We start from the raw sequence: 60,948 nt of genomic DNA on the forward strand, positions 1-60,948 counted from the left end.
TTGTAGATGTTGATACTTTTCTATAAATTTGGTAAAAGTTATAAATATTTAACTTCGAATGATATCAAAATTTACTATAATCAAAGGAGGATACTGGCAATTGCTTGTGTTTCGTTTGGTTCCAACAAGATTGGCCAGACAATTCTAACATAAAACAAGTATTATTTGAGTATATGGACAGCTCTAGCAGTTAGGTTCTTTCTGATAGAACTTGCCTACCCGATTTCAATTACTTATTTTGTAAAATTATTCTTTAAATAGTATGCGACATGCCTGTTGAGGTCTTCAGGACCGTTGGTCTCCATTAGGGGCAATTGGCTGATCCAAAGGAAGCGCCTAGGCTAGACTTTGAATCTTCAGCTCATTGGTTGTCCCGGGCTACATGGTATTCAGATTGAGTATCACCTGGAAGGCTTTCCTCTCGGTCCTGCCTAGTCTCAGGGAAAATACCTCTGTTATCATTGGTAATGGGGCTTTCACCTCTCCTTCTGGCATGATCACTGGATTGGGTCTGCGCCTCTTGCGGCGGCATGCCAGCTCTCTTCTCCCATGCTTAGCGACCCAACATCTCCGTTCAAAGGGTGGCTGCGGATGGGCAGTGGGATCTCCAGCTTCTACACCGGTCACCGGCTGTCCTCCATTGCGCAGCAGGAAGCCTCCTCTCTCATGGTGGCTCTGCAAACTGTTCAGCTGCTGCCACTGGCTCGCGATCGGCGACTCATATACTCCACCAGGCTGCTCTATCGAGCCTTGTCACCGTCGGTGCCGCCGGATACATTCCTGCCACTCATCTAGGACAGCTTTGCTCCACCTCAAGCCAAGCAGTTCCTCTGGCTAGCTCATCCACCGCCATCGACTCCCGACTGCAGCACTGCTCTTCTACCGGAATATCATATCTGAAGCTTGTCTACACTGTGGGCAGCAAGAAGACCTGCACTACCTCTTCCTTGGCTGCACAAAGGCCTCTGCTTGTTGGACGCTACTAGGAGCAGGCGACCTCATGTCTCACTCCGTTGAGCAACTATGGCAGCAGCACCTCCTGGCAATGTTGGATGCCCCTATCAGGTCAACCATCATCACCTGCATTCTTTGGAACATATGGAAGGCCCGAAAAGCGCGAGTCTTTGAGCACACCGACATTAACCCACCAGGGATCCTCCGTCGCACGGCCGCGGACCTACAGCTCTGGTCTCACCGTGCGCCACCATCATCACTACGATTCTGGAGCGACAAGATTGTGCATCTAATAGAATGATTTGTGTTGTAATCCCTCACCCTTCTTACCTTCCCAAATCCCTGTATGCCTCAAACTTTTGCATACTTAATATAAATGTTGAGGTCGGTGATTTGCCTGCCGTAGGTTCCTCAAAAAAAAGATATTCAGATTGAACTACTAGGTCGCCTTCACATGACGGCCTCCTTCTCCCTCTGAAGGCCAGTAGCCCAGTAATGACACCTGCCCTTGTTGCTCCCTTGTCCAGTGCCCCCTCACATCTCTTCTCCTCTCTCTCTCTGTGGCTCCCTGACCCCGCCGTCCATAGCCGCACGCAGCACGCCCTGAGGTGAACTGAATCGCATCCGGGTCGGTTTCTTCTAAGAAATTTGGATTTTCAAAACTTTCAATGTTGGACTTCACAAATTTACCACTTTGAAGATGGACTTCGTAAATTTACCATATATCTCATGAACAACTTGATTTCCTTACCAATTTTCTGTAGGGATACGAGGTAGGCTACACTAGCGTAAATCAAAATTTCTACCGCGTAAAACCAGGAAGAACTGCCGTATAAGGATCACGGGATTACCACTCGACGCACTACTGGTGCGGAAGATGTAGATATGCATCGATGCAGTGAAGACGATCACGTAGTCGTACGTAGTCGATCAACGTAGTCGTACATAGTCGATCACGTCCAGCAGCTCGTCCACGTGCAGCAAGATCGCCTCCGGTGCCGCGGCTCGTCGTCGGCTCGTCGTGGCTCGTCGGTGGCTCGTCGGCGGCTCGTCCAAGTGCTGCAGGCGCAACACCTCCAAGGTATCCACACGTGCAGGGAGGAAGCGTCGCAAGCCGGACTGCTAGATCCGCGAGTTGCAACAGGCGAGGGCGTGGGAGGCGCGGCAGGTGTGTTTCGCCAAAAAGGTGTAAACCCTAGGGCGCCCCCACCCCACTATTTATAGAGGTTCCTGATGGGCCTCTGGATCCGAGGCCCATTAGTACTCCTAAACCTAATCCAACTCGGATCAGATCCGAATTGGGCTTCCAGCCCCTTAAGTGTGTGACCCTATGGGTTCGGATACGTATAGACATGGCCCGAGTACTTCTACTTGGCCCAATAGTCGGTAGCGGCCTCTAGCAAGACGTGCCAACTCCTATACGCATACGAAAATCATATCAGACGAACCATCACAACATAATATACATGCTATTCCCTTTGCCTCACGATATTTGGTCTAGCTTCAAGCCGACCGCTCTTTCTCGATCCTGTGATTCGGAATCCCTTTGTAGGTTAACTCTTAACCGTACGTAGCATGGCCATGCATTTTCGGATCCGATCACTCGAGGGGCCCAGAGATATCACTCTCAATCAGAGAGGGGCAAATCCCATCTTGATTGACCATGTCTCATAGCATGCTTCTTGACAGACCCGAAAGCTACCTTTATAACTACCCTGTTACGGCGTAGCGTTTGATAGCCCCTAAGTAGGTCGATCCACATCTAGAATACATGCGACAATCTCAGGTCTAAGGACAAAGCGTATATGTTGTTTAAAGAGAGAACTACTTCTCGTGTTGGGTCAGTCCTAACACATGTCTCCACATGTGTCCACATTATTAGTTCAACATCTCCATGTCCATGACTTGTGAAACATAGTCATCAACTAATACATGTGCTAGTCTAATATTCATGTGTGTTCTCACATGAACTCCGACTAGGGACAACTTTAGAATAACCATACAAGTAAAGAGTTTCACATTCAATTCACATAATTGCAAATCAATTCAAGTAGCCTTCAATGGATATTCAATGAACACAACATACAAATCATGGATACAAATGGAATATCATCATCTCTATGATTGCCTCTAGGGCATACCTCCAACATTTTCCTCTTAAGCCCCATTTGAATCCTTGGAATTGAATTCCATTCTAACAATCATAATTTAGACATAAATTAATTAAGCTAATATAATTATATGTGAAATATATTTGTATATTATTGTTGGTGATATGGGAGAGATACTTATGTGCTGCACTTCTGCTACAGGGAAGCGAGTCCAAGAGCGTGATATAAGAATTGAATTCCATTGTAATAATCATAATCTATAGAATCAATTTCCATCTCCCACCCCATGAATTTAAGATAGGTTTATATCTAAACTTTGAAAAGTTGTGAAATGCCACATTCTAAGATAAATTAGCCTACTCCATTAAGTAGATTCCAATTCCTTCAAAATGAAGGGATCCAAACGGGACCATATTAATTTTTATTTCTTTTCAAAATAACAGCCACCCAAAATGACTAAAATACCCATAACCACCTCTCTGCTAGCCACTTCGCACCGTTCCCACATCGGTCGCCGCCGCACGATTTGGCCCGGAGGCGGAGATCCTTCCCTAGCGCTCGGCCGCTCGAGACACCCGCTGGCTGCCGCCGCCAGATTCAGTCCAGACTCCAGAGGCCGCTACCCTCCCTAAGAGCGAGCTCAATAATAGAGCCAATATCTTGTCTATAAGACAAGACATGTCATCAGCGAATGATATTGCAGGTAAGATGCACAGCAATGGTCGCTTAACTTAGGGTATGTTCAACAGTTTAGACAGCTACCGTCTACAAGTGCTTTGGAGATCGTACACAGACAACAAAATAAACAACTATACAGTGACTTGCCTATTAGGCTGTCTGTGTAATATTTAATTCGTGTATGAGTACATAACTCATGTTGATGAAGTATAATTTGATCTTTGTATGCTATTTTGTTGCTTTTTTTAGAAAACACAATGTATTCAATCAAGTCACGTGAAATTTTTTAAAGCATAAGTATAATATATATATTTATAGCAACAGATACTCGGAATACATACATAACATGAACAATACAAATTTAGTTAAACTAATTGCAATAGAGAACAGCTACACCATGACACTAGTTAAAATAGTTTGAAGCTGCCATGCAAAGCCTTAGCTAACACCATCCTTCGTCTGAACAAAGCAACAATGATAAACAATTAACATGTTAGGAAACATTTAGTAAACAGCTAGCCAACAGTGAAAAACAATTCATGTGTGCAATCATCCTGGAAATTAGAGGCGGAGGAGGGGCACCATCTTCCCACGCGGAGGGGCCGCAGCGGATCGAGGGAGCGACGCAGGGGTTCGTCGGTGAGATGCACAACGGTGCTGGAGTCGCCTTTTTCGCCTGGGAGCACGAGCTGGGATGAAGCCGTCTCCAGGCCGTTGCGGGGGGCTTTTTGCAAATGATTCGGCTCCCAGACGGCTCGGAACGGATCGTTGTACGTGCCCTTATCTCCTCAAAACTCTTATTAATATTTCTTTATTCAGATTGGCCCACCCGGCCATCAGCACCTAAACAGTTTTGCCACTTCATGCTGTTTAATGCTGTTGTTCTTGGCTTCTGTGTTCAGCTAGTAGTCAGATGTAGCGCCAAGCTGAGCACTTTTTTCTTCTCTCTCCTCCACGGCAGCATGCTGGATGAGGTGGCAGGCGATTCGACAATTGTTGTACCTGCTCTAACACCCGGTGCCGACCTCGAGCAACGCGTGAGAAGAGAGGCGCATCACTCACGGGCCGGTTGCCACGGGCACGTGTAGGAGGGCTGCAAATTGCTCTGTGCAGCCACGCCCCGAATTGCTGCCGCGTGTCCACCCGACAGATCCAACAGCATCTTGCTCTCAGCTCTACTTCCACCATCAGTCGAACGCATACGGCACGGTTCTCAGCTCTGCTTCTGCACTTGTCTTTCAGTTTTCATATTCAAGGATTGTATTGGCGGTACAGATAGTGTTTCATATTAATTTTGGTGAGAAGTGTACGTAGAAGTAAGATAGCAGTGAGTTGGCTAAGTCCGGAGTCCGGACTAAACTTCAGTCCTAAACAATCCACACAGGGCTTAGGCCATTCAAAATGAATCAACTCATGGGAATAAAGAAAGGTTAGACATGTTCTGAAGATTCGTTTGGTGTTTTGTTCCAGTGGTTGATTCGGTACTAGGTCCACCATCAATCAAATAAAAAAAAAGCCAAACTTCTTCTCTGCTGCTTGCTCATAAAGGCATAAGAGGCATGTGTTCTGCTTGTAGCTTTGTTTATCCACTATGAATCCATGCAAGTATAAGAGTTGATTCTTTGTCTCTTTTCCATGAATCGACTGCTTCCAATGAAGATGAATCGGTTCATCACCTCCACATCAGACCGTGAATTGCTTGGAAAGGGCCAATGGCCTTGTGGGGCTATGGGTGCCCTAAGCTTTTAAGTTTTGAAGGACTACTATGACACCAAAGACAACTTGTTTAACCCTTTGGTGAATATCAACTATTTTCCCAGTGATTTCTTTTTATGAACTGTCGGCAAGATTTTTCCAAAAATCTATTAGAAAGAAAAAAATTAATTGAATAAAGGGTTTGCTCCCATCAGCATATATAGTGCCCTAAAACTAAGAATAAATTTGTTGGCTGCTGCTGCAAATTTTCTCATACTCAAATTGGCTATCTATTGCAATTTTTTATTGATTAGGTTCTTTATGTATGAAATCCGTTTACCGGGATTTGAATCCTCGATTTACCAGGTGCTCTCGTTTTCCTTGATCTATTTGAGGAGTATCAATTTGTTTAGATAATATTTCTCCCTTCAAAGCATGTCCACCATTCACAAAAACCCTGTGAAGCACGGCAACTGTACATGCTTTCTTGTCGAGATTGGACGATACGTACAAATTGACTTGACCGACCTTGTCAGAGAAAACCTACGAATGAATTATGACCACACAACACATTCTTGGAAGCGCCATCATCACAGAAAAGAGCCAAATCAGAAGGAATCTTGTGCTGGTAAACCATCACCGCCCCAGCTGAATTTCGACCGCATCGAAACGGCACGAGACAAGTGGTCCATGAGCCTAGAATATCTCCGTTCAATTTCAGTAGAAAAGTACTCTGGTATTTTAGGCTGGACACGCCGCAACAATCTTATCCACAGCTCAAGCAGGAGACGGGCCGGGACCTGAAAAAATGACGGTAGCTGTTAAGTTTGACGGACTCGGGTCTTCGCTACAGAAGCGGTCAAGCTAAGCCAAGGCCAGTAAATCTGTTTTTAAACCCCGGGGGGGGCTTGGCCAGCTAAGCATCAAAGCTCACAGTACACAAATACACACCACCGTGTCGCAAAGTGAAGCACGCTCCGGCCTTGCAGAGGTGCACCATTCTCGATCATCTCTAGTCCTGATTACTATTGCTTCTGTTTTTGTCTAGTACTCTGCTGACTTACCTACCATATCAGTTTTTTCCGAGTGAAGCGGTAACACCTGACAAAAGTTCAGCCTTTCTGCTTTAAACAAGAAGTAAAATTTAGATATATTTCATGTTCGAGCGCACCACATTCGTAGTTCGATACCATATTGATACAGCATAGTGAGAATTGTATTGTCGTCGCTAGAACATATTAGATGCCATGAACGGGCATAGTGATACAGCGAAGCTCCACCAGTGAACGTAGCATGCCCAATATTTACTATTTACATTTTTGCAGGTGCCTTGTTTGTCATGTGTTGCGCGAAGCAACCCGTGAAAAGCAGCATGCTCTTACTATTGGTTTGGCTGCTGCTATCATATTTCTTTGGCAATATTCATTGCTCAACTGTCCCCAAGAACAGCACGGACATGCTTTCACTGCTTGATTTCAAGCAGGCCATCACTAATGATCCGGGGAAAGTTTTGAGCAACTGGACTGCTAGCACTCCTTATTGCCAGTGGGCAGGCGTCAAATGCAGCCGGACGCACACAGACCGTGTCGTCGTGCTGGACCTCGCCGGCCACAGTTTGACGGGCACGTTGACAGCTTCACTTGGGAACTTAACGTTCCTTAGGATACTCAACCTGTCCGTGAATCACTTCTCTGGTCACTTGCCACATCTTAACCATCTCCACCAATTGGAGGTCCTTAATCTGAGCAGTAACTCCCTACAAGGGGTAATTCCAGATACACTCACAAACTGTTCCAATCTTAGAAAATTATTCCTTGCCTACAACTTTCTAGAAGGTGAAATTCCACTGAATGTTGGTCTCCTATCAAAATTATCAACATTGCAACTTACGAACACTAATCTGACCGGAGCCATCCCACCAAGTCTCAATAATACTCTTCTAGAAAAAATCGGCCTTGCAAATAATCGGCTCACAGGAAGCATTCCAAGTGAGCTTGGATATTTGTCAAATCTGTCAGTTCTGCTTCTCGGCGGCAATATGCTATCAGGTGTATTCCCAGCATTCCTACTTAACATGTCTACCCTAATTGGGTTGGATTTAGGTGGGAATTTGCTACACGGGGAGTTGCCATCTAACATCGGCAGCGTGTTCCCTAGTCTCCGTATTCTTCTTCTAGGCATCAACAAGTTTGAAGGCCAAATCCCGGCTTCAATAGGCAATGCTTCAAATCTTGAAGTGATAGCTCTATCATCAAACAATTTCACTGGTCAAGTTCCTAGTTCTTTTGGTAACCTTCTTCAGCTAAATAAGCTAATTCTAGAGGATAACATGCTTGAAGCACCAGACACCAAAAGCTGGGAATTCTTATATGCCTTGAGAAACTGTAATCATTTGAATGTGCTCTCACTAGCAGGAAATCGGCTAACTGGAGCTATTCCAGATTATATTGGCAAGTTGCCCACTGGACTTGCAAAACTATATTTGGACGACAACCACCTATCAGGGTTAGTGCCCTCAAGCATAGGAAACCTGACTGGCTTGATTTGCTTGGATCTAGATAACAACAAACTTACTGGTACAATTGGAGAATGGATTGGGATGCTAAAAAAACTACAATATCTAGATCTTAGTGAGAACAGCCTCAATGGGCCCATCCCATCCTCCATTGGCAATCTTACGCGGTTGGGGGTCCTAGATCTAGGACATAATGAATTCACTGGTACTATACCTACCAGCCTGGCATACCTTCAACAGCTCACAGATTTAAATTTCTCCTACAATAAATTAGAAGGTAACCTACCTTCAGTGGTTTTTAGTATCCCAACATTGAACACATTCGTGCTGTCGTACAATAAATTAGAGGGTCCAATGCCTTCAGAAGTTGGTCATCTTACACAACTCACTGAACTACTTCTTTCATCCAACAAAATCTTTGGTGAAATTCCTGACACTTTGAGTCAATGTCAAGAGTTGAATATCCTCGAACTGGACAAAAATTGTCTCACAGGAAGCATTCCGGTGTCTCTTGGTAACTTGAAGAGTTTGAGCGTGCTTAATCTTTCCCACAATAATTTTTCGGGCTTGAACCCATCAGCTATAGGTGACATAAAAACTCTCACCCGCTTGGATCTTTCTTATAATCGTCTACAAGGAGAAATACCATTCGGTTGAATTTTTGCAAATGCAACAGCTGTTTCGCTCAACGGCAATTCGGGACTCTGCGGAGGATCTTTGGATCTGCGCGTGGCCCCATGTGCTTCTGTTTCATCTCAGATATTTGAAAGACATGACTTTTTAATCAAAATATTGATCCCAATATTTGGTTTCATGTCACTCATACTATTAATCTATTTTGTTCTCGTTGGGAAGAAGATGTCAAGGCCGTATTCATTGCTGCCTTATTTTGGAGATAAATTCCCTAAATTTTCTTATATGGATCTGGCTGAAGCCACAGGAAACTTCTCTAACTTGGTTGGGAGAGGAAGCTACGGATCAGTGTACAGAGGGAAGTTGATCCCTTCTAAACTGGAAGTGGCAGTAAAGGTTCTTGACCTTGACATTCATGGTGCAGAGAAAAGCTTCTTATCAGAATGCGAAGCATTGAGGGGCATTAAACATCGAAATCTTCTACCCATAATAACTGCATGTTCGACTGTTGATATCACTGGCAGCTCTTTCAAAGCTCTAGTTTATCCATTCATGCCTAATGGGAATTTGGACACATGGTTGCATCATAAAGAAGGGAATGCTTCAAAGTATCTAAGTTTAAATCAAAGATTAAGCATAGCTGTTAACATCGCAGATGCATTGGAATATTTACATAATGACAATGGAAGGACGATCATACATTGCGACCTGAAGCCTAGTAATATTCTCCTGGATGATGATATGACTGCTCATTTGGGGGATTTCGGCATTTCAAGTTTCCATATTGATTCTGTGTCCACATCAGTTGAGGATCTAAATATGCTAGTTCAAAATGCATTGCTTCCATCGGCGTGAAGGGGACCATCGGATATATAGCTCCAGGTATATAATTACTGTTTATTCGATTTTCAGCCAGTAATACGTTGCATAAGTATAATTAATGATGTTACAAGAACTGCGTTATTTATATCTACAGAATATGGTGGAGGTGGCCATGTATCAACATATGGGGATGTTTATAGTTTTGGGATTGTACTTCTAGAAATGTTAACCGGAAAAAGGCCTACAGATCCTATGTTCACGAATGGGCTCAACATTGTCAACTTCGTCGAGAGGAGCCTTCCAGATCAGATATTCGATATTGTTGATGCTCCAGTCCAGGGAGAATGTGAGACCTTTGCTCAAAAAGGTACCCTAGTAGAAAACAGAATCTCACGTTGCTTGCTGACTCTGCTACAGTTAGCAATTTTTTGTACGTTCCAATCGCCAAGAGAAAGGGCCAACATGAGAGAAGTAGCCAGCAAACTTCGTTCGATCAAGACGTCACATACTGGCGCGAAAAATTTTTGAAGATGCTGAACAGTGATTACTGAAATCAACACGTACGGGCATGCCCCTCAATATTTTAATGAGTAAAACCCTGTTTTGCTCTCCTACAGTTGTTACGACCAAAATTGGCATAACCAGGAATCATTCTGTTGATACCAAAATTATTAGCACAAAGCTTGCTCACTACTGCAAATGACGTTCGTATCGGCTCATACGTGCCCGTCAAAAGTGCACCGGTGCATTAAGTTCTTTCACACCGGTGTGAAAAACAACAGTAAACATACTTATGTTATTGCGCACCAGCACGTTTACTTAATTGTACTGGTGCTATCTTACACCGCACGAGTAATTTCATACTCTAACCGGTCTGGATATATAAGGATCGATTTGCTAATTAGTTAAACGTAGCGGATTGAGTTAGGACCTGTTTGGAAAGGTTGCTAAACTTTAGCATCCCACTTTTAGCACCCTTTTAGCACTTGAGCTCCCAAACAGGGATGCTAAAAGGTGTGTGCTAAAGTTTAGCACCCATGTTTTCTTTAGCACATCTAAGGTGGTGTTTGGATCCAAAGTTGATGGGTCCCTAAAGTTTAGTCATTGTGGGGTGTTTGGATCCAAGAGCTAAAAGGTAGTCTTCCTAGAGGTAATGACTAATTTGCCATCATTTATTGATTCAAACAACATGCATGTCTCAAATTCACTCCATGCACATGCACATGCACGGCCATGCACATGCACACTTGAAAAACCAACTTTCCGGCCAGGCACATGCAAGACTGAAGATACACATGCACCTGTATCTGTGCATTATTCTGGCCATGGCGCCGGCTAGGAGGAACACGGTGCTGTTCCTTCTGGACATTCAATAGTTTTAATTCGTTCAATTACATCATCGTTCAAGCATACAACTCCTTAGTCCAAGGCAATACAAGAAATCAAAAACTCTACGATCTATTATACAAACTTGAGGCTATTTGATCATGGAATGCATTCATATTTGTATCTTCGTCCCTTGATTGAGTATTTTGTGGTGGGGGTTGAGAGGTTGATGTTTCATGAGGAACATAGTTCTCATCACGGTCACAACGATCAAAGTCCTCATCCTCCATATGACTCTCTCTAATAAAGTTATGAAGTGCTATACATGCAACAATAATCTGGATTTGCTTTGGCATTGGATAACTTGGCACTTTCAACAAAATCCGCCACTTCATCTTAAGAACTCCAAATGACCTCTCGACGCAATTCCTAAGAGATGAATGAGCGAAGTTAAAGGTCTCTTTCATACCTTTGGGCATCGACCCCTGTCTAAACTCTGGAAGATGGTACTTTGTTCCCTTGTAAGGTGCAAGATAACCAGGCTGATTGGGGTATCCAGAGTCCACTAGGTAAAACTTCCCTGCAAATACGAACATTATTGTTACAAACAAAAGCTACAACCAAAGTGGCTTCTGTATTGAATGTGCAAACATAGGCATAACATACCAGGAAGGGGATGTGGGAACTTGTCTTTGTACTTGTCTGTTGCATCATTGAAAACTCTCATGTTATGTACTGAACCAGGCCAGCCCGCAAGAACAAATGTGAACCTCAAGTCAAAGTCACAGACCGCAAGCACATTCTGTGTAGTGAAGTTCTTTCGACAAAGATGTTGCACCACCTTGTTATTTGGCACGACAACTGGTATATGAGTGCCATCTATTGCTCCTATACAATTGTTGAAGTGTGGAGAGAATCTAGGATTCTGTAACCTACGGTGCATTGTTCTAAATTCAGGGTCGACCGGCTTAATTATGTCAGCTGCTAGCTTTATGATACACTTCAAAACTTTGTCAAAATTGCGGTGAACTGTATCTAATGATCTCTCTAATCTGTTCTCGGCTTGTCTGACTGACTGAGGTGCACCAACCATCCAAAGAAACATTCCTAAGGCCTCTACTGAAGAGCTCTTTGATGTGGACTTTAGTCCATAAGATTGCACCAATAGATCATGCAGACGATCAAACAATTCTCTACTCATTCTAAACATGTTATAGCATTGCACACCGCGTGTGCGAGAGCTACCTCTTCTGCCACCGCGCGGTTGAGAGGGATGAGGCCCCGTGCTCTCGGATGCCGCCAGTGCACCGGATTGCAAGATCCCCTGATAAGCCGCCATCAACGACCAGTCATTCGCCTGCGAGTTGAGGTCGAGTGCCTCAATGCCAATCCGGGGACCATTGACGGATCCCGACCCCGGATACTGGCTCCTCTCGCCAGCGAAGAGGTCGAAGTTGCCGAAGAAGAAGTCCCTAGTGCCGTCGTCGCTGAATCCATCCATCGGTGGTGCGCGGATGTGAAACTTGTAACTTGTAGGCGGTTGAGGTGCTCCGGCCACTAGTGTGGCGAAGGGAAGGGGACGGGATGTAGATCTGGCAAGAGGGGCGGCGGCGGACGACCTCAGTAGAGAGGGGTGGCGGTGGTGATGCGGGAGCGTGTCAGAGGAAGGGGAGGTGGAGGGAGTCGGGCGATAGGGGCGAACACGGTGTAGATCTGGCGAGAGGGGCGTCGAGAGGGGCAGCGGCGGATGAACTCAGGAGAGAGGGGTGGTGGCGGCGATGCGAGAGGAAGGGGAGGCGGGGGGAATCGGGCGAGACGGGCGGAGGCGGTGGAGATCTGACGAGCGGGGCGGCGCAAGGGGTGTGCGAGAGCTGGCGGCGGGCTGCACGGAGGAGGGAGATGCGGATGAGGGCGAGGGGCAGGTGCGGATGAGGGCAAGGGGCGTGTGCCTAGGGTGCTGTGCGAGGGGAGGGGTATGGAGTGTGCAGGAGCACTTTTAGCCCCTTTTAGGGCCTCTTTGGGGGCTAAAATTTAGCTCCAAAATTTTAGCTATTTGTCACTTTTAGCCCTCCTGTTTGGATCCCAAGAGCTAAATTTTGAGCTAAAAGTGCAAGACTAAAATCTAGTCCATGGATCCAAACAGGCCCTAAGGAGTGCTAAAAGGTGCTAAAAGTGGTCCCAAGCCCACTTTTTCCCCTGCTGCCCCCCCTCTCTCCTCCCCGCCACCTGCCTCTTCCACCTGACCCCGATGCCTCCGCTGGCCATGCCTCCGCTGCCCGCATTCGTTGCCACCGCCGGTCCTGCCTCCATCGCCCGGCCCTGCCACCTCCGCCGGCGTGCCATGCCACCTCCACCGGCCCTGCCTCCTCCGCCCGACCCGCACCGCCACCACCTCACGGGCAGCCGCCAGCCTGGGATCCGAGCGGCGCCGCCTTGCCCTCTCCGGCACTAGCAAGGGACCTGGAGCAGGAAGCTGTAGAGCCCCAGTGGAGGTGGATCTGGCATCCCACCATCCCTGTCCACACCCCCGCCGGCCACACCACGCGAGCTTCGGCGGCAGCGTGCCCATTGTCGTAGAGGAAGAGGGAGCGGAGGGAGGTGGCATTGGTGAGCGCGGGTGGGACGGCACCCGAGAGTCGGTTCCCGTGGAGGTTGAGGTGGCGGAGGAACAAGAGGGAGCCGACCTCGGAGGGAGGAGAAGGAAGAAGTTGAGGAGGGGCAGAGGAGAGGAGGAAAGGAGGGGTATAATTGTCATTTCCCACCAAATATGCTAAACTTTAGCACAGTATCCAAACAGCCTCAAGTGCTAAACTTTAGCACTCCATTTGAGGGTGCTAAACTAGTTAGAACCATCTATATCCTCCCACCAAACCCTTCTAGCACGTTCTAGATTAGCGTGTCAATTTAACGAGAAGGAAGTTCAAGCGCTTCGTATCCTTCCACTCTATATCTTTAAATGCGTGACCACTCAAGTATCTGCAACCTACTCGCACTCCGTGTCTCTCTCTCCATCTCTGTGTTTTATTACCCACCAATCTAGCTATAACAGAAATTTCATCTCTCGCCACATCGATCTTGCAACATTTTAACATCTAGGATGGCGATCAGGATCGCGTCATCGACCCTTTGGTTACCACAAGCATGTCTATCGGCATGTGCCTAGGCACAAATAAAAACTGGAAGATCTACATCAAAAGCTTCCATATCCTGAGGACGTGGCTAGGTTCATGACCACTCCTGGCGCGTGGTGGGATGAGTATACGATGTTCCGCCGTGTCAAGAAGCTCGTCATCAACGAGGCCTACTCTTAGCTTCCTGAGACCGGCCGTGCGTGTATGTTATTTTAGTTACTTTGATGTCAGTCTAAATTTCGTGATATGGATGTGGGTAATGAACAAGATCCCATTAGGCTATAGTCTATAATTTTGGTGACTGAGTGACAACATAGTCATTGAAATTAATGGTTTGTCAAGTATGTGCCTTGTAAGTTTTATAAGGCCCAAGAATGCAAACCAAACCATGGCATGATCCAAATGACGGTATTTTTGGTGCTCAAATGGCGGTATTCAACTCCGAAAAATCAGTAGCACTGGATGATTCGATGGTGCATTGGAGCAACCATTGGACTAACCATCGAAGCAATTGGTACAACAGGAAAGGCATGGAAAAACTTAAACCAAGCACCGGATGATCCGACGGTGTAATTTTTAGTAGCGTCGGATGAATTCTGAAGTGAAGGCACGAAAGACTGAAGCACCAGATGATCCGACGCTTATGTGCAGGTGACCGTTGGATGAAGCATCGGAATAATTTTGGGAAGAATGGTCCAACGGCTACTTGCATCAGCGGATGATCCGATGCCTACCCAAAGAGACCATTGGATCATCCGATGATCACAGCTTAGCTGTTGGAGCAACAACTCTTTGAGGTCCTTGGGCAGCTTAGCCGTTGGAGCAACAACTCTACTCGCCCATTTTGGAGTTGTTGGAGTGTCCAGGAGTGCATTTAAGACCAAGACTCATCAAGAACACATCTAGACCACCAAAAGTGCAACGGTGATAATTCAAGACTTAGCACAAGCTTAAAAGAGTGATTAGTGATAGGATAGGTCTAGAGAGAGTGAGTGCAAGATGTTGCTACCTTGTGATTGGTTCAAAGAGGGAACCACCATTGTAAGCCTGTGTGCCTGCGCCTTGGGGCCTTGGTGGCTCACCAGCAAGTCTTCAATCCTCTAGGTTGGTGTGGAGCGGTGACGATGACCTTGTGCGGGGGACAAGGAGACCCCTTCCTTCATGGAGAAGCTCTGTAGTGGAGACGGCATCAATGTGACTGGAAGAGAGGGAGTGGTGAGCCTTGCCTTTATGGCAAGCTTCTCATCTGTCTTGGCAAGAGCTTTTGTGGTGAGCCCAAGATCTTTGAACGGGAGAGAGTTGGTGACCGAGAGCATATCCTTGGTGGATCTCCAGCGTGGACTAGGGGTGGCATTTTCCTACCAATGCCACAGGATAAATAATCGTGCCATGTTTGCATCCTTTCTAACCCACTCCTTTACATTTCCGCATTTCATACTTGCAACTTGAGTGCATTTAGGTCCTGTTTGGCATGGCTCCAACTTCGGGTGGAGCTGCTCCACTCCAGAACTCCACATGGAGCAAGCTCCGCTCCAAAACTCCAGAACAAAAATGAGGTGTTTGGCTAGATGGGTGCTCTCAGCTCCAAAAAAGATCGATTTCGGTGTGGATTGCCATTGTTGCCCCCCAATTAAGGCCCCACTTGTCATCCTCTCTATCCCATCTTCTTCTTCCCCTTTTTCCACTGCACTGTGCCGCACACGGGAGACCCTCCACGGGCGGCGGGGTGGGTAGCGACGGGGCGGCGGGTGGCGATGGGCGACGACAGGCGGCGACGGGCGACGACGGGCGGCGAGCGGCGACGGGCGACGACAGGCGGCTGGGTGGGTGGCGACGGGCGACGACGGGCGGCGGGCGGCGACGGGCGACGGGCGCGGCAACGGGCGACGGCGGGCGGCGACGGGCGGCGAGCGAGGCGGCGGGCGGCGGCAGGCGGCGACGGGCGGCGAGCGCGGCGGCGGGCGGCGGCGGGCGGCGACGGGCGGCGGCGGGCGGCGGGCGCGGCGACGGGCGGCGGGCGGCGGGGGCGGGCGGTGGCGGGCGGCGGGGGCGGGCGGTGGCGGGCGGCGGGTGGCGACAGGCGGCGGGCGCGGCGACGGGTAGGGCTCTGGCGGCGAGTGGGGCTCGGAGAATAGAATGAAACGTTTTTTTGTGTAACCAGTGGTATTGGTGGGTAATTACCCACCAACTCCACGAGAAGGTTCAAAAGAGAGGTTTCTGGAGCAGCAAAAGAGGTGCTCCAAAACTCCACCTCCATTTGCACTACAGCTCCATGGAGTTGGCAACTCCATGGAGTTTTGGAGTTGGGGTGTTTGGCTGAATTTTTTGATGGAGTTGCTGGAGTTTAGGAGTGGAGCTGTGCCAAACAGGGCCTTACTTTCTAGAGTAGTATCTTGATATGATTAATTGGTTCTAGGTTGCAAAATTCTTTGTAGGTGGGAAGTTTTTCACTAGATCAACCGTAGTTGCACATCTAGATAGCATGATCTATTTTATATTTGATGCTTTGTAGTGGAAGCTATAAGGTCAAGATTTTAAGTTTGTCTAATTCACCCCTCCCCTTTTAGGCTACAAGCATCGATTCCTTTCAACGTGGAACGACCGAGCAGGTACTGTAGTGTAATAAAATTATTCGCTTGCGTTTATTAAGTTTTCAAAAAAAAATTCTTATTTAAACAACATTCTAACCGGTCTAGAACCGAGCTGCTTAGAATGAGTGCATATGCACTTGTATATAGGAGAGACTGTGGCATCTAATAACCATAACCCTTGACCAGATACTCACCGCCGCCACTTGCCATTCCTCCACCTTTCCTGCTCCTCTACCGCTCGCCGCTTCTCCCCCGCTCCTCATCCTCTCATGTAGATGGTGCCATCCGTGGAACAGGTGGCCAAGGCAGGGGCAGCTAGCTTTGGCGACTGCAGTGACATGCCTCGCTGAGGCCACGGCATGCACGGTGGTTTCCGCGACCGCGAGAGAGGTGGTCCTTTGCTCCCTTGCCGTAGCCGCCACCAGATCTGCAGCCATCCTGACTGGATCTGCAGCGGAGACGCAGAAGGCTCTTGCATTCTCCACCCGTGCCATTGCAGATGCGATCGCAGTGGTCGTGGGGAGGCAGGCCACACTAGAGACTCAGGCGAGATCTGCGACAGGGAAGGTCCATGCTCGCGTGGCCTTGGAGCGCGAGCTCTGCCTCCCCTTCGACCATAACCTCCATCGCAGTGGTGGCGGCCGCAGTATGGCAGCCGGTGCCCTTAACCTTCCTTTATCTCCTAAGGGGGAAAATGTTGCTTTATTTGCCATGGGGCTTTCCTTTTTTTTGAAACATAGTATATACGCTCACGTAAACATACTCGCACTCATCACTATGAATACACGCACGCAACCGTACCCTTATGAGTACCTTCGAGAGACTGAGCCGGCACATTCTTAAGATTGACGAAATTACAACTGGCATCTCGCTGTCGACGGAGACGTTATCTACCACTAAAATAATAGCGCTTGTTAAGTTTTGGAATAAATTAAAAAAATTATGAGCATCAGTGTCGATCAATGTCGAGTCAAGAATTCAAACTAGGTGAACAAGTTCCGCCAAACCTAGCTACCCTCAGTTTCGCTGCCACGGAGCTTTTCAGTAGCCGTGAAAGAGAAGCATCGAACCATGACGCGAATAATTTGTCTCGCCCAGCTAGATCTACCAACGGCTAAAGAAAAAAAGCTTTGACGGTGTCAAATGCTTCCACGTGGTTGCGTGCACGTGTCTGCGGATCTTCTTAGTAAAAGCCAACAATTTGTATAGGTACAAAGCGTCAAAGCCCATGCATCCTGTACTTATTTGAATCAATACATTGAAGTTTGTTAGATTAAGTCGTAATTATGAGATGGACATAAAAAAAATAATTTCTGCCTCCACCCGTTGTGCACCGGCAGTCCGGCACCATATATATGAATATTATGTCGAAGGTTTCAGTATGTTATCTCTCAAGCGGGCCTGCTCATCAAGTGCTCAACTACCTCTGTTCCAGAAAACACCGCTCATTTTCTCAGTAGAACTAGCAAGGCGTGCCTAACCACCATAAGCGTTGTCCCTTAACCAGTGCCTTCATCTTTATTCTCTCTTACACTGTTCTAATAGCATCAGTAGAGTCAGCAAGGCCAGGATTGTCTTACAACCAACATTCTCCTACATACCCACAGATACACGATCGACTTCCAAAATGAACAGCTTTTCCACGCGTATTTCGTCATCCAGAGCTTCAAAAATACCGTCACATGCGATCCTAGGAACATCACGTCCACCTGGACCGGCCCTGACATCTGCGGCAAAAGGAGCTACGTGGGCTTCTATTGCGCGAGAAAGCAGGGACCCGGTAGCAACCTCACGGTGACTTCAGCCATTTTCAATGGTTTTGGCCTGTGCGCGCCAAAGCTTCGAGGCTTCCTCGACCAGCTTCCCGATCTTGCTCATTTCCAGGCTACATCTAACAATTTTGGTGGTGATGTCCCCAGCCTTGCCGGCCTGACGGAGGTGTCCAACGTTGATGCCAACGGTAGGCGTAAACAAAATAGAGAGGGATCACCGCGCATTACAAGTGGTAATATAAATGGTTTCGAATTAACGGCAAAAACGATGGGTGACCTAGTTCACACAATCACGCATCCCTTTGAGAATAGTATTTCAGCACACTTACCTAAAAACAACCCATTGAGCCCAAGCACCGAGAAGCTTGGATTTCCAAAGATGAACTACCTCGCCCTCGCCAACAACAAGCTCACGGGTCCAATTCCACCATCAATCGCAGAGGCACAAGATACTCTCCTCGAGGTACTATTCCTGAACAACCAGCTCTCCGGCTGCCTCTCTAACGAGCTGGGCATGCTCCACAAGGCGACCGTCATCGACGTCGGCATGAAGCAGCTCACCGGCCCGATCCCGTCATCCTTCTCGTGCCTCAGCAGCGTCGAGCAGCTCAACCTGGGCGGGAACCGCCTCTACGGCCAGGTGCCCGACGCGCTCTGCAAACTCGCCGGGCCAACCGGCCGCCTCGCCAACCTCACGCTGTCCGGCAACTACTTCACCTCCGTCGGGCCGGCGTGCGCGGCGCTGATCAAGGACGGCGTCCTCGACGTGAAGAACAACTGCATTCCGGGCCTCGCCAACCAGAGGCGCCCGGCGGAGTGCGCGGCGTTCCACAACCAGCCGAAGACGTGCCCGGCGGCGACCCCTCAGGTGGCGTGCCCCGCCGCGTCTGCCAAGGGCGCGGTGGCGGCGCCGGGGGAGAGGAAGGCGGCTAGGGACTACTCCAGCTACGTGACGTACGCTACTCTGCATGAGTGAGCCGCTTCGGTCGGTATGCAGTAGGAGACAGAGTGCCTCGGTGGGACTTTGGCTATTTGTTCCTTGTACTCTTGTGTAGTGCTGTGTGTTGGTGTGCTTGTGCTTGTTGTCTATTTGCTCTGCACGTGTTGCTGTCACTTAGATCCATCTTTATTTGGAACCGCCCCTACGGCGAGGTTGCTCACGCGCAGCCCCAGGCCAACTCCCGGGGCCGGATGGCACACGACTTGTTGCCAAACCTCTCGTTGTCACACCCGCGCGCTCAACTCTGGCCGGCCGATCGAGCTGCACTGTTGGAGTGCTGGACACGAGACGAGCATGCAACTGTGCAGCATCCCCGGCTACACTGAAGACGTGCCCCGCAACCGCGCGCGAGCACCGACGCCGACATGCCATGCATGCGTCGTCGTCGCATGTGTCACGGACATGGTGGTGCAAAGGTAGGTAGGTAGGTAGGGATAGGGTTCGGCCGCGCTCCAGCTACGTACGTGACGACATATGCCGCTCCGCATGCAGACGCGCGCCAGAGCAAACGGCTGGGCCGAACACCTCGGTCGTATGTGCTTGTGGTCATGCGAATGTAGATCTAGTGTCGTTAGGTTGGTAGGTGCATGTGAGAGCTTATTGTGAGCCTGGTTGTTTTATTCCGCGGGGTTGATCTCGCCGGCATCAACCTTGTGGTGATGATGTCCTTGTAGAGTGCTGCCATGCTGCGTGCTGTGACAATTTGTTGTACTAGAAACAACTTGTCTTTAACTTCTAGAGAAGCATTATTCGGAGTTAAGAAGATATTGCTCCGCAATGCATAACCTTTTGTCTGGTCGGTGTGCGTGTGTATATGAGTATGAAATAATAAGGTCCTGATTATTTTTTAGATAAAGGTCCTGATTATTGGAAGAACCCTAGCTAGCTACAAGATTTAAGAAGCTGGATGGAACTATGGGTGATCTGGAGATGTTTGAGTGGTATCTTATTCCCACTTTAGACTAAAACGAAAAAAAATTGTGAAAGAACTGTATGTTTAAGGCCCTCTTTGAAAAAAAGAAAAATCATAAGAACTTTGAAGGATCCCGTTCCTATAAGAAAATTTTCTAGGTAGACTTTTGGAACGAAGCACCCTGTTAAATTCCTTAGGATTTCTACCTAATACATGAATCTATAGGAATTTGGAGAAAAGCTAACATGAAGTTGGACCTCATGAAAATTTTTACTTTGTGCGTATCTCTCTCTTCAAAATCTGATGTTTATTTCCTGCGTTGTATCCACATGCTCCTTTAAACATTTTCTTGTACTTTCTTCTTTTTTTTGAAACACACATTACAAAGAAGATGCTCACGCGCGCGCACCCCTATGAATACACATATGAAACCCTACCCCTATGAGCACTACCGAGAGACTGAGCCGGCAGATCTCAACTCAAGATTGACGAAGCCACTATACGCCTCGTTGTCGATGAATACATCATCTACCACTGAAAGAATAACGCTGGTTAAATCCTAAAATAAATCAAAAAAATACAAGCACCGTACACAGAAGCAAGCACAAGCCTCGCTATCAACGAGCATGTCACCTACTATAGAAAGAATAACGCCAGTTAAATTTTATATCTGGATGGATTAGATTAGAAACTAAAGATCCTACATGAATTCAAAAGTTAGAGATCCACCCAAAAAAACATAATTCTTTTTGTGTACATACATTTATCTCCAAGAAGTGCTTGTAGTACTATTTATTTTCAAACCTTCCAAACTAGTATGTCGTAATAGATAATACTTCGAAATTCCAGCGAAGATCGACAGAATTATTAGTGCCCATGTCTCCGGGCCACCGATCTTCACGAGTTCTGTTGTGTAGCTGATCCCGAAACAAAGCCAAGATGGTTGGAGATGTTCGATAATGAACCTTGAACATGTCAGAGTTGGTCGGCAGTGTGGCTACTAAACTGGTTAGCTGGCAGCTGGGTTTCCTTTCGAGAGAAACTTATCGAGTTCAAGCTTCTAACTTAGTAGGAGTATGTTTTTTTTTTGCAACGAAATGAGAGAGATTTATTAAAGCTTATACAAAGGCATTACAAACTAGCACACGGATACAGTCTGGAACATCAACAAAATACATACGACTCTACCTCAGTCTAGTTGCAATGCAAGATGTGCCAACTCGTGCATGTGGCTATGTCCGCCGTCCGCGGCACGATCGTGTATCGACGGGTGATTCTCGACATCTGCTGTGTATGTGTGCGGTGATCTGCCGAAGGCAGACGCTAGCCTTTAAAGAGGGGAATGTAATACCCAGCTCGATATACCGACGTAGTTGAAATTGGTGGTCTATGTACCACCTTATAAATTAGAGGTGAAACTCAATTTATATATCTTCGGGTTAATCTTTTTACACGAAGTGAGGACGAAAATATAAGACGAGTGCTATGTGTTTGCGAGTCCCTTTCACATAAGGAGCTCAGACGTGAGGAGATAAACGGACAAAGTGGCATTGCAGGTAGTTATATATTTTTTTCCCAAATAAAATAAGAGATTACTTTCATTCACCATATTTTTTTTTCAAACCACAGTGTAGACGGAACGCTCACATCTACACATGCACACTCAACTCATAAATATACGCACGTAACCTTATTATGGAGTCGGCAGATCCTTTAGATTGATGAACCACCACCGGTGGCTTGTCGTCATCAGTCACGTTGCTTACCACGTTAAATCATAAAATAAATTTAGATAAATGTGAGCACCATGCTAAATCGAGGACTAAATCTCGATGAGTAAATTCCACCACAAGAGTGCTTAACTCGTATAAAATAATCAAAGGAAGTTCTATTTCTAATTACATGTTCATGGTTAACACGTACAATTTCCCTTGCGCATACGTCCTTGCTGTCTTGTACCTTTTTGCCTTATTTTGGTAGATCTAGTATACGTAGGTCTGCGAGGGTGCTCCTAGTGTGTGTTTGGTTTGATGTTCAAATTTATCTACTTTGACTAATTTTAGCCATCATTTGATTGATTGGGAGTCAAAATTCGGCTTGAGAATCTCCTCTTTTGGCCAACTTAGTTCACTTTGATGGTTATACTTGGTTAAATTAGCTCAAACATTTGATGCTTAGGTCCTGTTTGTTTCCGCTTCTCTCAACCATGTTTGATAATTTAAATGAAAATTTTCTTGCTTCTCACTTTTCGATTCTTATAGTTCAAATCTCTGAAATGACTTACCACGTAGCGAGAATAAGCAAAAATAAGTAAGACGTTTAGTGAGATTCTCGCTTATTTTCACCGATAAACTGCTTAGAAGCGGAAACAAATAGCCAAACAGGACCTTTAATTAGGTCCAAGTAGCAAACGGTCCAGCACGATCTGCCTTGGCTGACTAATAATACCCATAAATAAAAAGGCCTCATTCTCCCTCCAAAAGAGAAGGCAAGTAGCCCATAACAACACCAGTCCAGCCCGCCAAACCCACCAAAGCCCAAAAGAGACGCGATTACAGTCGTCATCCGGGCCGGTTTCTTCCATCAGCAAGGAAACCCGACCTCGCTTTGCATTATAAAAATTTTGTAATCCGTAGCCTCGCAAATTGAAAAACGAAATTACTAACCAACACTCGAGTGTTTTTCTTTTCCCTCTTCACTCATTTTTTTTCTTCAAATAGATGTTTGATGTGGTCTGTATTTGTTCTTTCTGTATTACGGCCCACCCAATAGTGGTTCCTCCAGTTTGTTGTGGCCGCACCTGTGCCTACCGCCGCCGGTGCCGCAGTAGGACCGTGCTTGGTTCGTCCCAGGCAGCACCGCAGCATGCAGCAGCCATGGACGCCACTGAGATGAGGACTTCTCGAGCAGCTTCACACCAACCCTACGAGCCTCGCACTTTTGCGCCGGGGAGCTCTTTGCCGGCGCCCGGCGGCTGCTGACGCCTGCTCGCCGCCCTCTGGGACGACGCCTTCATGGTCACCTTCCTCCTCCTGGTGCAGCACTCCTTGGTGCCGGGATCCATCTCTACGACCTGGCGGTGTAGATCATGTAGGAGTTTTACGCCACTTCCTACTGCCCTATGCGATTGCCGCGTTCAAATAAGTTCTCGCTCGGCTGCCTGTTCCTCGATCTGGTCCCTATGAAATTCATGTGAAATGTTCAATCTTGATTTGCATCTGAAGAGCAACTGATTTCAGATTTAAAACATTTGATTTTCATCTATAGAACAATTTTCAGGCTCTCAAACATTGATTTGTTCTCTTTTGTTATTTTTGTGCGCTGTTAGTTCTTGTCTGAAATATCTTCGATTTTTTCTGTATGTTGTCTTAGTGTTTTTTTACTGTTGTCATTAAAATTTTCGGTTGTTTCAGTTCCCCTTTTCAGTCATTCGATTGTTTCTGCATTGTTTTCAGTTTTTTATTGTTTTGTCAGCAATTTTTTCGGTTGTTTCAATTTCCCTTTTCAGTCGTTTCTTATGGTGCTTGCGCTCAGAATCGAGTGAATTTAGGCTTTCGCGTCACCGGTTTTTCTCTCCCAATTACTACTACGTGGTTTGATTGTATTGGTTGAAAAATCAAGTGAAGCCAGAATAAAAATCACTCGATTGTTACCTAGTCATTCCCCGATTGAAAAAGGATAGCATTTGTTCACATATGTCATAGGTTACGTACTCCAAGAGGAAAGAGTGGGTTAATGAGCTAGTAGGAATTGAAGATATGATAGTCTTCCTTAGGTCCCGTTTTTTTTCACTGACTTATTTTTAGCACCCATCACATCGAATGTTTAGATACTAATTAGGAGTATTAAACGTAGACTATTTACAAAATCCATTACATAAGACGAATCTAAATGGCGAGACGAATCTATTAAGCCTAATTAGTCCATGATTTGACAATGTGTTGCTACAGTAAACATTTGCTAATGATGGATTAATTAGGCTTAATAGATTCGTCTCGCCGTTTAGATTCGTCTTATGTAATGGGTTTTGTAAATAGTCTACGTTTAATATTCCTAATTAGTATCTAAACATTCGATGTGACACGTGCTAAAAATAAGTCAGTGGAAGAAAACGCCCCCTTAGTTAGCGAACTGAGAGAAGCTCAGCTGGTAAAGTTCCTTGTGGCGGAATCTGCTCGTCAGGTTCGAGTCCTCGACTCGGTACTATTGGTCGTAGTTTTTGGATTTATTTCAAGATTTAACCGTCGCTATTCTTTCAGGGTAGGTGACGTGCACGTCGACAGCAAGGTGCTAATGATGATTTTTCAATCTTAAGGATTTGCCGGTTCAATCTTGAGGAGGTGCTCCTAGGAGTATGGTTGTGTGCGTGTGTTCATGGAGTCGAGTATGCGTACGTGCGTCTGTGATTCGAAAAAAAAAGTCTTCCTTAGTTAAACCTTAAGGGTTTTTTTAAGGTACTCAAGACAATTAAGTTGCATATATGTTTTCAGAGTCTTCAGAGTTGGACCCGGATAGTTTTTATACGGACTGTACCTGTTTCCAGCCGATCACTTGAACAGTAACAGGACCAAAATCAGTCAACTTTCATCCCAAATAAAACTATCGATCTAGTAGGCTGCCAGGAAATCATTTTACCCATCTACTAGGTCTGTTACTGACAGGCCATGGAAGTTTCAGACGAGAAACTTTCATGTTTCATCCCAAATATCGATCAAGTAACGTGATTAAAGCAACCAAAGATAGTCCATAACTTAAACGCAGCTGCGTCACAACTCACAACAGCCGCGCATTTTTCACATAGTAACAATCATGCATGACAAGCCGCTGACAACGTAGCTAGGCATTACGTTCCAGCGAGGTCGAGATTTATTCACTGAACTTTGCGTAGCATGCTACGCCGTGTTGTAGCCACCAGTGCTGTGCCAATGCCACGGCGCTGTCGCCGCGCCGCTACGGGGAGTCGTCGGACGCCGGGGTACCGTCTGCCGGGCAGCAGCTCGGCCCCGGCCTGCAGCAGCCTCGCTCGACAGCTGCAGCGGCCGGGTCTGGCAGAGCCGGGACGAAGCTGGCTCTCAGCAGGGGCCTTGGCACCGCTGCCGCGCCGGCGCCGGTGCTCATCTCGGCGTTGGAGAGGAGGAGCACGCACACAAGAGCAGCTATTGCTTTGGAGACCTGCATGTCAGCTTATATTCTCGGTTCTTCAGGATGGATGATGGTTCTGATCCGGGACGAACGCTGATGTGCGCCATTTATAGGAAAAGGGCGGGGCACTTTTCATGTGATCCGATCGAAGAAATCGCTTGGAATGCACGGGGCTAGTTGGGACACGCAGGGGACGAGCATCCCGAAGTGATCCGGGACGCGCCGCCACACTTCGCTTGGCTCGCGCGCGATCAGATCGATGAGCATGTCTCTCCCTCCCCGGGCAAGCCGGTTACGAAATCACCTAAAGCCAATCTCAGTGCACAGTTACCTGGACTGAGAACTAGATAACTGTACTAGATAAGTGTTATGGGTATAAAACTACTCTCTCATCTGATGAAACTCCCTCTATTAATTATCTTGCAAAGCCAGTAATTTTGCTGATGTGGCATTGAATTTAATGCCATGAAAATCCCCATTAAAACTTGCCTAAGTCATTATGCCAGCATAATCCACATGGGGGTAGAGACTTGGATCGGAAGCAAAATAGCAGCAATAAACGCCAGCTCCTAAGGGCAGTTTCAACGCAAAGACTAACCCAATGATTAGGATGATGTCCATAGAATTAAATGAGCTGCCACATAGTATAAAAGACGATGTGGGAAGTGAGTAAATGAAGAAAGAGAAGGAAAATAGGTCTTGCATGAGACCTAGTTTCTACACACCATCCAAGACATAATGAGAGACGAGTAATATTAAATTCAAGTATGGAATAGTGATATTTGCATTAGAAAAACTAGTCCATCAACCCTTGCTCCCGCACGGACTAATATTTTTAAAAACTATTGTATTTAAAAATTATTTAGAAATTAAACTCCAAATTGTTTAATTACTGCTCTCTTATTTTTCAATACTTCAACATAATACTTATATAGATATGTACCTATCTTTATCTAGTTGTGATTGATTTTTAATTAATAATTACTCTATGCACTTTTTCATCCATATTCATACTTTTTTCCATTTTCTATCACACTTCCAATCCTCCATACATTATATTTAGCATACAAATCAATATTTTCATCGATTCCTCACATACTTGTATAAATGGTCTAAATGGTGGCACTCATCATGTGTATATACTTTAACTTAGTATTTTTATATTAATAATGACATATATAGGTAATTTAGAATCATATATTAGTTTACTTTTTGACATTTCTGTATGATGCACGTGAAGATAATTAGATTAAGATTTAGGTGTTTACTTTAGGTTATTTTTAATAACGACATACGTGGGTAATATAGTTAAAATTTTAGAATGATATTTTAAGTTATGCTTTATAATGATGAGTATTAGTAAATTGGATGAATATTATGGGTTACTTTAGATTATTTTTTATAATAGTTGAGCTCGATAATTTAGATATAGGTTTAGAGCTCATTTTTGAATATTTTCACAATGACAGTGGTGGGTAATTTTTTAAAAAATATAATAGATCAATGGCTATGATTATTAGAGTTTACAGGATTTGTGTTTGATATTTTTTAATTTTTATGAGAAATTGTCTTTTTTTTTTCTAGCTTATCTTGTGGAAACTAATGTGGAGTCTTCAATGGAAAAAAATAAGACTACATTGCTACAAAACTATTACCATAAGCTACCTCTCTTTTGTTAAATATTCAAACACAATACTTATTTAGATATATACTTAATATCTTCATCCAATTGTGATAGATTTTAGTTAAGAATTACTCTATAATATTTTCATCCGCATTTATAATCTTTAACTTTTCACTTTGCATCGCAGGTATACACTTGAATTTGTTTAATAAACCCTAATTTTGAGATACAATTTTAGCATAGAAATTTATGTTCTCATCACTTTATATCCTTATAAATGGTGACACACATCATACGTAAAAACCTTAATTATTATATCGTATACCAATAGTGTAAGATATAGACAATTTAGAATCATATATTACTGTATATTTTTAATTAAGGTTATTTGATTAAAACGTAGGGTTAGCTCATGTTATTTTTAATAATAGCATGTGTGGGTAATATAGATGCAAATTTAAGAGTTACTTTAAGTAATAGTGGTAGGCAATTCAGTTGCAAATTAGGGGGTTATTTTAAATATTGTTTATAATGGTATAAGTGGGTAATTTTGATGAAGATTAAGGGGTTACTTTAGTTTATTTTATATAATGGTAGAGGTGGGTAATTTATATAAATATTTAGAGGGTTACTTTAGGCTATTTTCATAATGGCATAGGTGATAATAGATCCAATGGTTACGATGATTTGAATCTATCGATTGATGGTCGGATATTTTGCTTTTTTGTGAGAATTTTAAAGATTTCTCTCTTTTTCTAGTGTCCGCCTAGGAATCCTTGGTGGCTTCACCTGGAGGCTTAAAAGGAGCCTCCAAGTAATAGTAAAATTATAAAGTATTACTAAAAAGATGAACCTAGTGTTTAACTTTTTCTCGGGCGTAGCAAGCGACGAAATGCTTCGGGGTTTATTCTAGAGAACACTGATACGGAACGATAGAAGTAGGATAATCATAAATTGCCTCACGTAGTACTGTACTTCAGAGTCTTCTGAGTTAGACCCCGAAACCGGATAGTTGTTATGCGGACCGTACCTGTTTCCAGCCGTTCACTGACAGTAACAGGACGAAAACCAGGGAAACTTTCATCCCAAATAATGCTATCGATCAAGTAAACTACCAGGAAATCTTTTTACCCATGTGCAAGGTCTGTTACTTGCGAGCTATGGCAGATTCAGACAGGAAACTTTCATCCCAAATATCGATCAAGTAATAAACGTGATAAAAGTAAACCAAAGATAGTCCATGACACGACCGCGCGTTTTTCACATAATAACAAGCATGCATCACAAAAGTTGACAACGTAGTTAGGCACTACGTTCCAGCGAGGTCGAAATTTATTCACTGAACTTCGCTTAGCATTCTACGCCGTGCTGTAGCTGCCAGTGCCACGGCGCTGTCGTCGCCGCGCCGCTACGGGGAGTCGTCGGACGCCGGGGTACCGTCTGCCCGGCAGCAGCTCGGCCCCGGCCTGCAGCAGCCTCGCTCGACACCTGCAGTGGCCGCGTCTGGCAGAGCCGGGACGAAGCTGGCTCTCAGCAGGGGCCTTGGCACCGCTGCCGCGCCGGCGCCGGTGCTCATCTCGGCGTTGGAGAGGAGGAGCACGCACACAAGAGCAGCTATTGCTTTGGAGACCTGCATGTCAGCTTATATTCTCGGTTCTTCAGGATGGATGATGGTTCTGATCCGGGACGAACGCTGATGCGCGCCATTTATAGGAGAAAAGGCGGGGCACTTCTCATGTGATCCGGTCGAAGAAATCGCTTGGAAGGCGCGGGGCTAGTTGGGACAATGCAGGGGACGAGCATCCCGAAGTGATCCGGGACGGCGCCGCCATATTTCGCTTGGCTCGCGCGCGATCAGATCGATGAGCATGTCTCTCCCCTGGCAAGCCGGATACGAAATCGCCCAAGTCATTATGATCTCATCGTGACGGGCTCCTCGGTGGGAGATAGAGTGGGCCTTGTTTACTTCCCAAGTTGGGAGTTGCAAAATTGGCATTTTGCCATAAATGCGACACTGTAGCGTTTCGTTTGTATTTGTGAATTATTATCCAAATATTGACTAATTAGGCTCAAAAGATTCGTCTCGCAAAGTACAACAAAACTGTGCAATTAGTTTTTGATTTCGTCTACATTTAGTACTCCATGCATGTACCGCAAGTTTGATGTGATGGGAAATCTTCTTTTTGCATAGTGTCAAAGTTGGGAGTTTGGAGGGAAGTAAACAAGGACCTGGAATTATGTCTCTTCCTGCATAATCCACATGGGGGATAGAGACCTGTAACCATGCAGGATTGCTGCCCGTCACGATGAGATCATAAGCCCATTCCTGGTTGCTCCTCGGTGAGGTCTGAGGATCGAGGGGCTCAAATCCTCGGTTCTGACGATGACCATGATAACTGAAAGCCTCGATACTTCTCATGGCTGAAAGCACTAGTTAAATGCAAGCATTAGTCAGATCCTCGGTTCTGACAATTGGGGTAACTGAAAGTCATTGACTAGTGCTGGCATCTAACTGAAAGTCTCTGCGCATCTGCTGATCAGAGAGTGCTGCAGCCATTGACTCGAGGTCTATGCACAGCAATCAGATAAGATGGTCCACGGCAATTGAGTTGGCAAAGCTTTTGGCTCACTTCATTTTTCCTACAAAACTTCTCATGAACTGCATAATTACCATGTTTTCATCTACCGGAATGTTACAAAACTTACAGAATGCAACAAGCGGAACCGGCCCGAAATAGAAGCTGGAGGATACAAGGATGAACGATCCAAGGAGCAGCTGCCAAAACAAGATAATGCACAAGCCAGCTGTACCCCGGAAAATTTTTACCAGTTACAAACAAACGCTTCATCGTCGAAAACAAACTGCGAAATCCAGCACGGCTTCTTCCACCAGCTCCTCCATCACTCCACCTTCGAGATGTTCGGTGATACCAACCACCTGCAACATCATCGAGTTCACCCAGCCTCTTCCCTCAACCTCCTGCTTCACAATTCTGTCCAACATGATCCCAGCATTGTCTCTCCTGCTCACCACGAACATCCGTGCACCGTAAATCCAGTCCTTTAGGATACTCCAGACCTCTACACCCAAATCAGGAGATGAGGTGTTTCTCCATGTTCTAGAGTGTCTTTTCCTCCATGGGAATGCGCTTAGTAAGGCGTTCTCGCCGATTTCAATTAGAGCAATGTTCACACAGTCGAAAAGAAGCCTCCGGTATGAACTTTTCTCTTGCAACTCTGATACTTTGTTGCACAGCACTGGGTCAAGTGGGTAATCAGGTAAATGCCAGCCGGTGAAAACCATATTTGATTGTGAACTGCCCAATCCTGCAGATGACATTATATTTTGCACAAGGACATGGCATTCTGACTCATCGTCATCTACATCAGACATAAGAGAAGTCCTTGGGGTGCTCAGTAACCGTGATTCTGAGGCGGAGTCATCCCATGATATGAAACGGGCGACAGTCTCAATTGCTGAAGATCTTGATACTGCTTCAGAGGACAGGTCAGCAGAAGTAATCAGTACACAAAGCAGATTGAGTAATGGAGAACTTTGATACGGAAAAATAGACTTACTTGTATTCTTGGATGTTCTTCCAGATGTTTCGGGTTCATTACAACTGCTATCTTCAGAGGGAGCATCAAGAACTGAGGTAGGGCTGGGTTGATCACGGTTACTATTTAGGCCTTTATTTACTCCTAGTTTATACAGGCTTCCTCTTGGACAGTCCAATGATACAGTTACACCAATTGAAGATCTCTGTCATGCAACTTTTCATCAGTTGTTTCGACGCCAAGAAAATTGGGTTTCAATAATATAGTTCTCATGCAGCAATAAATAGGTAGTCATAAATCAACTTTCTCAACAGCAAAACTGACAGTCAACAGGAATAAGAGAGCAAAATACATTACATCGCCAGTCAGCAAGAACAAAAGAATATAACCCCTAGTATTAGATTTGCATGATATATAATAAATGCTTACCTCTGACATACTGGTTGATATTTGTGTGGAAAAACTATCAATCCTGTCCTCACAATCCACTGATTTTGCATTGGCATCCAGCTTATGATTGTAAGCCAGTCTACTACGAATGTTACAAGCTTCAAGCCTCTGAACAACGCAATCAGATGAATGGTAAGTTCTCTTCTGCCTTGTTGGCTTTTTACTTCTAGACAAGAAAAAATCTGAAACTCTTCCCTTCAAAGAAGATTTTCCTTTATTTGACACAACCACCATTTTCAGTTTGCGACTCTCAGGATTTGAAGCTTGCGCATCCACCACCATGTTTCCAAATGTGGACGAAATCACTGGAACAGAATTTGACCTTGGCAGCTTCCTAGGAGATCTCTCCCCATTTTCATCATTCTTTCTGGAAGTTACATATGTAGACCATGTCGTCGATTCATTATCCAAGCTACACGAGCGGTTGCTAGAAGCAGACAGTATCTCAGTGCTGACATCTTCTTTCTTCACTTCTTTGATGGAGAGCATTTCACCTAAGGTGCACGTTCTCCTCAACGGTTGAACTTGCTCTTGACTGATCTCATCACAGGTCACCACTGCCCATCGCTCTGACAGCTGTTTCTTGGCTTCCCTGATTACTGATGACTCAGAAAAGTGGGAGATCTTGCTCAAAGATGAGCTTGAGTATGGACCTTCATATCTTCTGCAATTCCATGAATGTTTTGACAAGGGACTACCTCCTTCTGAATCACCGAGGGTACCACGATCTTCAATACAGTCGATTTCAGAACCACTGCTATAATCAACTTCTGAATCACTGAATGAGCTTTCATCTCCCCCATATCCATTTGAATATGCAGAAGATAGTAAAGAATCATCCCTTTGATGACAGTCATCTTGCCAGCGCTGCACGATACCATGCACTAGTCCTGAAGATCCTACAGTCGCATGGTTATAATCTACTGATCCATTAAGACCATTTCGGTTAATTAACTGAAATGAATTTACCCTGGAGATCAGCTTTGCCTTTGATATACCAGGCTTCCCTGGGGTAGGCCTCAAAAGTACTATTCTACTTGGCTGAGACGGTATTTCTTCCTTTGAACTAGGAATCTGGTGGAACTTTCTCATGCTCAATACATTTTGCTTACTAACTTGTTCTGTTCTGGATTGCTTTATGCCATCAGTCTCAACAGATTTAATTGGCTTCAGCACCGTAATACGCTTTGTCTGAGGTGGTGCTTGGTTTGTGTGAAGCCCATTCGGCTGTTTTGAGAAAGAGGAGTTATGTTCTTCAGGATTTTGAAGAAATAAATCTTTATTTGAATGTGGAACTTCAAGAGCTTCTTGTAACTCTTTTGTATGAAGGAGCTTCTCTTCCATGGCAAAGCATTTTGGTTTAATGAACTTCTCTTGCACAATATCAAATTGCTTACTCTTGGTCTCAGAAGGCCATCCTTTCAGAGAAGTTTGATCTTGAAAACAGCTTGTTCCTGATCGATGTTCAGATACTTCATAAACATCATTATATTCAATTGTTTCATCACGCAATTGGTGATCTTGTGTCTTCAATCTTATGGACTGACGGTGCTCTTTCCCATGTAAGGTTTTGTTTGATGCATTTGAATCTCTAGTCAAGTCAATTTTGGTATGGCATACAATTGGTTCTTCGGTAGGTAAATCCTCCTCAAGACCCATTAGCCTGCCAATGACACTTGGAGGTCTCCTTTTTGACTCCACTTCTTTTGCCATCTCTTTTTCTAATAACATTTTTAATGAAGTTGCATTTGATTTTCTGCTTGAAGAACTACCATCAGCTCCCTGTAGACAAACCCACAATAGCACAAACAAGAATCAAAACAAGCATCAATTGTATCAAGTTAGTCACAAGTACAATGTTGGTCTAGGATTATATTTTTTTCCTCAGGTCATTAGGAAGCACAAGTTTCTAGTTTCTTCTGTTAACACTAACTAATTTGTTTCCATCTAATCATACATTACCCTTCTTTTATTTCTATGATGTGCCATGATGAAAGGTCCCTACAGTTCGTCATATTAAATGATCTGAATAAAAAATGTACAGAAAACTCACAGGTTTTTCCTCCACATGGTTGGTAATTTTCTTCAGTTCTGCTATGATCCTTTGAACTGGTAGCCCTGAGAGGAGAAACATTGAATAAGGTATGTTGTTATAAATAAAAAATAATACATAGTAAACAGATACCTGGATAAATTTGACTCAGAAAAAAGAAACAGATCAAGAAATAAACAGGAACAGCAGAACATATCGTTGATTTGGTCATTATCCGGAAGTTCAAAAATGATGCCACCGCAACAGCATCATTTTTGATAATGGAGTTCGATCTATGGCTAAGTGAAAATTAGATTTCAGAGAAGAAATGGCCATAGTTACACTAAGAGCCTCTTTAGATAATTGTATGAGTAGTCTGTAAAATCCCCCCCCCCCTTCTCATCTAAGCTTGAAAGCTTTGTAACCTCACTGTACATAATTTTTTCCCTTTTATATATACAAAAAATAGGTAGGGGGCTCCCCTGCCAATTCCTTCAAAAAATAAAACTACTCCATTCACTATTTGTTGAATACATTGTCATTTGTGATCTATCCCCACATAAAGCAGAATGAAAACAGTTTCATACAGCAACCTGGTAGGCCTTAGTCCCAATGGATCCCACTATTATTTCGCAAAAGTACCACCCACCAATAATATCAGAAAAGTAACTTACTCATGAAACACCCAAGGAGATGCTAACAGAGAAAAAATGCAAAAGCAATGTACAAACCATCTCCAGGAGCTTGACCAGTTACTGGCTTTGTTCCAGACATTCTGGTGCGTAGATTAAACCAGCAGATCAATTCCTCCTGATAATAGGTACCGCACTCAGCTTAGAACAATACATTTGGAGCATGGAATCCTGAAAAATAGACGAAACATTAAGTCAAACTCCATGAACCTGATGTGAGCAACATAATTGCTACATGAACTAACTATACCACTGCCCTCCTTAGGTGCACTCTAAGCACCGGAAAACTTTTAGTATAACAGCACCTAGCTTGCACTAACGCTCGAGAGGATTAGATTAATACACCGAATATATTTCAGGAAGCTCTAAGCATTTGAAGCCCTTAGGAATTGAACTTATGGGATACAGAAAGTCTGTTGATATTACTGTAGGAAGATGCTCCTTCCCGGAAAACTTCAAGAGACACATGCTTAAGGCTGAACTTTTTGCAGGCACTTATAGGCCAGATTGGTGCAAGAGAATAGCACAGTTCATGGCCTGTTCTTGTCCAATATTACACGAAAAGAAAATTGGCACAGAGGACGAAAATGTTCGAGGAGGACAGAGCAGCACTTGGCAATATGGAATAGAGCAAGTTTGGCAGACTGGCAGATAAAAGGACGCAATAAAAGTAAGTTTACAGAAGCCAATGAACACTAGTAATTACAAAGATGTTGACGCATAAGGACATGACACTAACGAGTTCCTACGTACTCCCAAAAGGAATCTTGCAGAGAAAACAGTAATCTCAGAAAGACGGCATTTCTTGTCAGATATACCAGTTAGTGCAAAGGCAGAACGGCAGTAAGAGTGACCCGAAAAATGCCCATCAAGTGCACTGGTTCCGACTTTTAACACTTCTCTAGATCAGACAAGCATGAAAACTAAAAAATGAATATACACGGAGTAACTATGGTGCCATGCACAACCAAAATACTGCCAGATTTACAGGTGTGACAGAGGAATCTCTGCGCCAGCACCGTCCCAAAGGCTCCAGATTTTCTCTGTAAATCTCGTCAGCACCTCGAATCTTGACAGTGGAAGACAGGAAAAGGAAAAGGGAAGGAAGCTGTAAGAAAGCAGAGGGCATGCACTCTACTACGTCGAATAAAATATGCAATCAGGAATGAGAATAACGAGATGTGTAGGTATGTAGTACGTCCCACAAATGAGCCCTGAAACCGAGACAATTCCTCAGTGCTGCAGTGTTTGCAGATTAAAATACACCATGAACTACAAACTTTGTCTTGGTTTGCTCATTGCTGACTCTTACTATATTGTACCATTTTAAAAAAAGAAGCGCACAGCTGATGACTGAATTTTAGAAGTAATTGCAGTCTTGCAGAACTAAAGGTCCTAAGGAGTAGGACATTGTAGCCAGATGGTACAGATATGTAAAAATGATCATATGCAGGTCTATATTTTATTTATCCCATTTTCGAAAACTACGAAGGGCACAGAGAGAAGGCGACATAATTTGACACAAACAGGTACCATATGCAAATCGGTGGGTATTTGCATTTCACTCACTGAACTGTAACCCTTCTTTTTGGCCAACCAAACACCAAATCATAGATTTTTTTAATTTATCTTCCCCAACAAAGCACTGAATCATAGAACTATTTTAATTCATCTCCCCAGAACCAAGCACTGGCTCACAACTTGGTCTGAAACCATTACTTGTATTGCATCTCCCTTTCCTGAAGCATAATTTCATCCAGTAAAGCCTATGTATCCCCCAAATTCGCGAAGTCGAACAACTCAAGCTGGCTCCAATGCCAATTGAGCACATCGATCCCAAGCTACGGGAACCGCGTGGAGGGGGGGGGTGGGGGGGGGGGGGGGGGGGGGGGGGGGGGGGGGGGCAGGGGAGCACGAATTCACAGCCAACAAAATGCGCGACCTCTACAGAGCGGTGGCATTTCCACAATTTCCACATCAAACTCGAATACTCGATCGCCACATTCCGCGGAAATCCCAGCTAGAGAGCGGCATAATCCATTAATCCCAAGCACCGTCGGCACGTCGCGTCGAGAGAGCGAGAGAGAGATGGATAGCAGGAGACGGATGCTAACCTCACGCGATGAGGACGCCGAGCATCCTCGCCCCGCGGCGGGCGGCTCCGCCGGCGGCCGGGAGATGGAGCGGCGGGCCTGCCGCCGAGTGCCGAAGCGGCGGCGGCGGGTTTTGGGAGGGATCGAGGGAGTGGGAGAGTGGTGGAGCAGAGGTGCTGGTGAGACTGCTCAGACTGGGACGCAGAGCAGAGGTAGGTTTGCGAGCCGTTTGGTTGGCTCGTTTTTGTTTCGTTTCCGCCGCGGGTGCGTCGCATTTGCATTTGCCGCTGGCGTTGGCCCGCGACGCGTCGTGGGCTGCGTGCGTCCGCGCGGCCGTGCGCGCGCAAAGGCCAGGCACGGGACCGGTGGTGACGACGACGGACGGGAGCCGGTCAAAGGAAATTCGGGTTTGGTCAAACGGGCGTAAGAAAGGATTTATGGAAGAGCAACATTGCATGTACAAATTTTGGACTAGTTAGTTGTGTTGAGAACTTTTAGCTTTGACGTTGGTCGGAACTTAAATATTGCTTTCTCTTGGGAGCATGAGAGTAGAAACCAATGATGCCTTCATATTCCTTAAGGCCCCGTTTGGATCCAAGGAATTGGAATCTATTTAATGGAGTAGGCTAATTTATGTTGGAATGTGGCATTCCACAACTTTCCAAAGTTTAGAAATAAGCCTATCTTAAATTCATGGGGTGGGAGATGGAATTTGATTCTATAGATTATGGTTATTAGAATGGAATTCAATTCTTATAGCACGCTCTTAGACTCGCTTCTCTATAGTAGAAGTGCAGCATACAAGTATCTCTCCCATATCACCAACTATAATATACAACTATATTTCACATACAATTATATTAGCTTAATTAATTTGTGTCTAAATTATGATTATTAGGATGGAATTCAATTCCAATGATCCAAACGGGGCCTAAGAATTTTGTGTGCGGAAAGTCAGCTCGCACCTTGAAATTCATTCCAAGTTCTCTTGCAGTTTTGTAATAAGGATTTCCTTGCATTTAGACGTGGTTTGACTCAAGCATTCAATGGGGCTATTCACATTTTAATCTTACCAAGCAAAAATAGAATTAGACAGTAGAGAGAGAGATATGGAGGTGGTTCCATAGCACCTTGGATTTGGGGAAAGTAACGAGACACTAAATTTTTATTTTAGTAAAAGTTATAATTAAGTTATCATTTTACGTGGAATGCATTCAGTTGTACGGGATGATCCAATCCGAACTCATTCGATTCAAAAACTAAGACCTGTTCGTTTTCGTTTGGATGTCGTTAAAGATGTTTCCATGTGGTGTGTGTGCATCCGCTCCGGAAAACGCCGGACGAACCGGCCGGTTATGGTTGGTTGCCAGACGAGCTCATGACGCTAACCAAACGAGCTGAAGGAGAATCCACTTGACTGCAGGGAAGAGAGAGAACTTGGAACTCAAATTTCCGTTTCACAAAACTAGGTGTAGGTACTGCCTCTTTGGAAAAGATGAACGAGAGCCGAGACGAGCCGTCCCACTCGCTGAAACAGACAAACAGTACGCACGAACTGCGCGGTGTGGAACCGCGGTAGGTCAGGTGGTGCCGTGGCCCGTGGTGGTACCCCCCACTTCATCTTGCCAACTCGCGACACCCCCGTCCATCCACCCGTTCCGACCGAGAACGCCACTGTTCCGTGCGCAGCAGGCGCCCCACGCAGTCTGTCCGCACCACGACGCGAGGGGCGCGCGGTCCCCCCAGTGAACAGCAACGGCGGTCGCGCGCGCACGGCAGACATCCACGGCACGGGCCAAGACGGCAGCACAACAACAACGCCTGCGCGGCCTGCGCCCACCGCCCCATCACGCCACCATCAGGCGCAGGCGCAGCGTGCAGCGAGCCCCTCCGCGCCCATTTGCCCAGGGCCCAGCAGACCAGCATCCGAACGTTAGGGCACCCGCAACAATATAGAGAGCAAGCTCTCTCTATATTCTTGTCCAGGTCAGCTATAGTAAGTGTTGTAGCGGAGTCTCTCCAACAGATGAGCTACAGCACGCGTATTCCAAAATTTTGCGGGTCCCACATGTTCCCTCTCTCCCGTACCTGTACCTCTCCCAAATCCGACGGCGCGCTCCGACGACCTCGCTCCAGCCACACGCGCGCCGGCCTGGCTCCTCCAACGCCTCCGGTCATGTCCTTCTCCCGTGCTGCGCTGCTCTTCTCGTCCTCACGCGCCCCGGCGGCCGCAAGCTCCACACGCTGCGCGGCCGCTGCGCCCCTCGTTCATCCGCCGTGAGATGCGGCCTCCACCTGCGACGGCTGCTTGGGGGCTGTGAACCCGCTCGAGCTCTTGCCCTCCGATGCCAGCGTCGTGCTTGGAGTGAATCCTATCCCGACGGGCTCCAATCCAAGCTCAATTAGCCTCTCTGGACATGATTCAGATTCAAAGAAGCTAAGTGCATGCTCGATGGATTGAATTTTGTCCCTTTTTTTTTTGACAAGCTATGCTTTCGCTGCTGCTCCACCCATTGCGCCATGGCCGTGCTCCACCCGTTGCCCGCGAGCATCTCGCGGGAGCTCGGCGGACCGCGAGGCAGGGGGAGCAAACAGAGAGAAGAGGAGGTGAGCTGCGAGCACGTGGTGGGACCCGCTCGCACGGGGACGCGTGCTAGCAGCTCTCGCCAGACGTAGCGGCAGAGCAGGCGACGGGTGCTGATGCCCAGTTGCCCAGTGCCCCGGGTGCGCGACGCTTTGCCGGGCCGGTCGGGCAGGCAGGGCCAGTCCTCACATGCTGATGCCTGATGGGCTATTGCATCGTAAGCGTCTCTGTGTTCCTCGCTGAGCAGCAGCAGCAGGAGGGGGCGCTTTCCCGGCAGGCACGAATGCACGATCGGTGGCCTTTTGGGATTAAATGATGAGCGCGAATTTTTGGTTGGGTTGATGCTGCTGCCGTTGGCTCGTTGCGTGCGTGGGATGCGACCAAGATGTCTGCAAGCTGCAGCCGTGAGAGAGGGATTCGCGTGGCTGGTTCGTAATCCACAGTGGTTTTGGACCGGCTCAGTGGATGCGTTTACGACTCTACAGGGAGGAGCAGAGTGGGCGATGAGCCGATGGTGCTGATGAAACGTCAGACCACCGATGAGCAGTACATGCTGCAAGTTTGCAATTTTATGCAAACAATCACGAAGCTCAAGCGACAACACTGGAATTTGTTTAAAACATTTGTTTACGGATGTCGAAGCACGGCCAGTCCGCCACCGAGAATAAAATCCGTAGCACGGAACTTCTTGGGAAGATGGAACGATGGATTTTATTACATCTACCTCCATGACATGCTTCTAAAAAAGAACACGACATGCTTCTCTAAAAGAAAGCATCATGTTTCAATTCCGGATGAATCTCTCTGTTATTTTATGACTAGCGTTTTCACTGCGATCACCAGTCACCAGTTCCATGTCAGTCGCACTGTCGTGAGCTTTGGAATATATCTGCCACACCAGAGCATGAGGTTTGCGGTTTGAGGACTCGGCCTGGTAAAAAGTAGTTTGGTCGCCAAAAACTTCCAAGAACAGCAAAGCGTTCAACTGTGCAGGGAGCCAGAGAATATGTAGCTTTTTACTGTGAAGATAGTACTGTCGAGTCCTTTTATCCCGTCTGAAATTTTTTTATAAGAAAGGCTCACGTGTTTGAGGTGAAAATACTCGGTCAAAAAGCGATGGAAGCAACCGTAGCTACGGCCTTTGCATGGGCAAATCTCGAGGATTTTATATCGACCGTGGAGTTCTCGATGTACTTTAACCAGTGTTGCAACTGTGGCACGATATCGATCAAAAACAAAGGGGAACATAAAAGGAAATACTATTTACAAAGAGCATAGTTCTAATTCAAAAAGGAAATTTAAAATAGAACATCGCTCCTTTAGTTCCCCTCTTTCCACCATTCAGCCTCGTTCAACAGCAAACTGTATACATTGTGTATTAATAGTTGCAAACATCACACATCTTAGTGGCCATTTTCTCGGTACTAAATGAAACCAAATAACTTACCTACATACGTACCTTCAAAATTTAAAAATGCACGCAGCAAGATTTTAGCTCCACTAATAGAATAAAAAATACACCTGGATGAAAAATTCAGAGTAGAGTACCGCATTTCCTAGACTACAATGTTATGCCATCGGAAGATAACATAGGAGCCTCCCTGATGTTATCCAAAGCAGAGCAAGAACCAAAGAATGATAGATCAGTTGTACCAAGAATATCGTTCTTCAGGTTGTCTTGGACTAGCATGAGGCTGTGGTGACCTTCCACCAAATCACTGTAAGCATTTCCATTCTGCATGAAACCAAGCATGGGTCCCCAATCAGCATGAGATTGGAGTCGATGCACCGATGACCACAACTCTGTAGAAGAATCATGCAAGCTATTCCAATCTGGCTTACAAGGCTGCGCTGAATATGAAGACAGGGAATTCAGACCACTGTCATTTGCATCAAGGGACAAAATGCTGCTGTTGTCCTCTTGGGGACAGCTAGTGATATATCTGAGAAGATGATCATCCTGAATTCTGAACTCGTCGTTTGAAAAACTTGAAGGGGTGAATTTCACAGGTAACTGATCTAACACCTGAAGAAGCCTATCAGAATTATCAGACAATTCTACCTCTCTCAAGTATTTCTCCTCCAGTCCAGCCAAACAAGATACACCAATAGCAGAATCATGCAGGCTCTTCGCACCCAGCTCATATGGATGCTCTAAAATTGAAAACATGGAATTCAGACAGCCTGTGTTTGCACTGAAAACCATTTTCTTGCTTTGACTTACATGAGAGTTGGAGATAAATCTGAAATCATTATTTTCCAGAATTTCATTTCCACTGTCCAAAAAGCTTAAAGCAGCTGATTTTGCAGGTAACTGATCAAACGTAGTTGCAAATCTGGCATCAGAATTGTCAAATGATCCTGCCTCTTTTGGGTCTTCCCTTTCCAGTCTAACTGAACTAGAAACACATTGTTTTGTGGAGCTATGGTAGTCAGGTTGCCAGGAGGTATTCAAGACCGCATATGGTACCGCGTGATGCTGCTCCTCAATCTGATAGGGGAAGGATAATCTATCTCGAAATGACTCAGTGAGTTTCACCGACAACATTGGGTTCCAGCCATGCTGATCATTTGAAGCAGTTTGAACATTCAAGCTCAACTCATTAGCTGAAGTTGTTCTTCTGTGGACGCATGGTTCGACATTATCTAGTAACAAGTTTGAAACCTGGTTGCCTCTCTTCCAATCAGAAGTCGAAATATCATTAACACACACCCATGGCAATGCCATGCACTCACGTGCTTTGCTATCTCCACAAGGTACGTCATGTTTCCAATCAATAAAACTTGGAAGACCCTGATTGTATCCCCATGGTAAAGCCATGAACTCACGTGCGTCATCACTTGCATCAGAGGATGAACTTTTACCAGTTCTTCTCAGCTTAGTTGATGGATTAAAGTCCCTTCGCCTGTAATCTAGCAAGTAATCAAATTGGCCTTTGGGAATAGCAGGAGCTTCTCTGTGGTCAATTTTACTGTGCCTCATCGACCCTTCTTGCTGCAGCATTACATTAATAACTATCAGTTGTGTAACTTTTATAATAATAAATAGTACTAATGTTGAGATCGCCCAAACAAAAGAACTAATGTGGCAGTACATTCTTGCCCCAATTGTTATATTGCAAAGTGCAAAGCGTACCTTTCTTGTGATGTTTTTGGCACCTAACCTCTGTAGGATGTCACCCACGAATTCCGACCTGAGAAATTTGCAATAATTATGTAACTACATACGAAAAAAATAAACCAATAGAATTCTGTGATTATGATTACAACCTTCTTTGGAACAGCTCAGCACTTCCCATCGAGACTGTTTTTGCAGCTATCATTAATAATTTGCTTCTCTTTTCTGAAAAGATCTGTCCACTTACAGGCTCTCTATCTATAAACACAAGTATAGGTGTCATGCTCTTAGCATCCCAGCTTAGTGCAGCAAAAGTTATTTTGCAGAGAAACAATAAAGCAAATACAAGTTTTGAGATGCACAGCAAAAATGTAAGTAGTCAAAAGCAAGTACTTGCGTCAGCCCATGATCGCCAGTAACATATGAGCATTTCAGAAACCCTAATTCATGCATATGTGTCGAAAGGAGTAAGGGAAAAAGGTACTTTGAAGGAACAGCACATGATTGTTGCCATAGTGTAATTTATTCTATCTAGTCAGATAACTTTATTGTTTCCTCTCCTAACCTTCTAAATGAAGACTAAAGAATCAGGGGAATCTTTATGATTTATTTCTCTCCTAGTGTTTTCATGCATGTGACATGGCTGAGCAATGCAGATAATGGGTATGGTAAAACTTCAGCGGCAGCAACCAAGGTATGTATGTATGCTGGAGGAATCACACTCACCAATATAACCTGAAGTGCCAGTAACATCAAATGATGTTTGAGCTATAGGTGCGAGAACATGAATACTCGGCAAGCAACCATGTGGGTTGAATTGAGGTGTATCCTTATCGTCACATTCTGTGTAAGAAGAAGGCCCATAGTTATAAAGAATATATAAGATGCAGCATTCATGATCAGAGGGGTTAAGATAAAGGATCAGACCAGAATGGGAGGATTGCACATTCACTTGCTCGCTAGGGATTTCCTCATTCTTAGCCGGTGTAGCAGGGGGGTCATCATAAACCACAGTATTTCCATGGACAGAGAACTTTCTGAGTGTAGTCACATTATGTGATTCTGCAAGACACAGCACATAGGAAGTTCATTCTAATGTCTAAAGTAAGAGGCACCAACAGAATAGGACAGCAAAGAAAGAGTATACACTCAATCCAATACCTCGTTTTTGTTTGGAGATCTTTGGCTCAAGTATTTGATGAGGATGTTTGTATAAACGAGTGCTATGGCCTGACTGTTCACACAATTTCTTAAAGAACTTGTATTCGGCAGTTTTCGCGTCACAAACTGCATAGAAAATGATGGATTAGATATAAGTTATTCCAATGTCTAGAAATATGCTTTTGGTTGTTTCGGTTGAAAATGTTAGCTATGCAGATCAGATAATCCCATATAAGAAAAATGTAGAATTAATGTGATTACAGTGGTAGAAAACCAGTAACATAATCACAGAACAGTTAATACCCCCTCGAAGTACTGAAATGCCAAAAGTCCAAGAACAAAAATAGATGGCATTTAACAGGACATTAATATACAGGAAATCCGAAAGGGAGGAATATTTAGTAATTTAAATGCAGCATGGTAGAAAGAGATGAATTACACTGAGACTTAGTGCAATATACCTCGAGGTTTGTTTTTCGCAACTTCTCTTATGTTAGCGACCTGTCTCCCGCCTATGTGGTGACTACCACCTTCACCTTCATTTGAAAATCGAACCCTTTTCCTTTGCCTTCCATCTGCCATTAGGTACTCATTGCATCAGACGAAAAGAGCAGAACGATTGCCAAGAGAGAGATGTCCAAGAATGTAGGGATAAGAAGCATAAGGCACCAAACAACAACGAAATCTACTAAAGTAAGAGCAAAACAACTCCATCGATGCACACGAACCCTATAATCAGCCTCCTTTCCGCCCATGACCGAACCGCAAGAACTCCTATCTCGCATTTCCAATTCAATTGCAATCAAATGCTGATTTATCTCGAACCCAACCCAACCCCCACAAAGCCCACCTCCTCAACCACAAGCCAGCTACTTCGGGACCGATCCAAGAACCGCATCCCCCAGCACATACGCCGAAAGAAAACTAGGGAGATTCCTGAACACGAAACAAGCAGCACGAAGCGGTGGAGTTGGGCGAGACCTGGGGAAGAGGGCTCCGGGAGGGGCCTCGACGCCGGCGGGTGCTGGATGGTTGGGCCTCGCGGGTGCCGCGGGGGCTTCATCGAAGTGGAATGGGGCCGGCTGCTAGGGTTCCGGCGCTGGAGCCGGTCCATCACCGCCGCCGCGCCGTCTCTTGGTCGGCGCGCGCCAAAACCCGGGGGCAGGAAAGGAAGCCGTTCTGCGTCTTGTCCCTTCGGTTCACGCGTTGTGGGCTTGCGGCGTTGGCTGCCCTGCCGAATTGCCGATGCGTCCAGTCTCCGCAGCGTGGGCCGTGGGCCGTTGCGACCAGACAACCTGTCTGCTATCACGCCTTCACACCGGTAGGTCCAACAACGATCGGTGTTTACAAAACGCAGCTGAAACTTCTTCAGTGGCGTCGGTGCTTTTGTTTTTCTTTTTTCGAAAGAACGGCAAGAGATTTTTCATAAAGTTTATTAGGAAGCATGAGCAAATAAAACACAAACAAAGATAGAAAGGTAGGAAAAAACACGACTCAAAAGAGTCATGCCGCTCTCGACATCCACCACGCATGGTTCAACAAAACACAGAAGGCACACAGGCAGCGGCAAGAAAAGAAAAACAAAATAAACGACCTGGCCGGTGGCATTTCAACGACCAAAAAGTGTCGGTGGAGGATTAACCATCAATTACGTATCCTACTGGCAATCATTGCACGTTGCGGTAGAGCTTACAAATAAACCATAAAGCACTTCCATTTAATTTATAACAAATCTAGTAATAACCAGCATCAAATATGGAAGCAAAACGATAGGATTGGACCATTTGTGTAGAATAGGACTGAACCAACGATTATATGCAGAGTAGAACTGCTAAGCATTCACAACAATTGTGTTTATCAGCATCCGATCTGTACACCAACCCCTACAGGAAAGTGAGGGGAAACAAGCTCCATGAAGCTACACCTTTTTTTTGTTCTTTGTACAATGCGGATGGTGCATGGTGACACAAAACACAATCCCGCCATATACAGGGGCCACCATATCACAATTCACACAAGAAAGGCCAGAAGCTAAATACATGAAGGCATCTCATCTGCTCTATGTACAGATGAATGAGACCCAAAACCCAGCTAACACAAAGCAAATATTCATATGGTACACAGAACATGACTCATTGGGTAGCAGCCACTGGTGCACCAGACCTTGCCTGTGATATCCGATTTGCATAGATTGTTACTAGGCGCAGCTGCGTGCTGCTAAGGCCCTCCAGGTATGGTACAAATTCTTTTCCAAGGATGATGTACATATCCACTAAACAGAATACAACAGCCTAGAGTAAAGTGCAAATGGTATCAGATATAGACCACCAGAAATACACAATGAAATCATAAAAGTAGAATATGGCCTACAATCCTACATAACCAAGATAACAGCAGCAGCCACCAAGTGCAGATTAAATGTGAGCTAATAATGACCAAATATGAACAGGATGATCTATTAGAAATTCAGAATACACAGCACACTGAAGCTTATGTGAACAAGAACACTTCAGTGGCAATTCTGCTCATCTGTTATAGTATCATACTCATTCCCGTTCTCTATTCAAGCCAGCAGATATCACTGTTGGCACATGAATTTCTGTAGAGATATAGAATGGGGAAAACACCACACACCCTGTCTGTGTGTGCGGGCGCGCGTGCCGGGGGTGGGGGTTTGATGCCGCCAGGCAGGAAATAAATTAGAGAGGTGGGAGGTGCCCCAAGAGTGAATCCCCTCCTCATGACCCCTTGGGCCCTTTATATAGAGGATGAAAGCCTGGCATTTAGCCCCCAAGCTCCCAGTGGATACAATATCTACATCTAGGCTCTTAGACCTCTACATGGGCCGCCCTTTTGCTCATGGGCTGGGCCATTTCCCCAACAATATAGCCACTATGGCTTGGTACACAAGTAATAGAATCAAGTATACAAGGCAAGTATGCTCTACATATCTAATAATTTCAGGTCTTAATGCTGTAACAAAGCTTAGCACCATTATCTCTCTTTGTTTCAGTACATGAAAAACCCTAGTTCCTATTTCTGTTTTTTTTCATAATCTTAAAATATTCCCTGACTGAAGAACTAGCATGTCCCTCTAAGAAAAGCATATGTCAAAAGAATGAGTAAGCACCTTGCGAACATCTGGACTCTGATTACTGAAAGCATCAAACACTGCAGGTAAAAATGAAGGCAGTTGAGTAACCAATTCGTCATGTGAGAGCCGCCCAACAAGCTGCAAGATTACCAGACAAATACAACAGTAAACTGTCATTGTGCAGAACATACTCTGTAGCGAACCTGAATGAGTGACTCTACAAGTAGTACACAATCAAAGTTCACGAGTTTAAATAATCTGTTGCTACATTCCCTTGCATTTGCAATGCTATGCAGGACAATAATTCAGGTTAACTGTTAATATAGTGCCAAAATGCCTCGCAACAGAATACAACACCCAACAACAGTGGTCAAACAAGATTCAGGACTTCGGAAAGAGACAAGTTAAATGTATTAAATGTGGAATGCTAGTAATCAATAATAGGCACCTAATACCACGCAAAAATGCAAATTAAGTGAAAATTGATTATTTTTGTTATCTGACCGCTTGCAAAATATTACCATGACATATGAAGTTTAAATTTTTGCCATTCATAATTACAGTGCGAAATTTAGATACCTTTGTCAAACAATTGATACACATGACAAGTGTCTTTTCATCATCACTAGCCAGCAAAGGCACAATAATCTGCACGCAAGCAAAGAAAATTCAGGAAAATGTAAGTTGCTGGTTGCAACAGGTAGTGATTTAGGAAGATATTTTTTAATTAATAAGTGCTCTGGACATACAGCAAGGCATCTAAAAGGGTCATATTTTGCCAAGACTACATATAAGCATTGATGTGCTTCATTTGAAACCTGTATCAGCATTAAGAATATATTAGCACATAAAGAAAAGGAGAGAACTTCTCATGTGAAAGGAAATATACCTTCGCAACATCATCTTTGGTGACGTGCAGGAGCTTTTCAAGAACAATCTCAATGGATTGTTCCATAGAATCTTTCTGAGAAAAATTAAGAAGACATTACTAATAAATTGTTGCCAATTAGATTATTTAGTTACATGTATGACTAGTGAGCAGAAAACCTGATTGTGGAGCATCTCAGCAACTAACAACAGAGAAATCTCCCTCACAGAGGAATCAGCATCATCCAACACTTCAAGGACAGTTGTTAAAATCTGGTTGAAATACTATGGTAACACAGAAAAGTTGATATTAGAACATGAATTTTCACAAACTGAACAGTACTATATTTGATGGCAAGAGTGTGTTGTAAAGTAATGTTTGGGAAACACTCAACAATCAAAGGAAATCAAATGTTCCTTTTTCCTCTTTTGGTGAAACAGTGAATCACAATCGTTTAAAGAAACCATATCAATTTGTACTTAAAAAACAACAGGATGACTTATACTAGAAAGTAGGTATGTTTAAATAATGATGAAACAGCCCGTATGATGTAAGAAATAACAAGTCACCAATTTGGTTCATATGTTAAACAGAGAAGTGAAAAGAAATGCAACTCAACAAGACAAAAGAAATACGACGCAACTTGTGTGTAACACGTGTCTGCTGTTTTTCCCTTGATCCACCCTCAAGAGACTCTCTTAAGGAATTTTTCCTTTATCCTCTTACTATCCATAAAAGGAATATAGCACCAGATGCAAAAAGGTATACTGAATAAAGTTTAGCATATAATACAAGTGTTTTAAGCCCAATTGCCAAGAGGAAGTTTCACAAAAAAAAACAGACATCACAGATGAATGGAAGCAATAATAACACCGAAGCTGTTCTTCCAAAGAAAACAAAATGGGAGTTGAAAGGGTATGGCGGCAAACCTTTTTCCATATAAAGTTATCTTTATTGGTGGAAGCTCTAACCAACTGTCGTAACGCCTCCTGCCTGTCTAGGCATGAAACTTCACCACCATTGCCAATCTAAGGAAAGTAGGAAAAAATATATAATAGTTATGCACTGAGCAGAAAAAAAAACACACACACTGCAATGCTTGCAGAGTCAACAAAGAAAAATAAAAAAGGGCATGATGCAGAAGTACCCGATGAAGAAGATGTGGTACGCTGGGGCCGTTACTGGTGTGTGGGATAATATTTACAGAACTACGATCAACAAATGGATCTCCCTCTTGAGTGTGCTCCCCAGAAATTGCTAGAGCAGAACTATGTCCATCAGATGGAAGATGGCCCAAATCCAAGCGAGTAGTACCCGTAGAATTTTCATCATCCATGGTTGCATCTGATTTCTCAGGATAATCTGCCCATGAATGCACAGCTTCTACAACTGTGCAGGTATTGTTCTTTAGTTCCCTACTTTGCATGAGAACATCAGCTTCAGAGGCACGTCCAAAACATTGCTTAGCATGATCAGTGCAGACATCAGAGGTAGTTCGACTGATGGGAACGTTAAGTAATGCTGATTCCTGCACAGTATTCATCTTTTTTCTTGATTCAGTGTCAACTAAACTATCAGAAAAGCGTCCAAATGGGAAGCTTTTCTTAAATGTCAGAGCATAACCATCTTCAGAAGAAGCGCTAGAATCAACTTGATCGTAAGATTTGGGATGTGGACGTTCTTTCTTGTTCTGAAGGTAGTTGACCAAATCGACCTCAATACGAGGAGTATATTGCTTCAAAGCTCTCCTCACAATATTCTGTTCATCAATCGACAAACTAAGGATGAAATTTATGACTACGGCTGAATCAAAATGAGAATAAACTGATATCATTCCAGAAATAGATGCTTCCTTCAACTTAGCATTCTTTTCATGTATTAAAGGTGCTAGTTTTGTAAGCCAGAGCTTAAGAAAACCACTGTTACTGTAACCTTCAGAATCTACTGTGTAATTGTCGAATGATTTGTTTGCAAACTCAAGAACAGCCAATTTTGCCCTTGGGGACCTTTGTTCATCCAGTGAACGTACAAGTGCAGGTAATAATGTGTCAATAGAATATGTTTGGCCAACAATTTCCAAGGTTGAGGAACATGGATGTCGAACCAATTCCTTTGGATCGATAAGCCTTGAAAAGATGTGTGGTAAAATTCTTTCAACATAGCTCTCAAAATGTTTTTTGAATGCTGGAATAATATCTGCAAGTGTGGAGAAAGCTGCATGTGCAACTTTGTGATGAGAATCGTCCATGTAACAGAAAAACAGCTTCATAACCTTTTCAAAGTGCTGAGTAATATCTTGAATGCCTTTCTGTCCTTGTTGCAGCAGTATCTGAATGAAGTTGAATGCTGCAACTCTAGCTTCCCAGTCTGAACTTGGACTAAGGCCCTCAGAGAGTGCATCATTTAGAGATGCCAGACCATTAGTATAGCCACGCATGTCATTAGATGGGACATGATCATCATCAAATCTGTGCCTTCCACTTGCAGAAGCTCTTGATGCTACTTGCTTCCTAAGAGGCCCCTGGAAGTGTGGAACATGACTATTGAGTGAATTTCTGTAACGGACATCCCTATTGGGCATATCCACATAGTGTTTGTGCATCTGCACTTTTGGTGATCGCCTGGTTGGCCATGTATCATGATTCTCCTCCATAGTGCTGCCATCTTGAGACCTCCCTGAAGATCTTAAAGATGGCAGTGACAAGCCTGATATCAGTTCAGATGATAGATTACGCAAATAAGGTGAGCTTGATCGTTCTTTGGATGAACCATCATTTCTTGAGCTAGTTATTCCATTAAGGGATGAATATGAAGCACGTGTAGCAGATAGGGTAGGAGGATCATGAGAGGATGTATGGTCAACTCCTGCACTAGGAAATGAAAAGGAAATTAAGCATTTTTTAGTACTTGATAAATAAGTTACAAAAGTCTTGCTGAAGATGGCACAGCACAACAAAAGAGATTCATTTTATAGGATATAGGATATTTTCAAATTTAGCTTAGAGGATACCATGGTCCAAGCTTGTTGAGCGAATAGCAGAGAAATTGTGCCTATCTGACATGCTTACACCTTTCACTAAGCTTTCAATGGCTGAAACCTTTTCTTTGCTTGAACTCAGCACACTCTCTATACTTCTTTCAGCACTTCTACCAATTGTCTTTGACTGTGACAATAAAAGACTGCTAGACGAGAGAGACGATTCAGAAGAAATAGCTGCACCCTTGTCCATTGCCACAATAGCTGAAGTACCATATCCAAAATGGTTACCACCTGCATGTGATGAAGCACGAGAAAGTTGGACTCCTCTCTCATGCAATGATGGAGAAGGATGCCGCTTGTGCTTGCCACCATCTTCATCATTTATTATCTGCAGACAAGTCGATCTTTAGATCAAACTAACAGAAATTCTGCAGATAAAACTGTCAAACATCAACGCGGTAACAGAATTGCTTTACAGGTATTAAAAAAAACTGCTTTTCCAGGAATACTTGTGTTGTATGGTTTGGGGTTAGGCACTAACAACTACGCAATGCTCATAAACCAACTAACTAGCAGTGTCCACCAAACCTTGAACTAATCTGGGTAAAACATAAAAATTACTCATACAGATCTAGAAATGATTTACAAAAATGTTAATTTACAGAATACAGACAATTCTGAGCCATGATAACCAAATATAGAAGTACATATTCAAATGAAACACAAGATTGGAGTTGTGAGAAAATACTTGAAATGCTTCTTCACTTTACAGTAACCAAGATAACCAGATAGAATTATGTTTCCATGGGATCAAGTGGTCCACAAAAAAGTTGGGTGCGATGTTCTTAGGTGGAAGATAAGCACATAGCTCTTTTTTTTTTGGAAAACTAAGCACATGGCTCTTTCAGTAAAAGAGCTATTGCTCATATTTGTTTGAACCACCAACACAATGTAAAGACTTTCTAAAAAGAAATAAATATAAATTCAGGTTCTAGAGCACTTTGATCCTTCAACCTCACCTTTATGTGTTCAAATTTTACACAATGTAAATGGAAGTAAAATGATATACCCTCTGTATGGCAGGATCAAATGACATAAACAGTCGGCGTGAACGCTCGGGCCATGTCTTAGTGAACATCCTATAGCAAGTCCTTGCCATTGCACGGACCTGTATTTGCAAATACGACATCAAATATAGCACATATAGGGGAAAAAAACATTCGGGCTTTCAGCAGTGAGCACTGATATGAACTAAGTCAGGAAATTTGGATGGTGTTATTCCAACCTCAGTACCTCACTCATTGCATCTGCAACACATGACTTTATTAGGTCTTCATATAAATCAGCTGAGCGGCGTATTTCTGGAGTGTCCGCCCAATACTCCAATATTAAGAGTGCATATTCACAGCACCTGCCATAGTAGCAAAGAGGCATGAATAGCTTGCAAAACAATGCTCAGATAAATATAAGGCAAGTACCTACTACCTAGCACGGAGGATTGCACTGTGGTCATTCTTTGCCGTATCAGCTATAAGTGGAAGAACACGTGAAACCTTGCAGTTACGCAGGATCTGCAAGATAATACATGTCAGAAAAGGGGAATGCGCAGTGTAAGAAACTAACAAAGTTCAATGGAAGAATGTAGATGTATTACAGATTTTATGCAGTTGTCTGCGGATTCGGCAATCACAAGCACAGTTATGACAACAAGCTTAAAAAGTACCTGGAAATTTCATTTTATGTTAGCCTTAATGAAGTTTGAGGCCACAGTTGTGGAGTACTGAAATAGTTTCTAGGATTACCGGAATAAATATTTCAGCACTTGGCTCAAAATCACCAAGAAGTTCCTTTGATAGTACATTAAGTAGATGGCATGCCTGGAGAAAAGATCAAGTCAGCAAGGTCATCCCCAAGGAATTTGTCTTGTCACTGCATTATTTATCAGAAAATATGTTTCAACAGAATTTCTATGATTCCTACATTGCCATAAACAAAACAACCTAATATAGTGCAGTTACTGTACCGCAGACAATATATGATGCTAAAACTCTTTGAACACATGTTAGAATCCTGGAGCAAACTGGTTACCTTAGCGAGTTTGACTCATGGTCAATGGAACGATTACTCCTGCTTACATTTTGTCGGGCATGCTTCTTGATTAATATTACCTATCATTACCTGCTATCTATTCATAAATGCATCCCGGTGATGCAGTGATATTGTAATTAAATACCTGTTTATGTTGCAATTGTTGTGTTATTATGCATCATAAAATTCACTAGAGCGTGCTGAGGAATGGTGGACAATTTACTCAAACATTGCATTCTAGGCTCCGTTAGGATCATATTGTGGAGCTTCCATGGTTGCAGTAGTTACTTCTTTCCTTACATCTACCATACTATAATAGCAAACAGGCAAGAAAGGAATACCTGTTTAACTATGCTGGATCGTCGGTCGGATAGCTGAGAAGACAATGGAGGAACCAGCTGCTTTAAGAGCATAAGAAATGATGGATAATCCATAGCACCTGATAAACAGAAGTGTTTCAAAGAGAGCACGCAAAATCGTGTTAACAAGAAAGGGTTTAGTAACAGTTCATATGTAATGTTGCATTCTAACAGTCATTAGAAATTCTATCTTCTAAAATTATGTTAATAAATGTGAAACATTTCCACTTTACTTTCCAATTCAGTTCCATGGTGTTAGCTTGTCTGGCTCACATGAATCTCTCTTTTTGCATAACTGCAACTATAAACTGCTGATATGGCATTCATACATATGATAATGTGAGTCAATCTCCCAATATCTTTTAAAAAAGAACTATCCGAATAAGGTTTCATGCATCATGCCTACCACAGTGCGTAGAAGAGGACCATGTCTAATTTCAAAAATTATAGCATGTGTCATATTGTCTCATTTCAAATGTAAACCTTGTATTTTTACATTATGCAAATAAAATATAAAATTTTGAATCCCGCTCAGCCTTGTTTACTCAGGAAATTTGAAATACTACTGAACCTAGGTGATAACAACTTGTAAGTTTATGCCTTGGTTCAGTTAACAAGATCCTCAAGTCCGCTATGGCATGTATATGTTCTAACAAGTAACGAAAGCTACTCATTGACAACACCCAATGTAGATGGTACTCATATAGGACACAGGTGCCAAATACTAACCTCCATATACCAAGGCTTCAATCCTTTGCATAGCAGCAATACGTATAGACCAGTCCTTCTCTGGATTAAGGGCAGATGCAACCTTCTCAAAATCTCTAACTAATTCTTTCTCTGAGTGAACTCTTATGGGTTCCACTGGCTTCTCATTGATATCCATGCCACCTATAAATGGCACAAAATCAAGTGATATATGACAAAACAGGGAGTGTGTTTCTATTGACAGAAAAATGAAACATCTGAGATTGGCAATATTGCTAAAATCCAAATGAACATCACTATATTCTGACTATAAACACATTGATTTCTAAAGTGTTTAGATAACAAAAGACCTCAGCAAAATAATGCAACTGGAAGTCTCTAGCTTATATATCCAAAGAGAAAATGCTGTTGTTCACTTGCTCCCAATAGACACTAAATATGCCAGTGCATGTCCATGATAATGATGCTGTTTATATTTATTTAACACATTAAAGATAAATGGAAAGCTAATGATGCAACACCCACCATAAATTCGTCAATCGTTAATGTGCAAAATACTTAAGACTCTTTTAAGGATTAATGTGTGGAATAAAACATGTGATTTTAGAGTTACACTGAATCAACAGTCGGCACCTGCAACTATCTTCACTTTGTGTAATATTTGTAATACTAAACAAATAGAATGAAATTATCCAGCAGGCTAAAAGTAAAACTTGCCTCCAAATAATGTGCTTTCCCTTGGCGCGCTTTTTTTCCTTGGACTGCCTCTTTTTGGATTAGCACTAATAGATCTAGATTCATTGGCCCTACACTGCATTCTAGCTCCATTGGATGAGGGAGCATTTGGTTCTATTTTATCCAACCTTGAATTTATTTCCTTTAGCTGCAAACATCAAACAAGGCAAATAAAGGATAGTCACAATCTGCTAGCATGATGACCTTTATATGTGAGAACATGACAACATCACATGATAAAGGAGTCCACATGGATTACCATGTAAGCAGGTAGATTATGGCGCTGCAACTCTTCGTGGAACTGAGATCCCATGTTTTTGTACATCTCCTATGGCAAACATGATAATGCAAGCAGTCAAGTTACATACGATGTACTTTAACCAAAGAAATACTAAATGCAGGTCTTTAGGGGGAATCGAATGCCAGGGGTGTTAGAGATGCATAGCCGCCCACAAATGACTCCAGGATAATAATATCCATCCTCCCTTCCATACACTAACCCTATCAACATTATCATTTATATGTTACGTATAAGCCACATGAGGGCTTGTCTATGGGAAGGTTGATTAGATGGCCGGGCTCAATCCCAGGTAGCCACTATTTGTCTTCAACAAAGCACAAGAGCCTTTTTTCAATTCTAAGGCCTTGAGAAAAGGCAAATAGAACACATATTTGGGCGTGAGTTAAATGCATAACATCAAAAGTTGCTTTTGATACATTTTTCAAAATAATAGTAACAACAAATTCAACACCAAACTGAAGTAAATGTTGGTACAAAACAAGCAACACACAGCAAGGGACTAATATTAAATTATTAAATAATGTGGTTATCAAAAATTGGAGACTAATAAGTATGACTGCCTGAGGAATAGAAAGAAATCAGAAGAGAAGGGTGCAAGCTACTAACTTTACCCTTGGTGTGTTAGGCTTGTGTAAGATGAGTCACCTAGTATACAATATACTTGGCGCATGAACAATCGAACTATAGTGAGAATTGAGACAAGTGGAAAAAGTCACATGAAATGGTTTAATAAACAGCAAAAGAAGTGTGATTTGCACGATATTTTTCTTATGAAATTTAAAAGGAACTATTTGGCATATTTGTAGTGGCCCACCTCAATACATGAGATCGCAGCGTCTCTAACACTTCGGTTCAAATCATTCATCAATTGCAGAACCTGTGAACCAAAAGAAGCTTACCTTTAACAACTATGCAACAAACTAAAGGGGAACATTCGATTAGTGAAAAAAATGAAATCATCCTAGCATACAGGTGAAAGTAACACTCGCTGAAGCGGGAGCTCTGTAGAAGCAAAAAGCCCAACTGCAGCTGCAACTGTGCGTACAAACTCTTCCCGCACTCTCCAGCTCTTGTGAGTCCATGCATAATTTCCAGCTCTTTCAACAATGATTGTCGGTGAAGAAACCTGAGATATAGATAAGGTTGGAATATCATCCTCTGATTGCAAAGAAGAAAAGTGAAAACTGTTTATTTTCTCAAGTGGAATATGGTACAAAGGAAAAACAGGTGCTGTGTTCTGACAAATGATTATTAACATGGTAAACAGCAAATCAATAGCGCAACTCAAAAGGAGAAAATCCATGCATACCAGGGATATGCACCATAGAGGAAATAAATAAAAAACATAACACCGAGGAGCTTTGTTTATTATAAGAGTTCAAATTAATTATGTAATTATGCGAAATGTCTTGTTACATTAGTATGAGATACTATATTTTGGCTTCATTAATAAAATAGTATCAGGGGACCAGGGGGTTTGCCCTCTGTTCCTCAAAAATAAAGAATGCTAAAATTTGGGTGTGAAAACTTAAATGTTCATTTATAAAGTACCAGTATCCACCCAACACTACAAGAGGAAAAAACACGTCTCCGGAACTTGTGCACAGCTACAACAAAACGGAAAAGATGCTCACAAAAAGGGAAATACTTGTTGGGTTCACAAACTCAGCATGGCAAAAATTTCTATGATTGCTCCTAAAATATATTTCATGAATAAGATTGATCTAAAGGGCAACATGGAGATGGAGAGCAAACCACTGAAATGCAATATGGACTAACCATTCAGGTAGATGTATTTTACAAATATCCACCATAAATGTCAATCCACTCAATTAAGAAAAATTGACTAAAGAGCAGAATAGAGGATATCAAACTCCAAATTGGCATACTACCATCCCCGTAAGGTCAATTTGGTAGTGGAGTACTGCATTCAAGTATAAAGTAGAAACTGACCATATTTGGAGCCACGGAAAGGCTCCAATTCTCCCCCGGAACTCAAACTCATAATCAAATTCAAGCCCAGAATGAAGGCCGCAGCAAAAATAAGACCACATTCCATAATAGACCAGAACGCTACCAATACAAGTGAACAACTTCTGTTCTAGCTCGAAATGCATACAGCAACACCCCAAGGAAATGCCGTATCCCCCTTCAATTCCAAGTATACAGGACTACAATTCGCAATATCAGAGCACGCAAAATTGCAAGCCAGCATATTTTTTTAATGTTTTCCACCAAAATGCCAACCTGGAGGCTGGAGCGAGCAAAGCAAACAACCACTCGCGCGAAAAGGCAGAAACCGACCTCCATGAGGGTGACGAGCAGCTGCCGGGCGGCTTCGCGGACGGGCTGCTTACCGTCGCCTAGCCGCTCGACGGCGGCGGGCACGAGCGCGTTGAGGTGGATCTTAAAGTGGTCGCCGGCGAGCACCGCGGCGGCGGAGACGGCCTGCAGCCCGCCCTGGGCGATGCGGAAGTTGCCATCGCGGGCGAGATCCATGCAGGTGTCCACCAGCGACGTCACCTCCGCGGCACTCAGCCCGCGCCGCGCCGCGGCCTCCAGCGCCTCGTGCAGACGCTCCACGCCCGCCAGCCGCTCCTTCGTGTCCTTGGCGCGCGCCGCCTCCAGCGCGGCCTCCATCTCCAGTGCCGGTGGTTGGGTTTAGGGCTGCTTCGGCGAATTCGGGAGGGATTGGAGGGAAGGCGAAGGAGTGAGCGGTCGGATCAGAATTCAGAAAGTTCAGAGAGAATGGAAGGGGACTGTGCGAGGATATCGAGACAGAGTTCAGAGAGTTTGTTTGTAGTTGTTATGCGCTTAGGTCCCTGCCATTTTGTAATGTTTCACGTAGATCCTTAAAAGTGATATTGATACAACGTATAGTGCCATTTTTAGAAAAGAAATAAAATAAAAATATCAGGATTAGGAGTAGCAGAAAGATAAAAGAGTTTCCGTTTGGACTTCCACAAAAATGATGGTGAGCATCGCATTATAATTTTGTTAATATTTCACCATCTTTCCCTTGTGCTGGCTCGATATTAATCGTAACGTTCTCTCCGATAAAACTTGTTAGTACTGATATAAAAGAGAAAATTGTATGTACTTAAGTATGGTCTCTTTGGAGTTTTGGTCATTCGTATTTTTATGCTTGTTCTTTTTAGTTGATCCAACAAAAATCAACTAATCAAAGCAAATCCAAGGACATTGAAAAAGATAAGTAAAGAAAAAAAGTTTTACCTGAAAGAGAGAAATGGCTAAACCTACATTTTTTTAATGATTGCCTCCCATATTTGGGGAAATATGCACCAATTTCATCATAAATAAGAAACTTCTCAAAGTCTGTACAAACTCATCAACAAAGCTGCTCTTGGACCTTTACATTCCTTGGCCAGAGAACCTGAACCAAGTTTCAACCTTACCTAGCAATGGTATGGTCATTGATCAAACCTAGCTACCTACTACATCCTTTTAAAAACAAAAACAAAAAAAGCTACCTACTCCAATGTGTAGGTTTCAGTGTAATTTAATCAGCTTAGCTCCATAACAAAATCAATTACCTGATCACAAAAGCTTATCATTTGCGTGAGCCCGACAGATGCGTGACTTCCACCCTTCATTTCTTTCCACGCTGTTCTTCCCTGGCTGCTTATTAGCTGCAACTGAATCAGCGCAAATTACATCCTGCACCCCGAAATCCCCAAAAATTACAGATCACAGGAGACGGAATCTGAAACATGGAGCAAACAGCGGGGCGTCCTCAGGAATCCACGGCGGGTAGGGGATTATTAATTAGTTGAGTTGTAGCGTCGGCATAGTTGGTGCAAGTGCACAGCCATATGATTGACTTGACGTGATGATAGGAGAGGTCCCAACTTTTTTATTTTTTTTGAGGGGGAGGAGAGGTCCCAACTGGAAATTACACGCAGAAACAAAAGCAATCAGTCCGGGAGCAGGCAAGGCCACGAGAACGATACGCGAGCTAGCGTACGTGCCCAGCTGATGACATGGATTGGACTCTGGTCTGTGGAGTGTAGAGTAATCGTACTTCTCAACAACAGAAAGCTCTGTCCTCGATCGCTTTACATGGAGGTGTCGCCATCTGGGAATGGAGGATGTCGGTGACAGCGACCGTCTAACGGTTCGGGCAGCTCCAGGTTCAGATAGGGCTCTCAAGTCTCAACAAAGCATCTCCTTCGATCGTGTTGTGTATATATGATATATGGTATAGGAGTGCTTGTAACAATCTTTTACGATCTTTGGTTGATTTCGACTAGACGAGGAGGAAGAGAATCGAGAGATTGACAAGAAGCGATGGCAGAACAAGATCGAAAAGGGAAGCTAGTGGCAGACTATGGCCCCTTTAGTAGGACTTAGTCGGTTTCGGATTTAGCTTCGTGCTACATTAGTCGTACACTATGCTGTACTGTTTGCTCTTGTAGTGTGGAGTCGGAACTCAAAAAATGAACCGGGAAGAGGAGAAGGGAAGAGGAGAAGTCGGTGGCACGGTGCTGAAGCCGAACCCCCGTGAGCCTCTGTACTCCGGCGTGAGCAATCGCCGAATGGCATGAGCATATGCATGTTGACAGAGTCAGTCCAACGACCATGATGTAGTAGCTAGGTTAATGCAAGTTCAGAGATCAGCATCAGAGAGGGGGAAACGGTTCATCGTGTTGGCACTGAGTTATCCTCCACCTTATCGACGGACAAGCTATAACCGCTTTACAGCTATCGATTAGAAATGAAAGTTTTTTTTTTGGCCAAGAGGTAGAAACAGTAAATGGTGATAATGCCCAGAATGGGAAAGCGACACTGTACCGTTTGAAGTTACCTCGCCGTGCAAGTCAATTACTAGCTTCAGACTGCCGTTAGCACAAGTGCATGCGCGTAGCCCTTGAGGTACGGCGAGCTGCACAATCTCAGGGTGTTTGGATACTATGTGCTAAATTTTAGCAGTATTATATCGGATGTTCGGATGCTAATTAGGAGAACTAAACATGAGCTAATTATAAAACTAATTGCAGAACCCTATGCTAATTCGCAAGACGAATCTATTAAATCTAATTGATCCGTCATTAGCAAATGGTTACTGTAACACCACATTGTCAAATTATGGACTAATTAGGCTTAATAGATTTGTCTCACGAATTAGACTCCATTTGTGCAATAAATTTTATAATTAATCTATATTTAATACTCCTAATTAGTATCAAATATTTAATGTGACAGGTGCTAAACTTTAGTGGGACGTATCAAACACCCCCTCAGTCTGATCCGGTCGCTGCATCGCCGGTACTGGTTTGTTTTCCACCCATGACGACTGTACAATCAGAATCGTTAATCAGATTGTCAGATGGTACGGTAGGCCGTCTACTGTAGCTTACAAGTGGAGCGAGCTGGTACAGGCACGTCGACACAACACCATATGTGTTTCTACGTCGAAGCCTTCAGGTGAAGCCATAAAGGATTCTAGGTGGACACTTTAGAAAAAAAGAGAAATAAAAAAATTCTCACAAAAAAGCAAAACATTTGACCATCAATCGTAAACTCAAATCATCATAATCATTGGACCTATTATATTTTCAAAAAAATTAACCACATATGCTATTATGAAAAAAATTACCCACATATGTCATATGAAAATAGCCTAAAGTAACCCCTAAATCTATGTCTAAATTACCCACCTCTGCCATTATATAAAAACCTAAAGTAACTCCCTAATTTATCAAAATTACCCACTTCTGTCATTATAAAAATAATTTAAAATAACCCTCTAAATTTGCAACTAAACTGCCCACCACTAATACTTAAAAAATAACTTAAAATAACCCCTTAAATTTACATCTATATTATACATATATACTATTATAAAAAAATAACATGAGGTAATCCCAAATTTGAATCCAAATCACCTTAATTAAAAACATACACCAAAATATGATTCTAAATCATCTATTTCTTACACTATTGGTATATGATATAATAATTAAGATATATACGAATGGTATGTATTATCTTTTATAAAGATATTGAGGAAGTGATGAGAATATAAATTTCTATGTTAAAATTATAGATCAAACTTAGGGTTGTTAAACAAATTCAAGCGCATACTTACGATGCAAAGTAAAAAAGTTAATGATTATAAATTTGGATGGAAAAGTTATAGAGTAATTATTAACTAAAATCTATCACAATCGGATGAAAATATATCTATATAAGTATTGTGTTCGAATATTTAACAAGTGAGAGATATCTTAAGGTAATAGTTTTGTTATAGTGTGGCCTCATTTTTTTCTCTTGGAAGCTCCGCATTAGGTCTCATAAAACATGCTAGAAAAAACAGATAAATTCTATAAATTCTCATAAAACTCAAAACATCAAATATGAATTCCGTAAACTCTAATAATTATAGTCATTGGTCTATTATATTTTCTAAAAATTTACCGCCAACTATCATTATGAAAATATTCTAAAATAAACACTAAACCTATATTTAAATTATCAAGCTCTGCTATTATAAATAATAATCTAAAATAACTCCATAATCTTCATCCAAATTACTCATGCATATCATTGTAAATCATTACTTAGGCCCTGTTTGGCACGGCTCCACTCCTAAACTCCAGCAACTCCATCAAAAAATTCAGCCAAACACCCCAACTCCAAAACTCCATGGAGTTGCCAACTCCATGGAGCTGTAGTGCAAATGGAGGTGGAGTTTTGGAGCACCTCTTTTGCTGCTCCAGAAACCTCTCTTTTGAACCTTCTCGTGGAGTTGGTGGGTAATTACCCACCAATGCCACCGGTTACACGAAAAAACGTTTCATTCTATTCTCCCGAGCCCTACTCGCCGCCAGAGCCCTGCCCGTCGCCCGTCGCCACGCCCGTCGCCCGCCGCCGCCCACTGCCGCCCGTCGCCCGTCGCCGCCCGCCGCCGCCCGTCGCCCGTCGCCGCCCGCCGCCGCCCGTCGCTCGTCGCCGCCTGTCGTCGCCCGTCGCCACCCGCCGCCCCGTCGCTACCCACCCCGCCGCTCGTGGAGGGTCTCCCGTGTGCGGCACAGTGCAGTGGAAAAAGGGGAAGAAGAAGATGGGATAGAGAGGATGACAAGTGGGGCCTTAATTGGGGGGCAACAATGGCAATCCACACTGAAATCGATCTTTTTTGGAGCTGAGAGCACCCATCTAGCCAAACACCTCATTTTTGTTCTGGAGTTTTGGAGCGGAGC

General features: G+C 43.9%; 4 protein-coding genes, 1 non-coding gene and 1 pseudogene across 6 annotated transcripts; 3 read left to right on the forward strand and 3 right to left on the reverse strand.

The window, feature by feature from the left end:
- Positions 1-6,250: 6,250 nt before the first annotated feature.
- Positions 6,251-8,993, forward strand: LOC117845737 (uncharacterized). The gene is made up of 2 exons (XM_034726835.2): positions 6,251-6,429; positions 6,764-8,993. Exon 2 carries the CDS (start codon positions 6,778-6,780, stop codon positions 8,608-8,610), a length of 1,833 nt encoding a protein of 610 aa, XP_034582726.1. The 5' UTR covers positions 6,251-6,429; positions 6,764-6,777; the 3' UTR covers positions 8,611-8,993.
- Positions 8,812-10,108, forward strand: LOC140220142 (putative receptor-like protein kinase At3g47110; annotated as a pseudogene).
- A 6,707-nt stretch (positions 10,109-16,815) lies between these two features.
- On the forward strand, positions 16,816-19,929 carry LOC117855814 (uncharacterized protein At4g06744). Its single transcript, XR_011897360.1, has 3 exons — positions 16,816-16,846; positions 16,956-17,102; positions 18,002-19,929. It is a non-coding gene; the product is annotated as an uncharacterized protein At4g06744 (transcript).
- A 9,582-nt stretch (positions 19,930-29,511) lies between these two features.
- On the reverse strand, positions 29,512-35,960 carry LOC117862264 (uncharacterized). Of its 2 annotated transcripts, none has more exons than XM_034745800.2 (6): positions 35,754-35,960; positions 33,679-33,810; positions 32,969-33,033; positions 30,895-32,697; positions 30,487-30,670; positions 29,512-30,402 (listed from the first exon to the last, which is right to left on the reverse strand). In XM_034745800.2, the coding sequence occupies exons 2-6, from the start codon at positions 33,719-33,721 to the stop codon at positions 29,753-29,755; spliced, it is 2,745 nt and encodes a 914-aa protein (XP_034601691.1). In that variant the 5' UTR covers positions 33,722-33,810; positions 35,754-35,960; the 3' UTR covers positions 29,512-29,752. The 2 variants fall into 2 exon arrangements, with proteins under 2 accessions (XP_034601691.1, XP_034601697.1); XM_034745806.2 differs by having other exon boundaries at positions 29,512-30,399; positions 35,754-35,959.
- Positions 35,961-39,270: 3,310 nt separating this feature from the next.
- LOC117843307 (uncharacterized) lies at positions 39,271-43,859 on the reverse strand. The gene is made up of 8 exons (XM_034723879.2): positions 43,577-43,859; positions 43,057-43,170; positions 42,596-42,721; positions 42,362-42,496; positions 42,161-42,277; positions 41,587-41,692; positions 41,453-41,510; positions 39,271-41,311 (listed from the first exon to the last, which is right to left on the reverse strand). The coding sequence occupies exons 1-8, from the start codon at positions 43,707-43,709 to the stop codon at positions 39,878-39,880; spliced, it is 2,223 nt and encodes a 740-aa protein (XP_034579770.1). The 5' UTR covers positions 43,710-43,859; the 3' UTR covers positions 39,271-39,877.
- Positions 43,860-44,378: 519 nt separating this feature from the next.
- On the reverse strand, positions 44,379-56,495 carry LOC117862307 (CLIP-associated protein). Its single transcript, XM_034745814.2, has 21 exons — positions 56,033-56,495; positions 54,699-54,854; positions 54,543-54,605; positions 53,687-53,755; positions 53,410-53,575; positions 52,714-52,875; positions 51,967-52,064; positions 51,340-51,414; positions 51,192-51,260; positions 51,023-51,108; positions 50,831-50,948; positions 50,607-50,705; positions 49,568-49,925; positions 47,705-49,422; positions 47,487-47,585; positions 46,737-46,841; positions 46,579-46,653; positions 46,439-46,507; positions 46,269-46,337; positions 45,726-45,827; positions 44,379-44,886 (listed from the first exon to the last, which is right to left on the reverse strand). The coding sequence occupies exons 1-21, from the start codon at positions 56,366-56,368 to the stop codon at positions 44,728-44,730; spliced, it is 4,251 nt and encodes a 1,416-aa protein (XP_034601705.1). The 5' UTR covers positions 56,369-56,495; the 3' UTR covers positions 44,379-44,727.
- Between the last annotated feature and the right edge of the window lie 4,453 nt (positions 56,496-60,948).

The sequence above is a fragment of the Setaria viridis genome, chromosome 1 (assembly GCF_005286985.2).
Source record: "Setaria viridis chromosome 1, Setaria_viridis_v4.0, whole genome shotgun sequence".
Taxonomy (NCBI): Eukaryota; Viridiplantae; Streptophyta; class Magnoliopsida; order Poales; family Poaceae; genus Setaria; species Setaria viridis.

Excerpts from the sequence above, each read along its gene's own strand:
- LOC117845737 (XM_034726835.2), top strand. The coding sequence starts at position 6,778 with ATGTGTTGCGCGAAGCAACCCGTGAAAAGCAGCATGCTCTTACTATTG.
- LOC117862264 (XM_034745800.2), bottom strand. The coding sequence starts at position 33,721 with ATGTCTGGAACAAAGCCAGTAACTGGTCAAGCTCCTGGAGATG. Across the intron at positions 30,671-30,894 it reads TATCAACCAGTATGTCAGAG|AGATCTTCAATTGGTGTAAC; the intron begins GTAAGCATTTAT and ends GTTGCATGACAG. Across the intron at positions 30,403-30,486 it reads AAGAACATCCAAGAATACAA|CAGTATCAAGATCTTCAGCA; the intron begins GTAAGTCTATTT and ends TGTCCTCTGAAG.
- LOC117843307 (XM_034723879.2), bottom strand. The coding sequence starts at position 43,709 with ATGGACCGGCTCCAGCGCCGGAACCCTAGCAGCCGGCCCCATTCCACT. Across the intron at positions 41,693-42,160 it reads TGGCACTTCAGGTTATATTG|ATAGAGAGCCTGTAAGTGGA; the intron begins GTGAGTGTGATT and ends TTGTGTTTATAG. Across the intron at positions 41,312-41,452 it reads CCAAAAACATCACAAGAAAG|CAAGAAGGGTCGATGAGGCA; the intron begins GTACGCTTTGCA and ends GTAATGCTGCAG.
- LOC117862307 (XM_034745814.2), bottom strand. The coding sequence starts at position 56,368 with ATGGAGGCCGCGCTGGAGGCGGCGCGCGCCAAGGACACGAAGGAGCGG. Across the intron at positions 52,065-52,713 it reads TGAAGCCTTGGTATATGGAG|GTGCTATGGATTATCCATCA; the intron begins GTTAGTATTTGG and ends TCTGTTTATCAG. Across the intron at positions 46,508-46,578 it reads CCAAAGATGATGTTGCGAAG|GTTTCAAATGAAGCACATCA; the intron begins GTATATTTCCTT and ends ATGCTGATACAG.